General features: G+C 43.0%; 2 protein-coding genes and 6 non-coding genes across 8 annotated transcripts in view; 6 read left to right on the top strand and 2 right to left on the bottom strand.

Annotated features, from left to right (window-relative positions):
* Positions 1–6,967: 6,967 nt before the first annotated feature.
* Positions 6,968–26,545, top strand: LOC123773630 (aromatic-L-amino-acid decarboxylase). Its single transcript, XM_045767444.2, has 15 exons — positions 6,968–7,187; positions 14,884–15,447; positions 16,111–16,276; positions 16,949–17,019; positions 18,780–19,016; positions 19,219–19,318; positions 19,735–19,838; positions 20,520–20,587; positions 20,942–21,032; positions 21,653–21,846; positions 22,198–22,343; positions 22,731–22,810; positions 23,229–23,409; positions 23,919–23,994; positions 25,796–26,545. Exons 2-15 carry the CDS (start codon positions 15,247–15,249, stop codon positions 25,962–25,964), a joined length of 1,884 nt encoding a protein of 627 aa, XP_045623400.1. The 5' UTR covers positions 6,968–7,187; positions 14,884–15,246; the 3' UTR covers positions 25,965–26,545.
* A 2,476-nt stretch (positions 26,546–29,021) lies between these two features.
* Positions 29,022–29,093, bottom strand: TRNAE-CUC (transfer RNA glutamic acid (anticodon CUC)). The gene has a single exon. It is a non-coding gene; the product is annotated as a tRNA-Glu (tRNA).
* Positions 29,094–29,520: 427 nt separating this feature from the next.
* On the top strand, positions 29,521–29,592 carry TRNAE-CUC (transfer RNA glutamic acid (anticodon CUC)). Its single transcript has one exon. It is a non-coding gene; the product is annotated as a tRNA-Glu (tRNA).
* A 1,762-nt stretch (positions 29,593–31,354) lies between these two features.
* TRNAE-CUC (transfer RNA glutamic acid (anticodon CUC)) lies at positions 31,355–31,426 on the top strand. Its single transcript has one exon. It is a non-coding gene; the product is annotated as a tRNA-Glu (tRNA).
* A 2,249-nt stretch (positions 31,427–33,675) lies between these two features.
* On the top strand, positions 33,676–33,747 carry TRNAE-CUC (transfer RNA glutamic acid (anticodon CUC)). Its single transcript has one exon. It is a non-coding gene; the product is annotated as a tRNA-Glu (tRNA).
* A 1,153-nt stretch (positions 33,748–34,900) lies between these two features.
* On the top strand, positions 34,901–34,972 carry TRNAE-CUC (transfer RNA glutamic acid (anticodon CUC)). The gene has a single exon. It is a non-coding gene; the product is annotated as a tRNA-Glu (tRNA).
* A 1,258-nt stretch (positions 34,973–36,230) lies between these two features.
* Positions 36,231–36,302, top strand: TRNAE-CUC (transfer RNA glutamic acid (anticodon CUC)). The gene has a single exon. It is a non-coding gene; the product is annotated as a tRNA-Glu (tRNA).
* A 19,569-nt stretch (positions 36,303–55,871) lies between these two features.
* The window catches only part of qsm (Zona pelucida superfamily protein qsm), a 75,752-nt gene continuing 64,155 nt past the window's right edge, over positions 55,872–67,468 (bottom strand). The window contains exons 2-7 of the mRNA XM_045767447.2: positions 61,074–61,270; positions 60,214–60,362; positions 59,279–59,408; positions 58,665–58,765; positions 58,188–58,335; positions 55,872–57,410 (exon numbers count right to left, since the gene is read on the bottom strand). Of these exons, the coding sequence (XP_045623403.2) occupies positions 57,015–57,410; positions 58,188–58,335; positions 58,665–58,765; positions 59,279–59,408; positions 60,214–60,362; positions 61,074–61,270 (1,121 nt within the window). The 3' untranslated portion in view covers positions 55,872–57,014. The remainder of the gene's footprint in view (positions 57,411–58,187; positions 58,336–58,664; positions 58,766–59,278; positions 59,409–60,213; positions 60,363–61,073; positions 61,271–67,468) is intronic.

The raw sequence follows: 67,468 nt of genomic DNA, 5'->3' as shown, positions 1-67,468 counted from the left end.
GACCGAACACGCTATAATCAACCTTCAAGATTTCCGCAAAAGCCAGCGGCTTGTCGCTGTATATTGCTCAAGCCATCTTAAACAAAAAGGACTTCGTCATTCTCTGGAATGGAAAATCCTTTGAAGGTTCAAAGAACGGAAAGACAGACAAATAAGCTTTAATGGTCCCCAAGCCAATATGCAACTGAAAACTCCACACCTCAGAAGGATTCGAACCCAGGCAGCCAGGAGCACTATGCACATGGCGTACCCGATTCCTTAACCACTCAACCAACCGTGACTGTACAAAAGACATTGGTAGCCGAGGCTATATCCCAACGTCCCGACAGCACTTGGTGGTAAGCTTTGGCATAGATTAAGTGGTTAAGGAACCGGGTACGCCATGTGCATAGTGCTCCTGGTTGTCTGGGTTCGAATCCTTCTTGGGTGTGGAGTTTTCAGTTGCATATTGGCTTGGGGACCATTCAAGCTTGTTCGCATTTGTGTTGCTCACGTGGCCCCACAAAGTGAGGTGATTCGATGAAATATCAATGCCCAAGCTTACCACCAAATGCTGTCGGGACGTTGGGGATATAGCCTCGGCTACCAATGTCTTTTGTACAGTCACGGTTGGTATGTATATGTTGGTATGGTATGTTGGTATGTCCACTCACGGATGAGTGGCGCTGCCCAATAAACTCGCCCCTCGGGGCAAAATTTAAGATAAGGTTGGCGGGGTAGACTATTGGAAACTGCAGTGAGGGGGACTGTACCAGGACTCTGAGAGAGCCTCTGATAGTGAAGGTAGAGAGCGGGATATTGTAGTGCAGCCAGGGGTAGCCTCATGTGTCAACCGGTGTTTATAAACATATGCTTGGACAAACACTAGAAGGTGAAGGGACGACGACGTCTCGGTCCGTCCTGGACCATTCTCAAGTCGATTGTGACATTCACACTCGACTTGAGAATGGTCCAGGACGGACCGAAACGTCGTCGTCCCTTCACTTTCTAGTGTGTGGTTTGGTCAACATATTTCAGCCACGTTATTGTGACTCCTCGTCTGTTTATAAACATATGCTTGGACAAAAATGATGCCTCGACTCTCAGGGGGAAAACCGCTGCTGTGTTTTGAGGACATCAAAGCTCACATTGATGTATTCAACGTGAGATTCGAGCAGATACTAAACTGGTATACTTATTAATCTGGCTGGTATATTTACTAAATTGGCATACGTATTAACCTCTCTTGCATAATAAGCTGTGTATTCACCTAGTTGTGCTTGCGGGGGTTGAGCTCTGCTCTTTCGGCCCGCCTCTCAACTGTTACTACTACTAGTTCATCTACTGTGTCAGTCTATCCTCCTGTTTTGGTAGTGCTTACAGTAACGATGTGGGCCATCGTACATATATTAATGCACATATATATGGACAATTAGAAAGTACAATTTGGTACTACTGAATTTTAACAAACCGTAAAAGGTTTTGCATTTATGTTGCAAAATATAACCTAGCCTAACCATCCTAGGCCAAATACACGTTATCCGAGGTCTAATATAGTACATGTGTGAGTTAAACTAGACCTAGGAATATTTTAATTTGGGTTTTAGCTTTATTTTTTGGACTTTTAAAGTGAAAATACCAAATTCTAGATTCTAACTGTCCATTACGTGAAGATATGCACAATGGTCCACAAAGTTGCGGGGGACACTTAGACACTTACTGTCTAAAACAGAAGGACGGGTTGACTGGCATACTTATTAAACTGTCTGGCATAACAAACTCTGTTATAATTATTAAACCGTTTGACATAATAAAATTATCTTATCAGATGAGGGTGCTTCAAGACTTATCAGAAAATCTTATTGCTAGAACCTTTTTCTCCTACTTCCTGGAAACTGTAAGTCATGGTCACCTTCTCTTGACCTACACCTTTGGGTTTGTTTTTGTTTAGGAGCGGTGGGTGCATGGGCAGCCACTTCCTGGTAGTAGGTAGAGAGACCTTCCCCCTTTCCATAGCTGGTGGGAAGGGTTTTTTTCCCTGGAACACGACTCGCTAATCAGTTTGAGTCTAAATTACTGCAGTTATGCATTGGTTTCCAGACAACCCTTGTGTGTGTGTGTGCGTAGGGACCCACTGCTGAAGGGGCCCCACTGCTACAGAGACCTAGGACCACGAACTCAACTCCAGCAAGCACAATTAGGAGAGTTCGCGCGTGTTTCGGTGAGAACCGCCCTCTTTTCCGCTGTTTCAACATAGGTACAGAAAGACCCGCCACTGTTTTTACTCTGACCGGAAACAACGACGTAGGAAGGAAACCAGTGCGTAAGACAGCAGCCCGCGGCGGCACGAGTCAGTCGAACGCGAAGTGGGCCAGCCCCAGCATCCTAAAATGAAACTACTAATTTTAACTATGTGGTTGATTGTACCAATATGTCGTGATATGGCGTGGTTTGAGCCAACATATTGGGCTTATAAGGACGTAGTTTGAGCCAACATATTGGGCTCAGAATGGCGTGGTTTGAGCAAACATATTGGGCTCAGGACGTAGTTTGAGCAAACATATTGAGCTCAGAATGGCGTGGTTTGAGCAAACATATTGGGCTCAGGACGTAGTTTGAAATAACATCTTGATATTTCTGCACAGGAAGACAAGATACGTCAAGTTAGTGTAATTCAAGTGATTTAGTTTGAGAGGTTACACGTACAAATGATCACGAGTCTCTGAAGATTATTCGCTTGTTAACTCGCGAGAATGCGCTTGACGGTTGATGGCCGTGAATGATTGTTATTCATAAATAAACGTATATTTTACATTTTAAATTTACAACAGGAATTTACAGTCATTACGTTAGCCTATGAGGCACATGTAAAAAAAATATAACATTCAACTACAAGTGTAAAACATTGGCAGGAATCATGAAGTTTCAATTACGAATTGTATAGTTTATATACGTTATGGGCCCTTTAGCACAGTGGTCTGCGTCTTCGGCTCTCAAGTGAGGGGACCCGGGTTCAATCCCCAGACGGGAGAGAAATGATTGGGTACGTTTCGAGTTACCTGATGCCTCTGTTCAAATATCAGTAAAAATAGGTACCCGGGAGCTAGGGGAATGTTGTGGGTGGCAATCTAGGCAGGGTCATCAGTCAGTCGGCCTTGGTGGACCTCAATAATCCAAAGTACAGACTTCTTATACCCGAAAATGGGATTATTACTGCATATACATCAGATACAGTGCATATACATCAGATACAGTGCTTATACATCGGATACAACCCACATCAAATACAATACACAAATATCAGATACAGTACTCATACATTGGTGTATGTGTATCACTAATTCAACATCTTCAGAAGGTGGAGGAACTTTGAATGAAGTTCAGAGCAGACTAGTGCAACAGATCTAAATTCTAAAGGGTTTCAAATGCCCGTCAAAAAGCTGTCTCTTAGTGACAGTACCGTACACGCCGGCGGACAGGACGCATATGCTCGTCCTCCAATTCAATTCAATGTAATTTCTTTCTTTATTATGCACCCCATACCCATTCCGTGGGCGTAAAGGATTACAGAGGCACATAATCGGTTCAGGAACTGAACCCTCTAGTTCGTTTAGCTAAGCAAATAACAATCTTTTGATGCTAGTTCCGCCACCAACAAAGTATACATTATATTTTCTTGTACCAAATCACAATCATTGTAAAATTAGGTGCGTCCTATACACTGACAAATACGGTAGTGACCCCATAATGTCCAGGGGTATATCCTTGCGTTTCCTGCCGACTTTGTTCCGTTCTGTGGACCATTTCCCTCACAATACTTGTTCTTAAGTTGTGTATATTGCTAAAGTGGCTAGAACTTTGCTAAGCAACTCGTTTTCCTACTAGAACGTCGCATTTTGACGTATACTCTAAGGCCAAAAAATCGTCGTACTAGAAAATAGTAGCGGCTCGCGGAATTGACACACTGTCCCGTTTTCTGTTTTGGGTCCTCTGGTAGGGTAGGATAAAGCTGGACTTTAGTATGATAGTTTCTTGACGTTGAGGAACCTTAAGAGGACGGGCTACTCCAAGTCCAACAAGGCCAGTGTGCACTTAATTACTCCTTCAAGGCTGACGACCTCTTATCCAAGACGAAGGTGTTGTTAAAAGTCCTCACCGAAGGCGTCCAACAGCCTGGTTGACCAGTCCAGCAACGAGGAGGCCAGGTCGACGACCGGGCCGCGGGGGCGCTAAGCCCCGGAAACACCTCAAGGTAACCTCAAGATAAGACACGTAGTCCGGTTAACAATATTCTCTCATCCGGACAAGATGCAAGAGATAAAGCCGGTAAACATGGGGAAAACGAAACTAATAAAGCAATTATCAGAACAAAGCACTAAGCCGGTGTACCAAGACATGAACGTAACTCCAAGAGGCCTTCTACGATCCAGGGTCGTCGCTTCGTACACGAATAAGTTTCCTAGAGTGCCTCCGTTATGCCCAGCTTGTGACGCAAGATTCGCGTCACGGCCTAAGATTTCAGACTTCAGAGAAGCTCTCTGCTTGAGGTTTCATCTGAGACATCAGGACTAAAAGTCTTAGATACTAAAAACTAACAAGGGGTTAAGAAGACCAGAATGAAAAGGAATCGATACACATTATTGAAGAGGATAATGAAAGACCAAGCTTGCCTGGGGAAACAACAGGTGTTGGGTAACCAGGTAAACTCGCAATACATTAACGTTTCCTTTCGTATGACGTCACCCAAAGTTCTGACAGGCGGTTTTCAATTGTGTTATGAAAGAGTACCGCAGCTCACCACACGAAAGGTTTATCCCTGTATGTAATTACCTAAGTGTAATTAGAGCTACGCTCGTGGTGTCCCGTCTTCCCAGCACTCTTTGTCATATAACGCTTTGAAACTACTGACGGTCTTGGCCTCCACCACCTTCTCACCTAACTTATTCCAACCGTCTACCACTCTGTTTGCGAAAGCACACAGTGTGTGTGTGTGTGTGTGTGTGTGTGTGTGTGTGTGTGTGTGTGTGTGTGTGTGTGTGTGTGTGTGTGTGTATGTGTGTGTGTGTATTTCACACGAACAAAGCATCACAGTAGGCGAATCTCTTCAATGTTCAGATATTTGTTTTTATATAATTCATCAAAATTACAAAATCCTAAACATGATCTAAACAACCCAGGGAACATCGGAAGCAAACTGATGTATACATATAATATGTATACATACATAATATGTAATCATGTAGACATAATTACATATTATGGGTAATATGTTACATATGGGTACCATAATTACATACATATGGGTACCATCTCATGGTTGCGTTTGTAGGGACCCTTGACCTCGAAGAAGACAATATGCAGCATCCAGGGCAGCCTTGTGGGCCACCCGCATATACACACACATATTGTCTTCTACCACCCCCTATATTTTTGTATTTTCTCATTTTATCTCAAATTTTATTACCACCCTCCTCAAAGATTACCAAATTTCCCCATGATTCACCCCACAAAAGTTGTAAATAAAAACAGGAAAATATAAGGGGTTTTCCCCACCTAGGGAAAATTTCCGATGACTACTAAGCGTTACCAAGTACCAGTAGTGCTTTAAGGTTATCTTGAGATGATTTCGGGGACTTTAGTGTCCCCGCTGGCCCGGTCCTCGACCAGGCCTCCACCCCCAGGAAGCAGCCCGTTGCAGCTGACTAACACCCAGGTACCTATTTTACTGCTAGGTAACAGGGGCATAGGGTGAAAGAAACTCTGCCCATTGTTTCTCGCCGGCGCCCGGGATCGAACCCGGGGACCACAGGATCACAAGCCAGTGTGCTGTCCGCTCGGCCGACCGGCTCCCCTGAGGGCAGGAGGGGATATTTTAGGGGAACGTGGGGAAAATGATGGTCAAAGTCTAAATCACACCGTCCTTCAGTGACGGTATGATTTAGACTTTTGAAGAATCAGTGTAGAACTGAAAGGTTGACCATTGACGTTGGAGGGGTAATTATTCACCAAGAAGGGAAACGATTGACCTTGAAGGGTGATTGTTGATCTTGAAGAGTGACTGCTAACCTTAAAGGGTGAATGTTGACCACGAAAGGTGACTCTCATCAATTCACCATCCACCAGTGACCTTGTGATCACTTCAACCATAACCTACCACTAGTCGTAACTGCAACTCACCTACCACCAGTAATCTTCAAACCATCAGGACTTCCGGCCAGAGAATACACTCCTGGAGGTTACCAGAGCACAGTATCTCCATCATATTAGTCTCTCCACTTACTTGCCAGAAATACTTATTTGTGACGCAAGAACACTCTTCCTGTTGTATTGTGATACACCCTTAGACGTTGTCTAAGAATCTAAGAATCAATGAGTGTCCAACACTCGGCTGGATCCTTTAGGTTTTCAAATAAGATTTAAGATTTAGTCTTGAGTAGTTAGTAGTCGCCATAGAGGCAACGTCTAAAGTTTAATTCCGTTGTCACTAGTCACATAAATATGTTTATTGTTTGATGATGTGTGTCTATGTATGTATTAACACGTTGTACTGAACGGGGTGAGAATAGCTTGAGCTACCTCATCCCTTTGTGTGTATTTTACCTCAATAAACTTATTTCAATTTCAATTTCAATTTCAACTATCACATAAAAGACAAAAATTAATCAGTAGTCTTAATATTTAATAATACATTATGACCAAAATGTACATAAAGACACGTACACATACGAATGCACAATTACTTAAAATAACAAGGATTCTCTAGAGAAAAATCCTAGACAAAATAAAATAAAAATAAAAATAATTGTTATATCTTATATATTAGGACGATAAAAACCCACTCAGTAGCTTGCAGTTGTCCCATGACTTAAGCTACCATCAATTCTGTGAAAACCATGCGAGAGCGAAGTACGGAAAAGGTGACGCAACAGGTCAATCCCTGAACGAGACAGCTGACGCTGCGTATATAAGGAGTCAGCCGCTGTGTCTAGGCCCCATACTCGGTGAACGCGTCGAGCCGCAAGGAGGTCTGGCGTGTGTGTGCGAGAGCGCTTGCGTGCGTGTGTGTGTGTGGAGTTACTCTTTGCACTCAGTATCATCATCTACTTACCCTCCCGCTGCTGCTGTTGCACCCTGAATATCCTCAACTGTTACCCTTGAGACATCTGATACCCTTAACGGAGTGATCAACGGGTCGACCTGCTTGATTGGTAAGTGGAAACTCGACCAAACATCACATTCACTTCACAAATCTACCACCTACGGGATACTCATGCCCGTGCCACCTCTGGTGACTGCTTAATCTTCAAGAACAACAGACTGGTGAGTGTTCTATAAGGGCGCCAAGGTTAGGTTCAGGCCAGAGATGACGAGACTACGTACTTCCTGGTACGACATAGTCGTTGTTCTTCCTGCTGTGATAGTTCCTGATTGGTCATGTGGTCGTCTGATGGTACTAGACTGGACGTTGGACTTGAACTTTGTAGTCTGGAACTAAGTAAGTCCATATTTACAAGCATCGAGACTCCTCCCAGTATGGAATGGGTCGTTGGACGTGTTGAAAATTACATATATAGAGATTGAAGTCAGATAGATGGGTCAGTAGACTCCGATAGATGGACCAACAAACGCACACACGGATAGGAAGATCAATAGACACAAATGGGTGGCTCAATAGCCGCATACACATATGTGGATCAATACTCGTAGGTTATCAATACCTTTTTTTTAAGATATATTCCAGTGCAGGAACACACCCACACACAAACATGCACCCCACTCATCCACACACACAAACACGCCCCCACACAAACATGTACATCTCACACACACACCGGTGGAAACTTAGTTCCCAAATGAGCCAGAGACATTAGCTTTCTCCAGTGTCAGAGTAGTTAACAAATGGAATGCATTAGGCAGTGATGTGGTGGAGGCTGACTCCATACACAGTTTCAAATGTAGATATGATGGAGCTCAGTAGGCTTAATAATGAGTACTACAGTTGATTGACAGTTGAGAGGCGGGACCAAAGAGCCAAAACTCATCCCCCACAAGCACAACTAGGTGAGTACACCCCACAAATGCACACCCCCCCTCCCCACAAATACAAACACATACACATCCAACACACACACACACTTTGGAACTCAGGCCCGTTCCCCATTCATGCACTAGTGACTAGTCAACTACTGTCTTCGGTTAGAGGACAGTAGCTAATCAGAACGACAGATAGTTCCCAGTGTTACTTCTAATTGAACCTCAGGGCTTAGTTCTAGCTGAGAGAATGGTCTTTTCAAGGCTACCTAATTACTTCCAAATAAGCGGGTTAATTATTTGCTTGGCTATAATTATGTGGTTCATCCACATAATTATGGTGGATGATCCACCTCACACTTCCGGGTAACCCTCGACGCTATGTATACATTTGTCTTGTACTCGCGGGGTCCTGCGGTCACTGTCTCCATGAACAAATCCACAAGGGCCGTGGCGAGGGTTCGAACTTACGTCCGAGAGGATTCCAGACGCTGCCTTAATCGACTGAGCTACGACATGGTTTAAAGAATTGCAACCTGGAAATCATCCTGACCTACCACGGACCTTGTCTCCATTACATTGTCTTCATATAAACAGGGTCATATTCGGTATATATCTACACTGAAAGGAACATTAGCAATCTATATCGATAAGAAAGATTGTCTGTTCAAGTTTGGAGGCCAGAGGATCAGGGCTTCTGTCTGTTGAAGTTTGGAGGCCAGAGGATCAGGGCTTCTGTCTGTTGAAGTTTGGAGGCCAGAGGATCAGGGCTTCTGTCTGTTGAAGTTTGGAGGCCAGAGGATCAGGGCTTCTGTCTGTTGAAGTTTGGAGGCCAGAGGATCAGGGCTTCTGTCTGTTGAAGTTTGGAGGCCAGAGGATCAGGGCTTCTGTCTGTTGAAGTTTGGAGGCCAAAGGCTCAAGGCTGGCATCACTCAACTTTCACACATGAAACATGTGGGGTGTGGGCTTGTCATAGGCCAGTCGGGGTAGGTTCCAGTGCCACACTAAAAATCCAACCTCCTCCCCACCCATGCAATTTTCCTTAAGTTTGAAATAGAAAGGGGAGAATTGTGGAGAGAAGAGGGAGGGGGGGATTATAGAGCCCCCAGCATCATAACAGGAGAAACATACAAAAGGAAACAAGCTTGGTTAATTTTTCTACTCCATTTTTTTCAATAATTCTCTGTCGACCAGACCACACACAAGAAGGTGAAGGGACGACGACGTTTCGGTCCGTCCTGGACCATTCTCAAGTCGATTGTGAGAATGGTCCAGGACGGACCGAAACGTCGTCCCTTCACCTTCTAGTGTGTGGTCTGGTCAACATACTTCAGTCACGTTATTGTGACTCATCGTCTGCATTCTCTCTGTCGTTTGTTTATCATTCATACTCGCCTGTTTCCCTCCCACCTGTCTCAACATACGTCCAAGCTATTTAATCCTCGCATTACCTGTTTGATGACCGCGGGTGGTGTCAATACGACCACCTGTGGTCGTATTGATCAAATGTTGGCACACAGAACGCAGCATCTAGTTCATGAATTAGTTGTTGCTGAGTCTTCTCAGAGACGTGAGACCTGCCTCTCTACCCGTGTCGTAGCTCACCACCCAGGATCCCCACACTAGAGGTGGGACCTGCCCACTTTGGGACGTGGTGGGACAAGAACACTTTTCTTAACAGGAGGAGGATGGTAGGAAAAGAAATGAATGCACATACTACTGTGGGGCCACAATGTTTAAGAGGACTGGTGGACATAGAGCCTCTTACCTGTTATCTTGAGATCTTGAGGTTATGTTGAGATGATTTCGGGGCTTTAGTGTCCCCGCGGCCCGGTCCTCGACCAGGCCTTCACCCCCAGGAAGCAGCCCGTGACAGCTGACTAACACCCAGGTACCTATTTACTGCTAGGTAACAGGGGCATAGGGTGAAAGAAACTCTGCCCATTGTTTCTCGCCGGCGCCTGGGATCGAACCCAGGACCACAGGATCACAAGTCCAGTGTGCTGTCCGCTCGGCCGACCGGCTCCCTGTCCACAGTTTCCTCACACCAGCGATGCTTAAATGTTTGCAGTACAGCAAATGACAGCGGAAAATGGAAGATATATTTTTCTCCCCCCCATCGCCATAATCCCTCCACCTGCCCACCCCTACCCCACGAGCTCATAGGCCAACACCTGTTGCAACACTTGCAATAACAGCGCCACCTGCGCTTATTTTCTGCTTGACACTCGCCACTGCTCTCTCTCCCTCTTCCTCCTCTCTCTCCCCCTCTCTCTCTCTCTCTCCCCCTCCCTCCCTCTCTCTCCCCCTCCCTCCCTCTCTCTCCCTCCTCTCTCTCCCCCTCTCCCTCCTCTCTCTCCCCCTCTCCCTCCTCTCTCTCCCCCTCCCTCCCTCTCTCTCTTATACGCACATAGCTGTACATCTATATACAAATCCACAAGGGCCGTGACGAGGATTTGAACCTGCGTCCGGGAGGCATCCCGGTGTGATCCTAGTGTGATCTCTGTCTGTACATCTATCTAAATGCCTCGTAATTTAGGTTCCTGAATGATGATATAACCTTCGCTAGTGTAGAGTATGATGTTATTCTGTCTATAAAAGCCTCCGTAGTTAGGTTTGGTGTTACGTCCACTCCCGGGTCTTTATTTCTAGTCATTACGAGAGGTAGCTTCCCTTCACCGTGCACTGTCCTTTTGGTCTCCTGGCACCTGTTCCCATTTCCGTCACCTTACATTTTCTGGTGTTGAACTCCAGTAGCCACTTCTCGGACCATCTCTGCTGCTTGTTTCAATTATTTTGGAGAATCCTACACTCCTCATCTGTCACAACTCATTAGTTTTGCATCATCTTCAAACATCGACATGTAAGACTCAACTCCTGTAGATAGGCAATGTACATATATGAGAAATAGTAATCCCTATGGTGCAGTGGTAAGACACTCGCCCCTGCGCTTCGCCAGCGATTTGGCCTGGATTCGTATCCTGATCAGGAAGGATTGACTAGGCGCCAATCCTTAACTGTAGTCTTCATAACCTTCGTGGTTGTGTACCTAACCAGTATACATCTATGGTGGGCGAACACAGTGTAATTTTTACTTAAAAATACATTCTTTTTAACATGAAAATACTGACTTTCATAAAAGCCCAACACATCCCCCCACCCCATCTTTTCCATTATGTACTTCCATCCCAATTTCTTCTCCTTTTCCTTTTCCCTCTCTGACTTCCTTTTTTCTTGTCTGCCACAGTTCCTGTTATCTGTAACCATTCCCATTCCCTACCTCTTCCCCTCCCGTCTCCCTCCCCCTCTATACCTCCTTCGCTCTCTGCCTGCTGTCCCACCCCCTCCCCGCCACCCCCTCCCCAGTACAGGGTGGGGGCGACACAATGGGAGAGAGGGAGAGGAGTTCGGCGCCTCCTTTTGCAAGATAAGATTCACAGTTGTTGGGGCGGAAGGTGGAAGGTTATCCGTGCTGGAGAGTGAAGGGTTCTCCAGGTCCCCGTCAGCTGCCCCACCACCACCCCCCACCCGGTCAAGGAGAAGGGCGGTTGGTGCAATGGGCTGTGGTGTTGGCGGGCGGGGTCCTGTGTGTGTGTGTGGAGGAGTGGGCGGGATCTCTTCGAGAGAACCGCGTAGGAGCCTCAGAGACCAAAAGGAGGCCGTTGAATGCTTTATTCACGGAGCCTGGAACAAACATCTTAAATGCCTCGAGACATCAATACGTCATCAACACAAATCTCCACTTCCAACCACTCTCGACCGAACTTACAATAATCACCAGCCACAGGCATAGCTTGACCAGAAGCATAGTTAATTAAAGTGCCAGCACGCCTACAGCAGCATGGTGGGTGAAGCAACACGTCCAGCATGATGGGTGCATCTTGGGTGGCTTAATCTTCGCCAATCAACCAATCCTACCATGGATATATGGATTGTTGGGAATGGAGGTGGCTTCCGCAACTTATACCAGTGCCCCGACCATCCGTCCTGGGTACAAGTGTTTTTTTAATATTTCTTCGACTCATTTGTGTTCCCAACTTTCATTTGTATCCACTTCTACTTTCTTTCAATTTAACGGGTCTGTCCTTGCATTCTTTGTCTATTTCCCTCGGTATCGTGTATGTTGTCATCATATCCCTTTCGTTTCTACCATCCTTTAGGGTTGCGAGATCTAGTTCAATTGAATTTTCCTCACAACTTAGCCCTCTTAGCTCTGGCACTAATCGTATTGCAAATTGTGCTTCACAAGGTGCGGGTTACATGCCGGTGTTCCATATTTCGAGACCAGGAGGGAACACGGCAGCAGGAGGGGACGTGGGAGGGACACGAGGAAGGCAGGGGGGAGGGAACATGTGGGAGGGAAGACGATGGCGGCCTGGTGCTGACAGACTCATTAAAGGGAGGCGAGGAGCGAACCTGGCCAGCGATGGAGATCACAACGGCATCACCCAAGCCTCCATCTATCTCCCCCCTCACCTTCACCACCCTTCCCTCACCTTACCTTCACCACCCTCACCTTTCCAGCCAACTACCAACGACCCCTCACCCTCCCTGTACCCATCTATCATACCCTGTTCCCACTGTCTCTATCTTTTCTGTTTTTTTAGTAGAATATCGACCCCTGGTGTGCCACACCCGGTAATCAAGGGTTCATCTGTCAGGCGACCATGTGACTGACACACACAGTTTACAGTTGAGAGGCGGGACCAAAGAGCCAGAGCTCAACCCCCGCAAGCACAAATAGGTGAGTATACACATGATAGAGCCCAATAGGCTCAGGAACCTGTAGACCTTTTGTTTGACGCTAGCATCTGCTAATTACTGGGAAGATGTATTCCCAGATGAAACTCCTATTATTTCCCATTTGGCCAGCACTCTTCCCCTCAGTGGACTGCACTCAACCTCCCCCTCCTCCCAGACCACGCCCCTGTGCCAAAGTTTCCCCCGTGCAGGGAATTCTGTGAGGGGTGAAGAAATTCGTAATCATTGACTTCTGCGAGGGGTTGAGACCCACCAGGAGAATGGGGGAGGGGGGGGGGGGATCCGCACCTATCTCCCATTCCCTTGTACACACACTCCATCCCACCCCTTAAGCTCTCCACCCTTCTCCTTGTCTCCCTTTCTTTACAACCCTCCCTGGTAAGAGGCGCTTGCGACATTCCACACAACCGCTCGAAGGCATATCCACCCAAAACAAAAAATATTAGGTAAAAGTAAGATTTTTGGTGTTTATAAATGCTCTTTCTTGTGCCATATGCGTGGCTCCGAGGACCTCCGCTCTCGTCTGTCGTATGTAATGAGTCTATACTTTTCCCCCCAGCCTTCAAATGACGCCTACACGTGACCTTACCCTCTGCTACACCCTCGGGAGGGTGTGAGGGAAAGGGGGGAAGGGAGGGAATGCGAGGCGGTTTACCACAATGGAAATCAATTTAGAGGTGCTGAAGGATTCCCACAGAAGTCTTCCGTAAGAATCTTTGGGGTCGCATACAACGCGGCCGTCCCCCCACCCCCAGCTCCCCTGTCCACTTCATCAGCAGCTGTGTGTCCCTCGCCATGGGTGATTAGGTGGTGAATAACCACCCAATCACCCATCTAACAATTCACCTAATCATCACCGAAAAAAGCGGGAGAAAAGGAGAAAACCCCAACCTCCATATAAAACTTTGACCCAAATATTACAGTAACAAGGTTATCGCGAATAACCGAACTCAATTACGGCCTCACTATAGCCCGTGCTACATGGACATTTCGTTCTCCGTAGCTAAATCTAAAACGATAACAACAACGTTACAGATATGGCAAATTCAGCTTCAAACTCACATGAGATCATCCCTATCACTCACACTCACCTGAGAACTCACGAAAGACTTCGTCACACGCACTCTGAAGGGCTGAAGAGTGGGAGCCATAGAGGCTCCTCACCAGATTTAAGCCAGAGGAGGCGGGCGATCTGATGAGGCGGGTAGGAATGGGAGTCGGGAGTCCATATCTTATACAGGAGCGGGAATTCCTGTGGTCTGAGAATTCCCGGCACGCGTCTCATTGTCGGCGACAGCCTCACGTAGGGAGGGAGAAGAGAGAGAGAGAGAGAGAGAGAGAGAGAGAGAGAGGAGAGAGTCGGGGAAGGGGAAAGATATGTTTATATATTTGTAAGGGGGTGACACCCTCTTCTCTTCCAAGGCGGCTGTGCTCATTGCACACACATGATATCATTTAATGAGGAAGCCAAGATATCTTCATCGTTCTTTAACCACCTCCCTCACCAGCAACCCTCTCCCTCCTCCTCCTACCCATCTAAAGAGGAGTTCCCCTCCCCCCCCCTCATCCTCCGCTTGGGGTCGAGGACATCACACTACTTCCCGCCCTCTGAGATAGTTAAGATTCCCTCATAGAGATGGCGCTACGTGGGGGCCTTGTTTGTCTCCACGTGTCTAGTGTCGCCCCATTACTTCCTTACCCTCCATTATTATAACATTGCCCGCTTATCCGGACGTCAGTAATAACATTATCCACTTATCCGGATGCCAGTAACAGCATTATCCACTTATCCGGATGCCAGTAATAGTATTATCCACTTATCCGAATGCCAGTAATAGCATTATCCACTTATCCGGATGCCAGTAATAACATTACCCACTTATCCGGATGCCAGTAATAGCATTATTCACTTATCCGCATGTCAGTCAAAATTTGACTAATTTTCGGCCAACTAGGTCCTCCAAACTAAATATAACATCCTTAAAGAGACCTAAACTAATTTCTGAACATTAACTTCCACATAATCTATTTTTTTGTTGAGGAATTGCCTTAAATTCTACAGTAGATAAGTTATAAAATGATGACGCTGATAATTGTTATTTCATCCGACAGGTGAGAGGAGACTATGCTCTGTGGCCAGTGAGACGTGTTTTCACAGCTGAAGCAGGAGGACACAGATCCCCCAAACAAACCCGCCGATCTTAACTTAAACCTAGAAGAAAAACACAGCGTAACCCACCACCTCGCTAGTCAAGATATAGTCATTCCTCAACAACGCTCGGCCAAAAAAAATACATTTAAGACCAATAAAAAAAACTCCTTTTGCCACCATCTGCTATCAACAACCGCTACAATCGTTCCCGAGGCCATCAATCACCTTCAACCATCCTTTCCACGCAGTCAACCACCACCCTCACCACCGCATCCAGGCCACAAGCCACCACAACCACCCTTCAGACGCCCTCAACAGCAGGCATGAATTCTGAGGAGTTCCGCAAGCGGGGGAAGGAGATGGTGGACTACATCGCCAACTACCTCGACACCATCGAGAACCGCCGTGTAACTCCGGACATCGAACCGGGTTACCTCAAGCACATGGTGCCCCTGGAGGCTCCTCAGCACCCAGAAGACTGGGACAACATCATGCAAGACGTCGAGGATAAGATTATGCCCGGGGTAAGTTGTTGTTATAGACTCAACTACTAGGAACAAAAAAGTTCCAAGTAGCATGGGCTATGTTGAGTTCGTATCCTTCTCTTCTTGATCTGTACATCGCCTTGAAGGTCTGACAAATGGGATCCGATTTGATTACAACATTACCATCAAATTTTTCGTTGATCTAGTGATATTTATGTAAGAATTATTGCAAGTTTATTGGATAGTCAATACTGTGCTTTCATGCATATTTAACTGTCAACAATATCAATGCCCTTCAGCTTTGATAATGACATGCATCAAAATATGATAAAAATAGCATTTTACATTTGCCAAGCGTACATTCAATTATTATTTGCCTGATAACTTCAAAAATAGCCACAGATATGCAGGTGATGAGTCACAATAACGTGGCTGAAGTATGTTGACCAGACCACACACTAGAAGGCGAAGGGACGACGACGTTTCGGTCCGTCCTGGACCATTCTCGTTCCACAATCGACTTGAGAATGATCCAGGACGGACCGAAACGTCGTCGTCCCTTCACCTTCTAGTGTGTGGTCTGGTCAACAATCAGCCACAAATACTTAATATCAAAATAGCCTAAAGGCAGTTTTAGCATGAAGGCGGCGAACTTTCCCCAGGCGAAGGCCATTGTTTTGACATTTGGTCTTGTTGGAGCAGGTGACGCACTGGCAGCACCCGAGGTTCCACGCCTACTTCCCCTCCGGCAACTCCTACCCCAGCATCCTGGGGGACATGCTTAGTGATGGCATAGGATGCATCGGCTTCTCTTGGGCAGCCTCCCCCGCCTGCACCGAACTGGAGACCATCGTGCTCGACTGGCTTGGTACGTCATCTGTGCTTCCTTCTTTATCTACCTCCCTATACCTTCCTGCTCTGCCTCCCTCACTATTGCTTCCTTCTACTTCCCTACCCATACCTTCTTCCCTTTTCTACCCTTTTCCCAATAACCTCTCTCATTCTCTACCTCCCTCCCTCCCTGTATCTTCTTTTCCTCCTCTTCTCACCATCAGTCACCCTTCTACGTGCACCTCTTCCGGTCACCTTCAATTTCAATTTTTCGGTCGCTTTCAATCCATTCTCTAATTGTTTACGTTCGACGTGTCTCTCTCTCCCATCTACTCTCTTTCAAACGTGTTTCTCCCCCATCTATTCCCATTCTCACATTCTCCACAACTCTCGGAGCGATAGTTGTGGAGAAGTTAGAAGATAGTTGTCCCCTCCACTGCCAGCATGCACAAGCACTATCAGAAGCTCGCTCCTTAATGAGGAAATTCTATAAATGATTTCATAACTTCTTTACGACAAATTCAGCGTCTCTTCACCTTATACCCAGAGTTTCTCCACACCTTATAACAATACCTGGAGGCCTGTCTTCGTCTGGCAAAGCTCACGCAGCCTTAGGGGGCCCAGGTGGAGCAGAGTTTCATCACCAGGCAACAACAGTAAACAGTACTTGATGGGACTACTAATTCACGTGTTTTGTACTTCCCAACAGGCAAGATGGTGGGCCTGCCCGAGGATTTCCTGTCTTACAGTGAGAACAGCAAGGGCGGCGGAGTCATACAGGTGAGAAACATGTAGTCTGTGTATCATACTTCCATTGTTCTGGTCCAAGAACGCTGGGCAAGTTCTCCAAGAACAGAACCAATGTTATGCAGAGGTTTCAAAATGCATAAGAAGTTATATTTTCCTTTCTGTTAAATTGTGTTATGACTAATTTAGGGGAATATTACTGCTTAAATACATTCTCCATAGACAAAAGTCTCGATGCAAATGAAAAAAACTTTTTATATGGGTTTTGTACACTACCTCTTACCCTGCAAGTACCACCTTTCTCATCCGAAAGTCACTTCCCCTCTCCCCACCTCCCTGTGGGAGGGTGAGAGTTGACGGGAGGGGAGCGGAGCTCTCTCCCCTGCCCCAACTTTCTCACCCCCTACCAACCACCCCAACCCCCATCCCCCTACCGTGCTGCTTGTCAGTGGCTGGTGATGAATGGAAAAGTTTATAAGGGAGAGCGACTTGTCTGTGTCTGACTGTGTCTGTTCCTTCTCCATCTCTCTCTCCCTCCTACTCCCTCTACCCCATTTCTCTCCCCCTCTCCCTTTCTCTCCCTCCCCCCTCTCCCCTGCACTATAGGCGACACACAAGAATCGATGCAGCCATTACTAGCCACAATGGCTCTTCCCACACTGGACTTGAGCAACAACTGAGACACATAACTCAACCACGCCAGGCCAGGTACTGAAGGAGGCTGGTTGGGTGTTTAGTGGTGGGCAGGACCTGGTGTTAAGGGAGGAGAGAGGGAGGGGAGGGGGGAGATGGTTGCCTGGGGTGGAAGGAGTGGACAAAGTATCACGGGAAAGGTGGAGAGGAAATACACACCTTGAAGATGTGTTATCTCATCTGATAGTCATTCGCCCTATCGGAAAAACACAATATGAAGGCCAGAGACAAGAGCATGTTGTTTGATATTGATCACGTGTGTGTGCTTATAACTTCCGCTCTCTCTCTCTGTCTCTCTCTTTTAGCTCGACTATTATGCATACATACTCCATACCCATCCTAAGGGTGGTAGTGGACCCCATACCCATCCTGTGAGTGGTAGTGGATTGCATACCCATCCTGTGAGTGGCAGTGGACCCCATACCCATCCTGTGTGGGGTATTGACCCCATACCCATCTTGTGAGCGGTAGTGGACCCCATACCCATCCTGTGAGTGGTAGTGGACCCCATACCCATCATGTGTGGGGTAGTTGATCCCATACCCATCCTGTGAGTGGTAGTGGATCCCATACCCATCCTGTGAGTGGGTAGTTGACCCCATACCCATCCTGTGAGTGGTAGTGGATCCCATACCCATCCTATGGGTGGTAATAGGACCCCATTGTGTGTACACAATCTACAACAGGCAAACTGGGGATACCCTGACTTGCATTGTGGGCACTGTGTCTACCTATTCACAGTCGTCCTTAGCTTGAGTACTTAACAGAAAGGCATAACCACGGATTGTAGCTCTTGGTCCCTTGCGAACTCCACTGCGAGATCTCGTTAAATGTGTAATAATGGTTTCTAAATCTGACAGTGTTGGAGACGATCGGGAGGTGAAGCCTTTATAAGGTAAATGAAGCCTCTGAACGGGAAGTGACCTGATCTGTTTACTCTGGAAACACACAGACCCACTTTATTACCATTACCACTTGACAGAGTTCAGACAAAGTGGTTTGGATTGCGCTTAAGGGGAATTAGTCCAGGCACGCGTTGACGGAGAATGTTAATTAAATCACCTAGTCGCCATGATGCTAATCATCATTCTCTAGCGCAGGGCTCGGCGTCCGAGTGTGTTCTGGTGTCTCTGCTGGCGGCGCGTGCACACACCATACGCCAGCTGAAGAAGCAGCACCCGTTCGTGGAGGAGGGCGTGCTGCTCTCTAAGATGATGGCTTACTGCAGCAAGGAGGCGCACTCCTGCGTCGAGAAGGCCGCCATGATGGCCTTCGTCAAACTCAGGATCCTCGAACCTGACGAGAACCAGTGTCTGAGGGGCTCCACGCTACAGCAGGTGGGTATCCGTGGTCAGGCACCCCCTGCCACCACCACCACACACACACACACACGCATGCACGCACGTGTGTGTGTGTGTTATACTCATTGCATATTATGATATAATAGGTTCTCCCTGGTTGTTTAGGCAATCAATGACAAGGTTCAGATGACATTGTAGGAACTAATTTCCTTCTCCCTCTCCCACCTGCCACTAACAGGTGATGGAGGAGGACCGCGCCATGGGCCTCATCCCCTTCTACGTGGAGACCACACTTGGCACCACCTCCTGCTGCTCCTTCGACAACATCGCAGAGATCGGTGAGTCCTCGACTGCAGCCTCCTCCACTCCGCGACGTCCTCCTCTTCTTCCGCGTTCCTCCCCCACTTCTTTCCGCTACCTTTCCTTTGCATTAGCCGGTGCAGGGGTCGCCGTTCGATCCCCGATGGTCCATGTGGACGGTTTTTCACACGGTCCTCCTGTTTGGAGGACCGTGTGAGAACTGCCGTTTGGAGAACTGCTTGTTCTCGTAGACCTTCCAGGGAGGTAGTCACTGGCTTAACGCTTTTCTCCGCTTGAAGCCTCATCATCTGTGGCTCTTGAAATATTATTTTCCTGCCCCCCATGTCACCAGGTGTATTTACTTACCTAATATGTCTAGACTGCGTGCATTGTGGGTATTGTTTTACGTGTGTTGCGCCACTGACACCCCGTCCCCCTTGTGTGTGTGTTGCAGGTCCAGTATGTGAGGAGTACGGAGTCTGGCTGCATGTTGATGGTGCCTACGGCGGCAACTCTTTCATCTGCCCTGAGCTGCGGGGCCCCATGAAGGGCGTCCAGGTGAGAAACCAACCAGCCACCCAACCCTAACCAACCCACCTACCCACTTCACCAGCCGGCCACTCCCTGCATGTCATCAGGCCCCCAATAGTTGGGAAACATAACCCAATGTTCAGACGCATCCTCAGGTTGTCATTCGGGCATCACCATTTCTCCTGAGACTTCGACTTGAGGGAAATAAACGAAATTTTTAACGAACTGACAACCCATCCCCTCGCCCCCCCCCCCCCCCACACACACACGTGAATCTTCTGTTACTACAACCATGCCAGGTATTACGTCACACCTGGGGGTAATCTCATTGTCTCCCAACAACACAATTGTCGTTAAAACAGCACTACTAGAAGACTGATACAAATTGAAGATATTAAATCTTTTTGATTGGATGACAAATATGAGAGCTTTAATGTTGATTTTTGTTTTTTAAATGTTTTAAGCTTATTTATATGGAGATCAGTAGGGATGGGAGAGAGAGAGAGAGAGAGAGAGAGAGAGAGAGAGAGAGAGAGAGAGAGAGAGAGAGAGAGAGAGAGAGAGAGAGAGAGAGAGAGAGAGAGAGAGAGAGAGAGAGATGGGAGGTTCAAGAGGAAACTGATCATTTACCTAATCTTAACATAACAAGAGATCCACACAAGGACTACCTTCATATCTTGTGAACCACAATTTGTTTTCTGTCCACAGTACGCCTCTTCCTTCAACTTTAACCCGAACAAGTTTATGCTGACAAATTTTGACTGCTCACTCATGTGGTAAGTGAAGACCCTTATGTACATTTGTCATGAAATACAAATGTGAATGAATAAGCAACATGAACAATATACAATAACGATTTTAAATATTTAACAATGAAATAGATTATACAAAACAGGGGCATAGGTCTATACAAGCCTACCGAATACAGCAGGTGATAACACCGGGTGTCAAACAGTTAATTATGCAGCTTAAATTGGGTTGTGACACAACTTCGTTTGTCTTGATGCATTTGTTTAGCACTGCGCGCACGCGCGTGTCTAGCCCTGCAGCTGTACTCACCTAGTTGTGCTTACGGGAGTTGAGCTCTGGCTCTTTGGTCCCGCTTTAATACAATGTGTTTGATTCTACAGGGTGAAGGACAGATTCCGACTGACGCAGGCGTTGGTGGTGGATCCCCTGTACCTTCAGCACTCTTACTCGGAGAAGTCCATAGACTATAGGGTAAGCCATCACGCCCCCAGCTGTTTTATCCTGCTTCTTCTATCCAATCCCCCCCCCCTCTCCCTCCTTCCTCTACAACTCTCCTACTATTCCTCCTCCGTTGTTGATTTAGATTTAGCTACTCAGAACAAAGTGTCCATGTAGCACGGACTATGGTGAGCCCGTAATTCCTCCTCCTTCACCCCCTACCTCACGTACTGCATCTTCCACTCCTCACCTGTTGCATCTCCTCCTCCCTCTCACTGAAATAGTCCTACTCACTACAACCTAATCCCATTTCTGAACATTTGTATGCTATTTACCTCAGGCGAGTAACCTGTTTAGAGGAAATCAGTTCTTGTCACTTTCAGGGTCAATAAACACCCCATCTCACAAATTGCAGAAAAACTGACAACCAGTAGACATGACCTCTTGAACCATTTGGATATTATTTACATCAAACAAAATTTCAATTTTCTGGTTATTGAATTAAAATATTTTTCCAGGACACCTCAGCCAATTCAGGATAATATTGGAATTCGTTTAGTTGTATTTTTAAAACAAACTCGAGATAAAAAAAACACAGGGACTGTCCAGCTTAGCGGTAGAGAGGTTGCTCATGTATTTTTCTGTGTTCTCAGCACTGGGGCATCCCGCTGAGCAGAAGGTTCAGAGCGCTCAAACTGTGGTTCGTGATCCGGTCGTTCGGCGTGCAGGGGCTCCAGAACTACATCCGCGAACACTGTCGCCTTGCCAAGCGGTTCGAGTCCCATGTGAGGAAGGAGCCCAAGTTCGAGGTGGCCAGCCCCGTGCATCTAGGCCTTGTCTGCTTCAGGTGAGCTCTCAACACCCTACTCCTCCTCCCAGACCATCCTCAACACCCTTTTCTCCTTCCAGACAAACATTCACTCGAAATTTGCTTCGTTCACTTTCAGGGCGTTTTGAAAGAATTTAAAAATATCAAAGAGCCAAAACACATTACCTAACCTTACCCAGGCATTGTCTGTTTTTAGGTGGTAAATATTCAATAATATTTGATCTTGCCTCAAACATATTTTTGACTCTTCTTATAACCTATCCCACAGTATAGCCTAGCATCCCTTGCACTTTCCAAATGATTATTAACTCCAGCACTAGTCATACGCAGTAATAACAGCTCTTTGAATTAACTTGTTGTTAATTCTAGATTGCGAGGGTCTAACCAGCTGAACCAGAAGCTGCTGTCATCCATCAATGCCTCAGGGAAGCTTCACATGGTGCCCGCCTCCCTCAACGACAAGTATGTCATCCGCTTCTGCGTGTGTCGTCAGACTGCTACTGACGAAGATATTGGTAAGCTGCCTCAACCCCCTCTTGAAAACTTTATCTACAATATTTAATTATCCATTTTATAAACAAAAAGAAAATCTTAGACATGGTCAAGAATGTATGTACAAGTTTATACCTCAAGTGTATTGTGATAGTGTACTCATATGAATAATTAGAGATGTTTCTTAATGGAGCTCAGATCAGAAATAATCAGGGAAAACCAAGTAATGACACTTCTAACCTAACCTAACTAGCAGGTGGCAATATTCTCCAGCAAATCGTGACACACACATTCAAACTTGAATGTTTGAATGCTAGGCTTTCGTATATGTATATATATTTTTTTATAAAACGCTAACATAAATTTACACGAATGTAGACATACCTAACGACATGTATCTCTGTCCACAGATCACGCCTGGAACGTCATCACACAGTTCGCTACAAACATACAGGATATCATGGCAGCCGAACTTGTCGAGAGGAACGAGGTAGGAATCACGTTGCTAATGGTTGATAGTGTCAGCGAAATGTCTCCCCAATGTGTACAGTTGTTATTTAGAGCTTACATAGTCTTCCCAGACACAGCAGTACACCGCGGGAAAGCTCTAAGATAGAGTTTCGTAGCCTATAGATCATGATAGGCGCGCCCAAAGCACGCGTGCCATTCTGGGCACGCGAGCAAATTTTGCTAGGCCAAAAAAGAAGAGGAACGCATTATTCAACGTATTAATGATTTGATTAATGGTTAATAGTACCAAATTCTACTGTTGTAATTGTCCATTACGTTAGTTTATGACTGATGGTCCACGTGGTACAAAAAAATACTATCTAAACAAGAGGATGGGCTGAATACATACTGTATATTACACTGCTTCATCACTTTTGTCATTGTTTATTTCCATACAGATGGAGGACACGGTGGAGAACAAGGAAAAAGCAGAGAAGGAGGCCGAGGAGAACACAGAGGACGTGTTCAGGATGCTGGACGAAAAGAACAAGAAGAGTCTCAGATACAAACGATCGTTCTTCGTGCGCATGGTCTCGGACCCTAAGATCTACAACCCTAAGATTGTCAGAAGTCTTCCCGGTGAGTCCTCAAGCCCCTGTACAACGTGGCTATTCCTTTGTCAGTTGCAAGGAGTTTTGTCTGTGGCCTTCAATGTTGAATAAGATCCTTGATGATGAATACACAGTTTGTGAGATTACTGATTAAAATCATAATAAATTTTAGATAGAATCACTAGGCTTCTAATGAATATAAAAAATATATTCTTTGAGTTCCGAGTCTATTTTGCCTTCAAAATTACAAGCAAATGCTATCGCGTACATTCATAAGCTGTAGGATGTCTTGTAGTAAATACTTGTAGTGCAGACGAGGAGTCATAATAACGTGGCTGAAATATGTTGACCAAACCACACACTAGAAAGTGAAGGGACGACGACGTTTCGGTCCGTCCTGGACCATTCTCAAGTCGAAACGTCGTTGTCCCTTTACTTTCTAGTGTGTGGCTTGGTCAACAAAATACTTGTAGTTTTAAATCCCTCTCTCTAGAGGTATTTTGACCCCCTGGGCTGACTAGCGTTTTTACATTGTAGGAGCCGGCACCACCAGACGCCACACTACCTCAGATTCTTCAGACGAGTGCAACCTTCCCGTCAACTCCCCGACCATGTGAGTTACCGTCTCGTCCACTCCTCATTGATGTGGCATGTGTGGTTGTGTTAGAAGTTGGGTGCCAGGAGTCATCATGCATTTACGCGTCCACTTACGAAATCTCTACATCTTCCCTCGATCACGACAGCTTTAGTCTATATTATTAAACCAATTTACGAGCTTCAAAACTTTACATGCCAAAGTTATTATTGTTATAAACAACCTCGTTGCGCTTCAGTTCATAAATTGTTTCACTGAATGTAAACACAACCGCTTATGGCCGAGGGAAGATGTACAGGTTTCGTAAGCGGAAACTTGTGTACTTGACTAACCCTCTCCTTGGGCTGGTCAGTTGACACCCGTTGTTGAGGTAACGTAAATAACGAATCAGAGGATACAAACAACGACTTGCAACTTGCTAGCCTAACGATGTCTGCTTTCCATGTTAAATGACGTTCTTAGTTGTGTGCTTGCATGTACTAAGGGCTTTTCCAACCACACATAAGCTGCGGTGACGTGTAGGGCTGCCGCTATCAACACTACTAATCGGCTGTCTAGATAAATACAAAATAAGGAGGCATAAAGAAAAGATTACCCAGATTAAAATATTAAGAAGAGTGGAGGGGGGGGGGGGGTGAAAGCAATATTATGGAGAGGAGTTGGCTTGGTGTGAGTGGGGGACGCTAGGGGATTAAGCCAGCTAGCTGCTTGTCGTGGGTCCCAGAAGACTTTGATATAACCAAGGCTTTTATATAACCAGGGCTGTTATATAACCAAGGCTGTACATAACCAAGGTTTTCATATAACTAAGGTCTATATAACCAAAGCTTTATTTAACCAAGGTTATATCTAACCAAGGCTTTCATGTAACCAAGGCTTTTATTCAAGTTCAAGTATGTTTATTGAGACATGAAAAAATACATCTCAAAGGGATAGAGTAGCTTAGGCTATTTCTAACCCCTCTAGGCTTTTAGTACATTTGACATCTGGGCATCATGACCTTGTGTTCGAGTCCCATAGTCTACAACAGGGATATACGAGCATGGCAATACGTTATTGACCAAATATCAAGTAAACTAAGGTCCGGAACATAGTTGTGGACTGTCGTAAACTCGGTGTAGAGGCAGCGACGTGTGGATGTACATCTTCCTGGGTTTGGTGTTTGGGTCAAGGGTCTATATCAACCTGTTGAAGGTTACTGAGGCAAGCACAATAGCTTACTGACCAACCCGTGAAAGTTTAGTCATGAACATAGTCCAGAACTGCATTAAATACTCAGTGTATATACAGTGACAAGCGGGCTACACCTGTGTGAGTGAGTGTGTGTGGTGTGTGTGTATATATTCCCTGCGCCCTTGTCTTAAGACAATCTCGTCTCATGCTATTGATACTGTTAATGGCTCCAAAGGGCCTCCACTTAAGGGCTATTCATGCTCGTGACACCTTTTGGGTAGCTTAATTTTTATCATCATCTTAGACATTAGGCTTCACGACTATGGTGGTGGTGGTGTTGTAACCGACATTAACCTTCATATATATTAGTTTCACATTTAGTACTTTCTTTTGTTGTATTTTAGTGTTATGTCTTACATAAAATAAAAAAAAATGAGCACGAGATTGTTATGAATTTAGTTTAAATTACTTTTTTATTTTTAGTGTAAATTTTAAGTTTGCGTACGAGAACATTTTCCAGACGTCAATTATCTTTGTGTGAGGAGAAACTGTGCATGCTTTACAGAATGTTGCTAGTCTGGTGTATTTTATGAGTTGCAATATGTATCTCTGTCGTGTTGTTGACGTGTTGCATGCCCCACCACAGTGACCAGGATACCCTGACGCAGCTCCTGCAGCAGACCAACCTCAAGGAGGTCTTCAGTGATATTGAGACCAAGTACAAGTTCATCACGAAGACCACCAGTGACCTCTCCGGCCGCCTGCAGGCCTGCGAGAACTTACTCAACACAAAAGAGAGTGAACGCCTCAAGTGACACGTGCGCCAAGGTCACGCAAGGTCAAAAAGAGGATAATAAGCTTATGATAAGGAGAATCAAGATAGTTCCGTGTCACGAGGTCAAGGACCTGGGTACGGAGGATATCATGGGATATGACGTAAGGGCCAAGAGCCCATGTCCTTGAACACCCACACACACACACCGCGGTAACTACCTATCAATACATATCAAGACAATCAACAATGACTATTCTAACGCAATGCAAAAACAGTTTTTACATGAACATATCCTTCCTTTTAAGCTGTTTTATATTTAATTCTTATCTCACGAAGTGTCCTTGTGCTGATGACTGAGGCCTTCTGAGAACCACACGCTTTTCTAGTTGTTTTATTTGTACTTGTGTGAATGTTTAGTGACTTGCCTCTTAACAAATGTATTATCAATGTATACACTCAAGAGTATGAGGCTCCCCTCCACGTATACCACTTCACAAGACCGTCTGGTACGAGTCTACAGTAAACCTGTGTATACTTCGTCACTCCCGCCTCTCATACACTGTCCGCTGTAAACTGTGATATAAACAATAAATGTATAGTTTTTTTTAAACAACAATTGTTGCCAGCGTTCTTCATTATACCCAAGTGACAGGCACGGAGGCCGTTGTGCCGGGTTCACGGAAGTGGATAAGAGAGAGAGATGAATAAGAACCGGGAACACCCTCAAGGCAGTTAGGGGTGGTTTGGGGGGGGGGAGAAGGGGAATGACAATGGGTATCTAGGACACTCAGAAAAAAAGCACAAATGTGAAATATATACTTGCAGAGGTGCGCAAACACGCACGCACACACACACATACAGAGAAATTAGAAAGAACTTTTTTAGTGTCAGAGTGGTTGACAAATGGAATGCATTAGGAAGAAATGTGGAGGAGGCTGACTCCATACACAGTTTCAAGTGTAGATATAATAGAGCCCAATAGGCTCAGGAACCTGTACACCTGTTGATTAACGGTTAAGAGGCGGGACCAAAGAGCCAGAGCTCAACCCCCGCAAGCATAATTAGGTGAGTACATTATGGAATGCATTAGGCAGTGATGTGGTGGATGCTGACTCCATACAGTTTCAAATGTAGATATGATAAAGCTCAGTAGGCTCAGGAACCTATACATTAGGTGATTGACGGTTGAGAGACGGAACCAAAGAGCTAGAGCTCGACCCCCGCAAGCACAACTAGGTAAGTACAAACAGACACGAGGCCTGGGGTCTGGTGGCTGAGTAGACAGTGCTCGGGGGTCGTGCTCCTAAGGACCCGGGTCGATTCCCGGCCGAGACTCAAACAAATGGACAGCTTTTTTACCATGCTATTGGTTCGTTGTTGTGGAAAGGCCTAACAACCTCAGGACGGTTATTAAGACCACCGCAAGTGCTCAGTGACCAACCTGCGTGCATACTTTAGTCTTGAACATTGTCCCGGACTTTGGTAAACCCCTCAGTGTACATGCTTCGAGAAATGGGGTATACCAATGGGTGTATCTTCTTGAAGATACCAATGTATCTTCTACCTCTTCTCCAAAGAGGTGAAGTGCAGGAGCCTATCCCCAGGCCAGGCTCGTGGGAGCGGCGCCCGGCCTCCCCACACGCTTTCATCAACAAACTGTGCATTAAAAACTGATTTGTTCTCAAGTTAATATTATTATTATTATTATATACTGAAGTTCTATGTATAGTTGGGTATAAGTTAGATTAGGTGTTTAGGTTCTGCGTGGTGGTTGTTTGTGTTTGTAGTACGTGGGTGAGGCATTCAGGGAGGTGCGATTCGAACACAGTTATCGAAGCGCTGTTCGAGAAATATTCGAACATCAGTTGTGAGTCTTGTGTAAACTGTTTTTCACTCATAAACGGGGGTTTAGTGGCTGAATTGACGAGAATTTGACCTTCGTTTATGAGGATGGGCTGCCGGCAGATCCCCCCCCCCCCCAACTGTTTATGAATTAAAGTACTCACATCTTCGAGTTACACCTAAATGCTTCACATACATACTACAGCCATCCATCTTCATCAACATACACCAAATGCTCATTAATCCAGTCGCCAACCAGCTGTTTATGAATGACAAGCACTTTACACACGATTCATAACTGATGACGTTTGAACATTTCTTGAACAAGTGCTTCGGTGACCTCTGTTCGAATCGGAACTGTAAATGCTTCACCCGTTTGATGTCTGATAAAGATTAAGCCACCCAAAAGGTGGCACGGGCATGGATAGCCGTAATGCTTCACCCAAGTTCTTTCTGTATAAATAATCGCCAACAGAACCTAAACACCTAACCTAACTTACGCCTAACTATATATAGTACTTTAATATATAATATTAATATATATAATTCAATAATAAAGTGCGCAAGATCATGGCACAGTAACACACTGAAATCACAATAGCGTGATGCATCAAATGAATCCTGCTCACAGAGTTTGTGAATCCTGCTTCACAGTTCCTGCTCACAGAGTGTGCATCTGGAGTGCTCGGGAACGGGAGATTCAACACATAGGAGGCCTGGTTGACGACCGGGCCGCGGGGACACTAAGCCCCGGAAGCACCTCAAGGTAACCTCAAGGTAAGGTAACCTGTAGCCACCTACCACAGGCAACCAAAGCCCAACCTGTTCCTGGTAACCACAGTATCGCACTGCCTGGTGGACATTTTGCGCTGCGCTTATATACAAGTATCAGATTTAAACAAACTATGTTTTGTATACTAGTGCTTTCAGGTCTATGAGAGTCTGCAATTTCACTATCAGACCTGAAAGTTTGGAGCAATAAAATCTTAACAATACAAAAGGGGATATGTAAGTTTAGTTCATCTTCATCCTTGTAATATGATAAGTATTGTAAATGTGTGGCCAAGTCTGTGGTTGAAATTAAAAACTACTCTGAAGTGCCTGAAGGTATGAATAAGGCGCCCACTTGATTGTCCTTGTGGGGGTTGAGCTCCGGCTCTTTGGTCCAGCTCGTGAACCTTCAGTCATCTGGTGTACACGTTCCTGATCGTACTGGGAGAATATTGGAATAACATCCTGTATTATTTAAAAACATTTCCCGTGCCAGGAATCGAACCCGGGCCTCGCGGGTGAGAGCCGCGTATCCTAGCCACTAGACAACACGGGATATGGAGCAAACAAGGTTAGCACAAATATTATTGCTGCCTTATGGTGATCCTCAAATTAATGCCCCACGTTAAGTTGAGTTTTTTGTTTTAAATCTTAATTAAAACCCTAATAAAATGTCGTATATCGGGGTTAGGGACACGTGGAGCACCTTTATAGTTATCGACATTAGAGCCCTACCAAAGAGCGAGCCTGTTCGCATACGGTCACCCATCCAGCGCCTGCCAGACTCGACAGTACTTAACCAACTAATGGAGTGTCGAGCTCATCATTCTCTGCACAAAGTCATTAGGAAGTTTTTGCTGTAAATAGATATTCAAGTATCTTGTGAAAACAAAATTTGTAATACACAATCTAAATTTTGACCAAAAGAAACGCACGAGAACAAATTTGTGAATATAAAATTGTTTTCCGCGTAGTTAACTGTATCCCGTGTTGTCTAGTGGCTAGGATACGCGGCTCTCACCCGCGAGGCCCGGGTTCGATTCCCGGCACGGGAATGCTTTTCCACGTAGCTACTTGATGCAGCTTTCACCTTTCAGCAATGAAAGAACAACCAATTATAAACGCGGAGAGAGGACACGTGGTACCACGTGGAAAAGTGGAAAGCTACGTGGAAAAGCATTCCCGTATCGGGAATCGAACCCGGGCTCAACAGTACCCAGGAGAAAGTACATGATCATCATCTACTTAATTGGCCTATCTTGGTTATCTTGAGATGATTTCGGGGCTTAGCATCCTCGCGGCCCGATCCTTGGCCTGGCATGTTTATAACTGGGTCAAACGATTTGACCACCAGTCTTTATTTAACTGGTTTTGATTTATTTAACTGATCCTGTGTGATCTAATTTCCTGTGATTATTTTTTTTTTTTTTTTTTTTTTTTTTTTTTTTTTTTTTTTTAGATATATACAAGAGTTGTTACATTCTTGTACAGCCACTAGTACGCGTAGCGTTTCAGGCAAGTCCTTAATCCTATGGTCCCTGGAATACGATCCCCTGCCGCGAAGAATCGTTTTTTCATCCAAGTACACATTTTACTGTTGCGTTAAACAGAGGCTACAGTTAAGGAATTGCGCCCAGTAAATCCTCCCCGGCCAGGATACGAACCCATGACATAGCGCTCGCGGAACGCCAGGCGAGTGTCTTACCACTACACCACGGAGACTGTTAAATATTATATATATATATATATATACATATACTTATATATATATACTTATATATATACATATATATAAGGCACAATACATTCTTCACCATACCATCTAGCTCCTGAAGAAATGTAAGGAAATACTCATTCCTTGTACTGGTGGCCAACAAGTGGAATTTACTGAAAGAAGAAGTTGAGGAAGCCACCTCCATCCATAACTTTAAGACCAGATTAGTTCACTTATAAGACGATAGGTACAACAAGGCTACTAGGCGAGGGATAAAGGGGTAGACCTCACTATCAACCTATGTATTGATACGTAAATATTTTTTAAATAATTTTTTTTTTAAATCTATATATTAAGACAGTTCCCAATGATGAACGAGGTGACTAAGCAAAGACTGTACACCGGTTGATTGACGGTTGAGAGGCGGGACCAAAGAGCCGAAGCCCAACCCCCGCAAGCACAACTAGGTGATTACATACACAAAGTTAAATTAGCAGTCTCCGTGGTGTAGTGGTAAGACACTCGCCTGGCGTTCCGCGAGCGCTATGTCATGGGTTCGTATCCTGGCCGGGGAGGATTTACTGGGCGCAATTCCTTAACTGTAGCCTCTGTTTAACGCAACAGTAAAATGTGTACTTGGATGAAAAAACGATTCTTCGCGGCAGGGGATCGTATTCCAGGGACCATAGGATTAAGGACTTGCCCGAAACGCTACGCGTACTAGTGGCTGTACAAGAATGTAACAACTCTTGTATATATCTCAAAAAAAAAAAAAAAAAAAAAAAAAAAAAAAAAAATATACATATCATTAGAACTTTCCAATGACTTGGTGCAGTATATGATGAGCTTGTGGGCCAACCGGTTGGTTAAGCACTGATGCGTCTGCCCAGTAGTGGATGGGTGACCATGAGGACCTCCTCTCCATAGCAATTGTAGTCTATCATATCTTTGATTAGGGTTTAATTAAAGACAGCAGGAAATCTTGTGGTTCTACACTCATATACTTGAAACACATCTGTCAGTGACCCTCAGGTTAACATGGCAAGTTTAGACAGCGAAACAACTGTCTTGAGTTAGAAAAGTTCTGAAGATGTACTCTCATATCCCGTGTTGTCTAGTGGTTAGGATACGCGGCTCTCACCCGCGAGGCCCGGGTTCGATTCCCGGCACGGGAAGATTTTTAAATAACCAATACCATGATGATGAAGTAGCTTTGTACATTACTTACAGCAGTACATTACTAAGTACATTACTTAGTACCTCCGTCGTGAGGAACTCCACTCACACCTTCAGGCACCTCACAGTACCTGGTCGTTCACTCACACCGGCAACACATGTAGTGACGTTTGTACTGGCTCAAGTCAACAGTCAGGAGGATTGTGCTTGTGGATGAAAGGTATTGTGGAAGAGGCAGTGGAAGGAGGTATTTATTTTGGGATAAAGAGCTTGGGATAAATGGGGTGGATGAGAGGTGGTAGAAGGAGTCTCAATGAGCTGGGATTACAGAGCTTGGGATTGGGATTTATGTTTTTTTTAAGGGAGGAGGGGGTGTTACGATGTTGGTGACGTCTGAAACACAGAGATTACGACCGATTCAAACATACTACGACCGTCTGAAACATACTACGAGCGTCTGAAATAGATTCTACGAGTGTCTGAAACATACTACGAGCGTCTGAAATAGATTCTACGAGCGTCTGAAACATAGTACGAGCGTCTGAATCACAAATATTACGAGTTTCTGAAACATTGTGACGAATGTCCTGGAGTGCAAGACACGGGAGCTCCTATAGTCATGGGATGATTTTTGAGACTGAGCAAGTTCTCGAGGAAACTAATTCTCGAAGACACCGATAAGTTTTCAGGAAATAGTGAAGTTCGCGAGAAGAGAATGTTGCTAATCCGAAGTGGGTTACGCCAACTAAAGTCTTGATTAAATAAGGTCGTAAGGGGACATAAGGGAGGTCATAAGACAGTCTTAATGACCGGGTGCGATAAGGGTTAAGGTCTTGAAGACACCAGAAAGCAATTTACAGACGTTCACGTGTTTATTAATGCGACATCAGGAATATCTTTCCAACTTCGATAGACAATTGTTTACACAAGAATGTTTTATTTTAAGAAGTATACGAGTTCCCAAATTCCCCAACATGCCTGCACTTCCTGAACTCATTATGTCCCCGAGGGGAATAATTTGGTGGCCTCGACAGGGGACAGGAAGTTGGTGACTTGTCAAAAAGATTCCTTTCCCTCCCCCCCCTCACAACAATTGTTCTCCAGGATTTTTTCCATCTGAATTTTCCAATGAAGTTTTGTCTTGTCATTTACGAATGACTAAACTCTCCTCCTCCGCCCTCCGGGTGAGTGTACGTGGGCAGGTGGCTTCCCTCCTTATGAGCAGAGTATACATATGGGGTCCATCTCCCTCCACCGGCACACAGCACCGCTCCTGTGCCAGGTAAGTTCACCACGGGCTCACCATAGCCCGTGCTACTTGGTTAACTTGTTCCGAGTAGCTGAATCTATAACAACAACAACATCCCTCCATAGGACTTATGAGCAGAGTATACATAAAGGTGCAAGGTAATGAAATTTCGTGGAGGGAGCAGGAGGCTGAACACAAGGTACCATCTGGGAGGTGAAATCCTGCAAGCGTCAAATAGAAAGATCGGGGGGAAGGGGTTGATGTCACACCGAACCTGTCCCCAGAGGCCCACATCAATATGATATCATCAGCGGCATATGCTAGATTGGCCAACATAAGAACTGCCTTTAGAAACTTGTGTAAGGAATCATTCAGAACCTTGTATACCACTTATGTCGGACCAATCCTGCAGTATGCAGCTCTAGCATGGAGTCCATACCTAGTTAAACTTCAAACTCAAGACAAAACGTTTGATAGAGAAGATCCAGTGGTATCTCACCAGATTAGTCCCAGAACTGATAGGAATGGCTGACGAGGAAAAACTACGGGAGCTAAACCTCACGTCTCTGGAAGACAAAAGAGTAAGGGGAGACATAATCACCACCTACAAAATTCTCACATGAATTAACAGGGTGGACAATGACAAACTATTTAACACGGGTTGAATACGAACAAGGGGACACAGGTGGAAACTTGAGTACCCAAATGAACCACAGAGACATTATAAATAATTTGTCCAGTGTCAGAGTGGTTAACAGGTGGAATGCATTAGGCAGTGATGTGGTGGAGGCTGACTCCATACACAGTTTCAAATGTTGATATGATAGAGCCCAGTAGGCTCAAGAATCTGCACATCAGTTGATTGACAGTTGAGAGGCAAGACCAAAGAGCTAAAGCTCAACCCCCACAATCACAACTAGGCGAGTACACTGAGGTGCAGAAATAATAAAGTAGCCGCTGCTGACCACAACAGTCAAATCTATTGCGCCAGATATTACATCCCGTGTTGTCTAGTGGCTAGGATACGCGGCTCTCACCCGCGAGGCCCAGGTTCGATTCCCGGCACGGGAAGTCTTTTCGTAATTAAGGAAGAGTAAGAGTACCTCCGAAAGTACAAAAAAAAAGTCAACATGTATAAATTACAGGCAACTCATCATTATTAAAAAGAACTTATAGTATCTTGGTCGAAAGTTTATGTAGTGACTGACCACCAAAAAGTTATTTTTTTGTACTTATAATTTCAGTCCGAAAAAAATTAATCTAAAGCCAAGCTGAAATATTCCTAGGCCTATTATAGCACAAACATTTATATTTTTATATTAGGATTTTTTATTTTATATTACAAATTTACTGTATTAGGCCTAAAATTCATAAATGTTAGGTTAGGGTGAGTTCTTTATTTACTCTGCGGTTAAAAAACTTCTATTTGGCCAAGGTCAGTAGTACAAAACGTCAACTTTCTGGTGGTCCATCACTACACATTGGTACTTTTGACAAAATACGAGTATCTTTTCACAGCATTTTACAAAATACGAGTATCTTTTTACAGTATTTTACAAAATACGAGTATCTTTTTACAGTATTTTACAAAATACAAGTATCTATCTTTTTAAAAGTAAGGGCTAAACCAGGAAGAGGCATATATATATCCAGTCCCTGACAAAGGGAATTACCTATCAACTTTGCACAACTTAAAACATTACCTCGCTGCTTCAAGCACATTGACTTATGAGCACAAGGCAATGAGGAGACGCGGGAGAGAACTGCGGTGAGCAATTATGTGATAGCGAGGGGGGAGGAAGGCCGTGTCGGACACCGAGAAACCTAGCCTTAAATAATAACCCTTAAAATGTAAAATAGCCAGGTGGAATCACGTGAATAGGATATATAGGGTCCCATCCAAACTCTCTCCCATCCCCCAGAAGAATGGAGCGCCGCCCCCCTCGGAAGAAGGGGGCCGCCAAGACGTATACCCTGTAGCAAAGGGGGCACCAGGAGGGCCGTGCTGTTGGGATATACCAGGCTAGGGCACGATCCCCAGGGGCACGCGTCGTGGGTGGCGCCATGTTGTGAGTACTACCCAGGGTTGGTAAGGGTACGGGCCTAACCTTTATAAAAAAAATAAACACACACATTACACTCATTTGAATACACTACGGTGCACATATAATAAAGTAGACGTTGCTGAACACAACAGTTAAATCTATTGCGTCAAACGCTTACATCCCGTGTTGTCTAGTGGCTAGGATACGCGGCTCTCACCCGCGAGGCCCGGGTTCGATTCCCGGCACGGGAAGTCTTTTCTAAATTAAAAAAGATAAGGATCTGTATGCATATAACTAATACATATACTCCCACCCCTAGGGAGGCGTGGGAGTTTGTTTCGGTACTTAGTTCAGACTACACACAAGGGTACTGATTAATATCTACCATATACTAATATACTACTAATATATTAATATACTAATACATATACTACGCTCCTTCCACCACGCTGGGAGGTGACACAAAACGCCGTGGTAGATCGGGCACCAAAATTTTGAAATGGACGCGGACTCGGAAAACAGCAAGTCAAGGGGTGGGCAACAGAGTTACAGGAAGTGTTAACCAGAGCACAGAAAAAACGGAGAAAAGGGGCAATGAGGAAGTCTCAACAGTGATAGGAAGACGAGAGTTGAGCAATTACCGTGGGTTGCATCTTGGGGGAAGGTCAGTAGTTGGTAGGCGAGGGAACCTCAATTACCCTAAGTACAGGCATTCCGTCCCTCACAAAGGGAATTACCTGTCAACCTTATACAACTTAAACATTCCCTCACTGCTTCAAGCACATTGCTAATGGGCACTAGGCAATGACGAGGAGCCGCGGGAGCTAAATGTGGTGAAGCAGTCAAGGAATAGCGAGTGGGAGGAAGACCGTGTCGCCCACGTCCAGCATTAATCTTAAACAACAAAACACGGTGGAATAACATGAACAAGATGTAGATCCATCCAGCCCTCTCCATATCTTAGAAGCATGACAGGGAAGGCGCTGCCCAGAGAGGTAACGTAAGGTGCTTTTACACTGCTGTCTTCACTAAGGGGAAACACACAGAGGAATGTGTATCTAGAAATAGACTGCCATGCAGTATCCATCAAACATTTACGCAATCACTTACGAAACCTATGCATCTTTCCACAATTATGGCCAATTTGTGTATATGTATTAAACACTTTGCGAGGTCTAAAGTAGTTTACAACAATAATAACCTTGGTTTGTGAAGCCTCGAAGTACGAAACCCGTTTAATGTAAACAAACAGCCCATAATTCTTAAAAGATGTACAGGTTTCGTAAATGTTTGATGAATTCTGGCAGAGTCTACTTCTAGCACTAAAGCACATTTCTCTATTGATGTCTCTTATTGTAGACAGCTGTGTGAAAGCTTCCTACATTCCCCGTTAAGAGACTCTAGTCTCTTCTAACTCCATACACGCCAGGTGCTTTCAGTCTTAAGTCTCCGAAGGAATTGGTTGACTTATTACGAGGGTTGAGACATCTCTGGAGCTAACCGAATACATTCTGTGTTGTCTAGTGGCTAGGATACGCGGCTCTCACCCGTGAGGCCCGGGTTCGATTCCCGGCACGGGAAGTCTTTTCTTACCCATAACTCCATAGATTGTGATTTATGGGTTCATCAATATCACACTGCATGATATATCACCGAGAAAACCCTTCTGGGGCAACTTGAACCGCCTGTTCTGGCGACTTCCAGACACCTGCATTAATCCACTCGGCTACCTTAGGACAAAAACCTGGCAACCAACGTTATTTAATTCACTAGCAGGTTCTAGAGGCTCGAATCGGTACCCAACCAGGATTTTGCGATAGGCCCGCTTACACTACGGCTAGTGGGTAATGGTATTCACACCCCTTACACCTCTGCTTCAGATCAGAATCACAATGCCATGATATATTAATCAGTTCCGGGATGAGAGGCTTTAGTTCCATCGTTGCTGAATGGGTTTAGGCTAGGTCTGAGAATCAGACTGATAAAGATTAAGCCACCCAAAAGGTGGCACGGGTTATGAATAGCCCGTAATAACACCGAGAATTGCCAGAACCGCCGGTTCGTTGTTGTTTTAGATTTAGCTACTCAGAACTTAATGTCCATGTAGCACGGGCTATGGAGAGCCCGTAATTGAGTTCGGTTATTCGCGATAACCTTGTTACTGTGATATTTGGGTCAAAGTTTTAAATGGAGGTGGGGTTTCCTCCTTTTTCCCTATTTCTTTTTCGCTTGAGAATTACCAGAACTGCCAGTTCGTATACCCCTTCACCATGTGGTGCAGGGGAGTAAGGTGCCCGGCTTGGGGTTCCCACAGTGCTGGTTACAGTCACTGCATTTCCCCTAATTGATTTCCTCGTTGATATATCATGTTAGTGTGATTTCTTAGTGTAACTCGTACTATTACTGATATAACTTTTGATTTAGGAACTTTATTTGCCAGTGATTTATAAAACCATTCGCCAACTCCTAAACAATAAGAAATAGATGAACATCTTGGCTTATTATTTACTCCATCACTCGGAGATTATTACTTAGGATCACCACATCATTCCCAAACAATGGTCAAATAAGATAATTAACTTTTAAGAAGAACAAAATTGCCCACAAAAGCCAAATGAATGAACATTACGATTAACACAGCTGGACGGCGGACGGATGGTACGTCACCGGTCCATCCATGGTGATGGATGGTACTTGGTGAGTACAGCTGGATGCCGCTTGGGAGCGGACGGGTGTCGTGGGGGTGGACGGGTGTGCTGGGGCGGACGGGCGTGCTGGGGCGGACGGGTGCCCTGGAGCGGACGGGTGCCGTGGGGCGGAAAGTTGGGTGGGTCGGGTGGAGTCACTTGCTGTCACCACCACAAGGAGGAATAGATCGTTCTGGGCCTCCTGGAAGGCACTTGTTGTCTTTCAAACTTTATCCCGACCCTGTTGAGCTTGCAGGAGGATGCAGGTTTGGGAAGTGGGGGTGCAGGAGTAGGTTAGGGGTGGGTGTGTGTGTGTGTAGGGGTGTGGGGGAGTAAGGTAACATTGGAAAGTAATTATCAAAAGAAGGCACCAAGCCCCGATGTCTATGTAGCGGTTGCACCAGAAAGTATGACTATAGGAAGGCGTTTTTGACTTTGAGAAGCAGTATGTGGCATGACTTTCTTTTGGACTTTGCTGTGAACTTTCCCATAGACTTTACTGTGGACTGACCTACCAGGACGACCTGATTGATGAAGATTAAGCCACCCAAGAGGTGGCACGGCCATGAATAGCCCGTAATAAGACGACCTTGGTCTTCTTTGTTTTATAGTAACCAGTGATGGGGGAGGTTTCTACTGCAACCGCAAATTACCCAGGATGCAACCGCAAACCAGTTGTCTTAACTTCCGGGTATCAGTTTACTGCTAGGTGAACAGAGACATTAGGTGAATGGAAACGTGCCCAACCATTTATGTCCCTCCCAGAGATCGAACCCAGGATCCCTGATTGAGAGTCGAAAACGCTCCCATACTACAAGACCGAACACACACGAATTAAATCATTACATTAACAGAGATTTATAATGACAAGTTGGGCTTAGGAACTGAAGCTTAACCATGCAGACATATCGGCATCCAGAAATATAAGCATGGCCTGCGTATTTTACAGAAAATCCTAGAAATACAAAATTACATCAGCCTCCCCAAACGTATCACAATATTAATACATTTTCTGTAGCACCTTTAGTAGAAAACCAGAAGTCAGTGTGCTTGAAGGGGGTGACAACAGTATTTCAGATTCAAAGTATATTTCATTCATACTTAATTCAACAAGTCATTACATTTATGACGAGAATTGACCAGTGAGCCACCGAAAACCTTTGTGTAACAAACAGAATCAAAAAGTATATAAATAAAATGCTATATAGCTTAAAATTATCGTTAAATTTAATATTACTTTAATTTTAATTTATTCACACTAGATTTTGTAATAATTTTGTCACTGAGAAGTATACCACTCTTGATGTATATAAACTTAGTTTACCTTCAAAATACTGAGTAAAATTGAAGATTTGCCCGAAACGCTTTGCGTAATACTGGTTTCATTAACATGTGTAACTCCAGTCCCCATAATTGTACATTACTCTCATGTTCTCTGTACACACACATTCTTTTGAATAAATGTCGGCTGGGCCACAGTAAGGTGTTGTGGCGGTTTTAATAATCCTCCAGAGGCTGACATAGGCCTAAAGATCAACACCAAACCAACCAGTTTTGTCGAGAACATACAATTAATTAATATTGATATCATGAATACAGTCAGTATAATTAATATGGATAAATAAATAAGTTAATTCATTCTGGTAAAGTTCTTTAGACTTATCTCTTCTCCCCCCTAATTTAAATTTAAATTTTGCCCCTAGGGGCGAGTTTATTGGGCAGCGCCACTCATCCTGTAAGTGAACACACCACCATAGCAACATGTACAACACTCCCCAATAGGAAGAAAACCCGCTGGGTTCATCCTGTACACTGCCTTGACCTTGCAGTGATTCCTGGGAGTCAGTCGACTATTGTGGGTTGCATACTTTTGAATGATGGTTGTGGAGGTGAATCGGGGCTCCCGAGAAGCCTAGCTAACACGCTTAAATTCATCTCTCAGACAATGGGAGCCCCCGTGCTCAAGCATACATAATACGTACATAAAATAACGCAATAAATTATAATGTCATCTAGCATTTTTTGGGGGGCTGGGGAGTCCGGGGACACGAGTTTGACCCCAATATTTTATCATACATCATGCTGTCGAAATTGAAATTTAAATTGAAATAAGTTTATTGAGGTAAAATACACACAATGGGATGATGTAACAAGCTATTCTCACCACGTTCAGTACATCGTGTTAATACATACATAGATAAGCATCACAAGCAATAAACGTATTACCGAACATTCTGAGAGATAAACCATATACATTTCATCATGCTGTTGTGGTTTCATTTTGCATGATGTCAACTGTTCTACATCAGCCGCACTTAAGGGCAGCATAACTCAATAACATTCCACAGATTAACGATTTAAAATGAATATAAACTGCATATAGCACAGCTGGTTTCATTCTCGACTCACAATCGGGGAACCGAAATGGTTGGGCCACATTGTTTTCACCCGATACCTCTGTTTACCTAACATCAGTTTGTGTAAGCAATACTTGTACAAATTACTAATTTATGATTTTAGTTACTTTTTAACATTATATTTGCGTTTTCACCAGGTTCGTGATACGATCTGAATGGCCCGAAACGATGTGAAATAATTAACTGATCTGCATGATTGTTGCTATCTGCAGTTGGTTTGACGGGGCAGGAAGTTAGTGTCTCTAGGTAGGTCTCGCATTTCTCCTGATGACATTTTTCTTGCAGTATCTGAAATTGTAGACCACTTAAGGTGTAATTTAAGACTTCGACGTGCAGATGGTACCATGAGTTTGGTATGTTATGGGCTTGCTATGGTAGTACCCCCATACTCATCCTGTGAGCTGGTAGTTTATTGTGCATCCCATATGCATCCTGTGAGCGGTAGTTTACTGCGCACCCCATATTCATCTTGTGAGCGGTAGTTTACTGTGCATCCCATATGCATCCTGTGAGCGGTAGTTTACTGCTCACTCCATATTCATCCTGTGAGCGGTAGTTTACTGTGCACCCCATATTCATCCTGTGAGCGGTAATTTATTGTGCACTCCATACTCATCCTGTGAGCGGTAGTTTATTGTGCACTCCATACTCATCCTGTGAGCGGTAGTTTATTGTGCACTCCATACTCATCCTGTGAGCGGTAGTTTATTGTGCACTCCATATTCATACTGTGAGCGGTAGTTTATTGTGCATCCCATATGCATCCTGTGAGTGGTAGTTTACTGTTCACTCCATACTCATCCTGTGAGCAGTAATTTATTGTGCACCCCATACTCATCTGTGAGCGGTAATTTATTGTGCACTCCATATTCATCCTGTGAGCGGTAGTTTATTGTGCACCCAATTTAAAGACTGTAAAAAGTTCTATGTAGGTCAAACATCCAAAGATTTGAAATTTAGAATTTCGCAACATTAATATTCTGCAAGACATGGACAATTGTCTAATGCATTGTTCGTCAGTTTGAAAGTTTTCACCAAATTCTCACCAAATTGATTGGGAGAGGGCTTCTTCAATAACGAAATGTAAATTCATTTTCAGTAGAAACATCATTAATCTGCTTTAATACAATTACACAATCATGGAATTTGAATATTAGTAATGGTTCAAATTATACTAATCATTAGTATAATTTAGATACATTTACGAACGAATTAAGATCACTGATACACATTTACCTCAATAATACCTTATTAACATCCTCTTATCTCATTATTCTCTTATGTTTGTGGATAAAGACATTCTAACCACACATTCTTGCCAATATATCCACACCACTGAATTGTAAATCCATCCTTCTTAGGATGTATTATTAAATACGAAAGTACTTAAGAAACTTCCATAATACTTCCTTCGTGGTCTGACATTGTCATTTATATTATATATATATATATATATATATATATATATATATATATATATATATATATATATATATATATATATATATATATATATATATATATTAGTATATTTTGGTAGCAGTCTTTCCTGTAGACATATATTATTAAATATGACCGAAAAAGTAAGATTAATAATTCTAACACGAATTTTCTCAATCTTTCGTACATTACGCTTCACTGTTGGAGGTAAATCAAAAATCACTTCTCCAAAATTCATTTTTATTTCTAGTCTGACGCGACACGGGCGCGTTTCGTAAAACTTATTACATTTTCAAAGACTTCACAAATACACAACTGATTAGAACTTACGTATCTCTGATTTTATATCTACATTTGAGTGAGGTGGGAGGGGTGATGTGGCATTAACACAAGACAGAACAAGAGGGGATATTAATAGGGTATTAAAAGTATCAACACTAGACAGAACAGAAAACAATGGGTATTGAATAGAAGTGTTTGTAGAAAGCCTATTGGTCCATATTTCTTGATGCTTCTATATTGGAGCGGAGTCTTGAGGTGGGTAGAATATAGTTGTGCAATAATTGGCTGTTGATTGCTGGTGTTGACTTCTTGATGTGTAGTGCCTCGCAAACGTCAAGCCGCCTGCTATCGCTGTATCTATCGATGATTTCTGTGTTGTTTACTAGGATTTCTCTGGCGATGGTTTGGTTATGGGAAGAGATTATATGTTCCTTAATGGAGCCCTATTGCTTATGCATCGTTAAACGCCTAGAAAGAGATGTTGTTGTCTTGCCTATATACTGGGTTTTTTGGAGCTTACAGTCCCCAAGTGGGCATTTGAAGGCATAGACGACATTAGTCTCTTTTAAAGCGTTCTGTTTTGTGTCTGGAGAGTTTCTCATGAGTAGGCTGGCCGTTTTTCTGGTTTTATAGTAAATCGTCAGTTGTATCCTCTGATTTTTGTCTGTAGGGATAACGTTTCTATTAACAATATCTATCCCTACGTTATCCCTACAGACAAAAATCAGAGGATACAACTGACGATTTACTATAAAACCAGAAAAACGGCCAGCCTACTCATGAGAAACTCTCCAGACACAAAACAGAACGCTTTAAAAGAGACTAACGTCGTCTATGCCTTCAAATGCCCACTTGGGGACTGTAAGCTCCAAAAAACCCAGTATATAGGCAAGACAACAACATCTCTTTCTAGGCGTTTAACGATGCATAAGCAACAGGGCTCCATTAAGGAACATATAATCTCTTCCCATAACCAAACCATCGCCAGAGAAATCCTAGTAAACAACACAGAAATCATCGATAGATACAGCGATAGCAGGCGGCTTGACGTTTGCGAGGCACTACACATCAAGAAGTCAACACCAGCAATCAACAGCCAATTATTGCACAACTATATTCTACCCACCTCAAGACTCCGCTCCAATATAGAAGCATCAAGAAATATGGACCAATAGGCTTTCTACAAACACTTCTATTCAATACCCATTGTTTCTGTTCTGTCTAGTGTTGATACTTTTAATACCCTATTAATATCCCCTCTTGTTCTGTCTTGTGTTAATGCCACATCACCCCTCCCACCTCACTCAAATGTAGATATAAAATCAGAGATACGTAAGTTCTAATCAGTTGTGTATTTGTGAAGTCTTTGAAAATGTAATAAGTTTTACGAAACGCGCCCGTGTCGCGTCAAACTAGAAATAAAAATGAATTTTGGAGAAGTGATTTTTGATTTACCTCCAACAGTGAAGCGTAATGTACGAAAGATTGAGAAAATTCGTGTTAGAATTATTAATCTTACTTTTTCGGTCATATTTAATAATATATATATATATATATATATATATATATATATATATATATATATATATATATATATATATATATATATATATATATATATGACACTCCACAATATGTAAATGAATCAAAACTTCACTAAAATATAATTACATATATATTTCCGAGAAGTGAAATAAATACGAACACCACGAAGTAATTAGTCTGGAATCAATAATTAATTTAGTAAACTGTAGGCGTCCCGGCTTGATAGATGCAAGCAAATTTGTAGCTTATTGAACGTTCTGTCACGTTGAGAAGATTTCTAAGCTCTTGAATATTTCTCTCACATCAAGTTCGAAATAACATCAACGAGAAGAATCGAATAAGAATCCAGTATTTCTTGTAAAGAAAGTGAACACTTTTCAGGACATTAGGTATGGCAAAAGAGCAGTTACTGACACTCAAAGGAGAGAAAGCAGGAGATAACTCTGTTATAAATTATAAATAAATTAGTATACATTCTTCATTATCTCTGACTGCTCTGTAATAAATGATTTCAGAACAAATGGTATACTTTGAGCTCTAAATGTTGAGTGTGTCTAAGAAACAACACTCAGTCTTCTTGCCTCACCCTCAACATTGATGCACCACCGAGACGGGTCTCCCAACATAAACAAACTTGTCATTCGGAGGAGAAAACATTTACACAAACTGCACAGGTCTTAAAGTACAAGCACCAGCATTGACCACCAGGTGCTCGCATCAAGTTTAACTTTATCAATATTAGGACTACCTTCGAAGTCGGAAATTTTTAAATTAAAAAACTGGACACCACGAACGTCAGACTCTGTATATTATGCAGCTCCAGCACGGAGCCGTTTCCACCTCCCCCCTATCCTCCCACCCCAATAATACCAGGCAGCTACGAGAGTTTTACAGAGTAGCATGCAAGGGAAGACTAATGAAATAAATTCACGTCACTGAGGTAAAGCAACAGCTGGAGTGACATGATCACAATTTAAAAAATAATTTAGTGGAAGCGACAAGGCAAAATAAAAGTGGACTTGGCGCCCCCAGCCCCTCTAATATTTTGAAACAAAAAATCCACAAGAAACGAAGGGCAACAGGAACGTACCTTAAGTTGGTCGAGTTGTATCCCGCGGTGAGCTAAAAAAAACCAAAAAAAAAAACTTATCTGAAATGACAAAAAAAGTAATTATTAATGTGCCTATTGAAATTCCTGTATGCACATTATAATCATATACCACATATATATCATACGAATTGTCACATACGTCACCATATTGGTATGCAAGAGGCGGAGACGTTGATGACACTTGAGGGTCGAGGTGATATTTATACCTTCTCCTGAATTCTCCTGAAGAAGGTTTGCGCCGTCCGTCGTGGTGTGAGGCACGGAGACGTCAGCGTCAACATTACTAACGACGTGTTCGCTAACATGTCGTGAGTAGTGTTCAAACGCAGTGTTTCCAAAGTTCACTCGTTCCCGCAAGACTAGTAAAAGGGGGGATGGGGGGGGGGCTCGACGCCCCCAAGACCGAAAGGGGTGATGGGGCTCGACGCCTCCAAGACCGAAAAGGGAGGGAGGGCTCGGCGCCCCCAGGACCAGTAAAGGGGGGGGGGCGGTCAGCACCCCCAGGACCAGTAAAGGTGGGGCTCAGCACCACCCAGGACCAGTAAAGGGGGGGCTCAGCACCCCCCAGGACCAGTAAAAGTGGGGACTAAGCACCCCCCAGGACCAGTAAAGGGGGGGAGCCTCGGCGCCCCCCCCCCCCAAGGACCAGTAAATGGGGGGGGGACCACGGAACCCCCTCGACGCCCCCCAAGGCCCAATGACAGGGATATGATACCCATAATTATATAATGGTAACCGCGTGTCCTGCAATATTTTGTCGAAAAAAAGAGTCCACCGGAAACAAAAATCAAGAGGAACATACCTTAATCTGGTGGAGTCGTGTCCCGCGATGAGCTAAAAAAGCCTTACCTGTAATGACACAAAAAAAGTAATTATTAACGTGCCTATTGACATTCCTGTATACACAGTATAATCATATACAATATATATATCATAAGATTGCTCGCATTCATCTCCAAGTTGGTATACAAGAGGCCGAGACTTAAGTGACACTTGAGGCTCGAGAAGATGCTTACCTTTTCCTGAAGGATGGTTGTGCTCGTTCCACCAATTCTCAAAAGCCAATTTCCACCTTTTTATGTCCAGTAAATCACTAAATTTTCTTAAGAATAAACATTTAAGTCTCGTTAACACTTAGTAATACCGTGTCTTGTCTATGGTTCACAATGCACTTTTAAGATTTTGATAGACGCGAAACTAATAATAAACACTCGATTGGTGAAGATTAAGCCACCCAAAAGGTGGCACGGGCATGAATAGTTCGTAAGTGGTGGCGCTTTTGAGCCATTACCAGTATAAAGAGCCAATACTGGAGATCTGTGGAGGTGCGGCAGGACCCTGCGTGATCTGTGGAGGCGTCGCCCGCACTTACCTCGTGACCCGTCAAATTATGACGATCTAGACGGCTTTTGTCTCGAGTTTCCAAATAAATCTGCTAATGAACCCATTTAAAGCCGGTTGGTGGTGTTTCAGCACAGCCTAGCGTCAAAGCAAGCAAGTGCTTATTTTATTTAATGTGTTCGAATCAAATTGCAGTAGTTATCTCGCGTTTTTAATTTAATTACGAATTAATTAGCTTTTGTAAACACTGTCTGGTTTTTCGTTGACCAGCCGCCGATTCACAGTTGTTTGGGGTACGAGAATTTCTAGAACAATTTCTAACCCCCTACCTGTCAGGGCGGGGTAACAAGTGCTCTGTACTTTGGTACCAATTTGTACCTGCGGTACAAATGTACCAAAACGGTACAGTTTGAAGCTACTATATTATAAGGCACAGTTTAAACAATTTTGTAGAGCAACGTGTAAGGATGACAGCCCGCGAAATTCTCGAAGTTGACATTTCAATCTTTATACCATAATAACAAAATTTAGTATTGTAATTTTGTTAACAAACTATATCTTTCAACCATTCACAAATAGGAAGACTGTATGCATGACTTTTCTTTACCCGAATGTACAAGTCATAACATTAACTTATGAAAATGACTGATTACAAATATGCTTCGTTTAACGAATTCACTGTAATTAATTACACACCAGCACTCTCCACAAAATTAAAAAAAATCAAATGTTTATTCAAGTACATACAAGGTGTGACACACAGGTCACTGATGACCTGCCAAAGCCTCCAAAGTTTCTAAGCAGACGACACTCGCCTGGCGTTCCGCGAGCGCTATGTCATGGGTTCGTATCCTGGCCGGGGAGGATTTACTGGGCGCAATTCCTTAACTGTAGCCTCTGTTTAACGCAACAGTAAAATGTGTACTTGGATGAAAAAACGATTCTTCGCGGCAGGGGATCGTATTCCAGGGACCATAGGATTAAGGACTTGCCCGAAACGCTACGCGTACTAGTGGCTGTACAAAAATGTAACAACTCTTGTATATATCTCAAAAAAAAAAAAAAAAAAAAAAAAAAAACTCCATTGAGGATTGTAGAGCTTACATTTCTATCAGGTTTCCATTTTACCCAGGCAGCCTAAGACAGTCTAAGGGGGTTATTGACGTGGTTCTTAAGACAAAACATTTTTATCCCTTATGTATGTGCAGCGAAAATTATTTATGATATCCACGAGCGTTATGTCACGACAGAATATAGTAAAAGCCACATCTATGGAAACAACTCCAGGATAGCCTATGACACATCCTCCAAGTCACAACCTATAACACGTCGCCAGGTTAGAACTATAGGGCACATCCCCAGGATAGAACCATAGGGCACATCCCCAGGATAGAACCATAGGGCACATCCCCAGGATAGAACCATAGGGCACATCCCCAGGATAGAACCATAGGGCACATCCCCAGGATAGAACCATAGGGCACATCCCCAGGATAGAACCATAGGGCACATCCCCAGGATAGAACCATAGGGCACATCCCCAGGATAGAACCATAGGGCACATCCCCAGGATAGAACCATAGGACATCCCCAGGATAGAACCATAGGACACATCCCCAGGTTAGAACCATAGGGCACATCCCCAGGATAGAACCATAGGACACATCCCCAGGTTAGAACTATTGAGCACATCCCCAGGTTAGAACCATAGGGCACATCCCCAGGTTAGAACCATAGGGCACATCCCCAGGTTAGAACCATAGGGCACATCCCCAGGTTAGAACCATAGGGCACATCCCCAGGTTAGAACCATAGGGCACATCCCCAGGATAGAACCATAGGGCACATCCCCAGGTTAGAACCATAGGGCACATCTCCAGGATAGAACCATAGGGCACATCCCAAGGTTAAAACCATAGGGCACATCCCCAGGTTAGAACCATTGAGCACATCCCCAGGTTAGAACCATTGAGCACATCCCCAGGTTAGAACCATAGGGCACATCCCAAGGTTAAAACCATAGGGCACATCCCAAGGTTAAAACCATAGGGCACATCTCCAGGATAGAACCATAGGGCACATCCCCAGGTTAGGGTGTATAACCTTCTCCTTACTACATACATGTTCAGCACAGGCCTGCTAATAGCCTGTGTCCTCTGATAGCCCCATAATCCTTTGTCGTGTGTTGCAGCTCCTCCTGGATCTCCTGGCCCCTGGCATTCCTCCTGCAGGGAGTCTTTGACGAACTGGTCGACGAACCTGTCCTTCCCGTCAGGTTAGTCTCTATCTCTTGCTCTCACTTATTATAAGTCACACCACAGGGCTTGACATCCTCGTGTAAGCAACTTGAAGTACCTTAGACATCACATAAGTGCTGAAATGTCTTTCCTGCTTTGGGTCTTGTCAGTGAAATGCTCTATCGATTGTTGTCATTCAATGAAAATCTAAAATAATTTACTAGAACGTGATTATAGGATGATATTTGGCATCAATATTCTCAACATGTACTTACTCATTGAATCTCTCACCTTATATCGCACTAGGCTGTTTCCGAAATCCAGTACTAAGCTAAGAGATAAACCTTCTAAATTTTGGGTATTACCTCCGGTATCTCAGGCATGAAAAAGTTTTTAACAATTACTATCCACAGTTTTATGATAATGTGAAGACCTGGCTACATTCTGTTGACCGACAATCAGTTAACATCTGCCGGTTGTTAAAATAAATAGATGTTATCAGAATAAATATATCCTATATTAAAATTTTGTGCATAGTTTCCATAATGTTGCAGTTCAGTTGGCATGTATTTATATTTCATTACATTTGTGAAACATTTTTTATTAGTCACATATAGTGCATTTATCGTGTATATTGAAAGCACAATAAACCAACATTATATACATAACAAAAGTAATAACCTATTTAGCATAGAGTTCAAAGTACTTGAACATTATATATTTACAAACCACATGTACAATCCGTAAGAAAGTCTAAAGGCTAATTTGTGATGTATTTAAAATGGGAAGTACTAAGATACAGCTGGAATTTTGCATATATACACTCCAAGTCACACTAAATATTGTAGTATTATACACCAATTGAAGCCTTTTATTTGTTGATAACATTAGAAATCGAATTATTATCTTTTGATTTACCGTCAAGATGAACTACTTTAGGGAGGTAGAAATAGCCTAAGCTACTCTATCCCATTGAGATGTATTTCTTTCTTGTCTCAATAAACATACTTGAACTTGAACTACTTAATTAATTTTCCAAGTATTATACACAAGAAAATAGCTAACTTCAGCTGTATAATAATTAATTAGAAATGTAAAAAAAAAAAAACGCTGCAAAATAGGACATCAAGAGGGTGGGCGGAAGCGAGGGGAAGAGGCGTGGGAGAGTCTCTTCCCCTTGAGAGGCAGAGCAAGGGGAAAAGTGGCACAATATCACACTGAGGCTGCCAATCATCCTCCTGTCCCGGCACTGTGTGGCACTCCCCGCGTTGGGGAGTGCCAGGTTCCCCAACACCTGGCCTTCCTAGTACGTGCAAGGAGAAAGTCAGAAAAAAACGGAGATATGTTTTATATTTAATAGTTACATTTATATATGTGCTTGTGGGGGTATGGGGTTCAGCTCTTGGGCTCCGGCTCTCAGTCTTCATTCGAGGAATGTACAGTCTGCACCCCGTTTCTTGTTTGATATCAATTATGTAGTCGAACTCTAATAGGTTTGTCAGGTATGAATTTTTCTTCTATATACTCATGAGGATGTTTCGTTTTCCTTTATGAGATATTTCGTTTATGAAAATATGTGAATCTGTTTCATGTATGTGTAGTGTTGTTTAACATACGCGCGATCATACGAACAAACACCAAAGCATGCCCTAACCACATGTGATGTTAACAGGTTCCGGAACTGGAATACAACACTGCGGCTAAAGGGGACGTCACCATCAAGAATTGTGGAAAAGATAGTGGAGCGTCGGTCGCCTCAGCCCTCCCCCAGTACCTCCCCACTGCCACCGGAGACCAACCTGGGCCCCTGCTGCCAAGCCCATACCATCCACCAGCGCTCTCCCGTCCGACAGAAATGCAAAGGCCACAGTGCCGTTCAGTGCTCCTGGTGTGACGACTACAAGGTTTCCCCGACAGGAGGCAGCAGTAGTAGCCGTAGCTCTTCGCCAAAGACTAATGGCAAGAGCTAAGAACCTGAATGTTTGAGATACAACGACCTTCGACTTCTTGAAACTCTGTCGCAGCTAAAGCAGCTTTAACGATCCCTTCTGTAAGTCTGTGTGCTGGCGTGGTTGTGCTAAATGTCTCAAGATCCCCCTTTTCAGGGGAGCTGTTCCGCCTTTTCTGGAAGTGGGTCCTTCTCCTGGGAGTAGGAGCTCCTGCTCCTTGGAGTAGAACCGCCTTCTCTTGGGAGTAGGATGTCTACCTCCTCATGGGAGTACGAACTCTTCATTCTGTAAGACTGGTCCTCCTTCAGGAATGAGGTCATCCTCCAAGGATATGGCTCTCTTCCAATGACGGGACCCTCCTCTAAGGATGAGACCCCTCTTATCCTTGGAGGCTGCTCCAAGGATAAGGTCCTGTTCCAAGGATAGGATTTTAGGGATCTGACGTCTCGCTATCCCATGAGGAATTCATGTGGCTTTTCACTATTTTGTGTTTTGAGATATTTCGTGAATGCAAATGTGTGGATCAGTTTAATATGTTGCAATTGTTATATATATATTATATATAAATATATATACATATATATTAATTATAAATTAGTTCCCATAGAGCATAATTTATTTTCTTATTCATATACCATATATAAATATATATATATAGGTCAGGAAATTCATGTATAAACATATGCAATGTACTTTGGGCTTCCTTAAACGCAGTGATAAAATGGTTCCAAACAGCCTGATGACACGAGGCGCTGAAAGTTGTTTTGTCAGGCTGAGATGAACTTCAGTAACTTGCTGGGGAGGAGGTTGATGTCAGGCTTTCACCCAAATGGTGTGTGTTTTCATCGGCTATTGTATGCTACCTGCTTGATGGGGTTCTGGGAGTTCTACTTCCCAAGCCCGGCCCAAGGCCAGATTGGACTTGTGAGAGTTTGGTCCACTAGGCTGATGCTTGGAGCGGCCCGTATGATTTGAATACTAATGACTATTGTGTGGGGAGAGATGCATACCTGTGGGATTAAAGTGGGAATGATAGCTGTCATTCAGAGGGAATGATAGGCTATACCAAAGGAGGTAATGCCACCCTATACCAAAGTAGGTACTGATAGCCTATACCAAAGTAGGTAATGAAAGCACATTTATAATTGAAAATCTCATCTTTAATAAACCGTATCTCAACAAGGTTTACGTACGCGTGAAAAAGACACATAAGTCATTAATATTGAGTATTCAAACCATAAACCAGTGCCTAGGCTCATCTGAAAAGTTAAATTTATAATTTTCCAAATTGTTGTCACATAAAATTATTGACATTTATTGTTTAGCCAAAAAATTCTAAGAAGACCATTAAAATATATTTTAATTTAATTGAATAATCGAATCCAGTAATTTAAAATGAATGAATATATATGGCTACCTACACACAGGTTTAAGACAATCGATGTAAAGACTGTAATGTTTTAGAAAACATTTTTTGGCAAGACATACATTTATTGCTCATCAGAGAGGTTGTCTCTCACTAGTTACTGCCAATGGTATTGGGTTGAAGGCCTATCGATCTCTGGAAGGTTATTAAAGTAGTAACTAGCTAAGCTACTGACTCCCTAGCAAGTATACTATATGTCTAAGATCTCTCTGCCTGTCTTATAACAGCTCTTGGCGACATCGTTGCTTCACCCCCTCATAATCCTCATGTAGAAACTGGGAAAATAAAGCAAAGATTAACAATTGGATTGTTTTATTATCAGCTAATAAAAGCCATTTATCCTGCGCGAATAACAGCATTCTTCACGGTCCTATGTGAGGTAAGTAATCAGGGTAAGTTTGGTGGTCCCGGTAGGCAAGTCGGGTTCCTTCTCAATTCACAGTTGAGAATTAAGTGTTCGTATACCAGACGGGACAGAAATGGTTGGGCACGTTTCCTATCATCTCATGCACCTATTCACCTAGCAGTAAATAGGTACCAGGAGTTAGTTTGTTGTGGGGTTACAGTGTTAAGTCTTTAACACTAATAATATGTAAGTGATGACAGCTACGTGAAATCAATACTCCATTTCAAATGTAATTCTATTGATGTGAACGTCAAATATAGGCATGCTGATATGTGCTTCTGGCGCCATATAAATCAAATAAAAAGGCATTGAATTTTTGAATTGGAGTTTGGGTTGTGACTAAATGTATCTTGATACGATTTTCACATGCCTCCTACCTCGGGTCTTTCCTCCCACCGAGTAACTTGAAATCCTTATACAAGATATATTACAAAAGTTCACCGTATTCAGAGAGTCTGCTAATACACATTTTGTTAGGAATTTACAATTGTCCAGTGACACGAGATTTGCATAAATTATGTGTACAAATTATGCACCATACTATAAGGAACTATATGTAGACTATCGCTCTCATGACGAACCGCCCGAGCAACAAATTAGCCAATAGAAACGAAGCATTTTCGCCGGCTTCCTTCTGATTGGTGGTCGCGAGATAAACAAAGTGGCAGCCCTCATATACCGTGTCTCAGGCGTTCGTCGCCCTATGTAATCCATTATCACACAACGGTCATTGTGCAGTAATACACAAGAGTTACTAGAACTGAATCTAAGACACCACTAACACAAGATTTATCCAGAAATTGATTACTTTAGGCCAACTGCACTCTGTGTACACGCATCTAACACCTAAGCTGTGAAGAGTAGCCTGTGGTACACATTTCAAATTTAAGCTAGGCTATGTCTACAGGTTCTCTAGACATTTTAGGCTATATATAGTCAAGTGCTAGCCATGGTTCTATCCTAAAATTCCAGTATCCACTTCCATGTCTCTTGTAAATAAAATTGGTATTTGAGAAAAACAAGCGTGTCTACTTCTTGCCTTCAATAACTAGTATAAGTACATATTTCAGTACCCTTTGAACCTCTCTGTCCCGGCGCCCTACTCTAGAACTTTGTAAACATATGTGGCTGGTCAAACTACAACTGATACTTAACTCTATGTTGGGTAGCACACAGTCGGGGGGTCAAGACTCATCTTGGCTACACAGTTATTGTAGGAGACTGTCCTGAGAATGGTCAGTGTTGACTGCGGGACGTCCGGACGTCTTCTGAAACACTGGAGTGTTGTTGTGTCTGCTGATAGGTGATTAGCAATTCTCAAATGCTTGGGGGGTCCACAAAAAGTGGAGTTTCACTACATTCAGTGTTCGAGTTTTTAACAACTTTTGTAATTCAGAGATATATCATACTTTTCCCATGACGAAATATGATAATTTACTGAAACCATGTGTAGTATTTAATGCAAGATTCGTGTCTACAATAAAAGTCTAGGAAACTATCACAGTTTATTTTACATTAGAATGTTACAGGATATTTATTCTACTGTACAGCTGTACAAGCACTTTGTTAGTCGCTGTTACATAACGGCCGTGAGGCTAGCGGTTGGCAGACTCCAGTGTCAAGGACAGTTAATAACAAGATACCTCGTGGTTGCAACTGTCCGTGGCACTGCCAAGTCTCATCCAGGCTGCCCTGCACCCGGACCTTCAGGCACCTTCCTTCCCTCTTACCAGAATGTGAAGCAACATGTGTTACCGAGGCCCTCAGTTATAGCTGAAGTACTGTGAATCTTATGTACCCCCAAAAGTTGGCCATTATCCTAGAACATGTATGGTGGATCCATTGCAAACATTGCGGGCATTATCCTGGAACATGTATGGTGGATCCATTGTAAACATTGCAGGCATTATCCTGGAACATGTATGGTGGATCCATTGCAAACATTGCGGGCATTATCCTGGAACATGAATGGTGGATCCATTGCAAACATTGCAGGCATTATCCTGGAACATGAATGGTGGATCCATTGCAAACATTGCAGGCATTATCCTGGAACATGTATGGTGGATCCATTGCAAACATTGCAGGCATTATCCTGGAACATGTATGGTGGATCCATTGCAAACATTGCGGGCATTATCCTGGAACATGAATGGTGGATCCATTGCAAACATTGCAGGCATTATCCTGGAACATGTATGGTGGATCCATTGCAAACATTGCAGGCATTATCCTGGAACATGTATGGTGGATCCATTGCAAACATTGCAGGCATTATCCTGGAACATGTATGGTGGATCCAATGTAAACATTGCGGGCATTATCCTGGAACATGTATGGTGGATCCATCGTAAACATTAGTGGCCAGTATCCATCACTCACACAGAAGGTCAGGAGGGATGAGGGCAGCCCGGGAAGCAACAGTATGAGCAAAGGCAGTAGACAGTTCACAGTGACACAAAATACAACATTCTGTGTTCTCCCATCACCATTATAGAAGCAATAGATCAAATGACAAAAATATATATATTGCAACAGTTTTTTTTATATCTAATTTAGAAGAATTAAACTAAATTTAAATGCAGATAAATTGTTGAAAACACTTATATATTTAAATTTCATCCATTAGACAACTTTAATTTAAATCTACAAGAAATCTATAATGACACAACACGTGAGAATAAAGAGTGCAGTTATCACCAGCACTCAGGTCACGATTTCACAAGTTGTAAAGAATATTGAACCATGAATAGGGGGCCTCGCAGCCTGGTGGATAGCGCTCAGGACTCGTAATTATGTGGCGCGGGTTCGATTCCCGCACGAGGCAGAAACAAATGGGCAAAGTTTCTTTCACCCTGAATGCCCCTGTTACCTAGCAGTAAAGCCATACATTAAAGCCATACATTTAGACACTAAAGCCCCGAAATCATCTCAAGATAACCTCAAGATGAATTAACAAAATTCACATTTATTAAGAGAAGAAAATGCGCGATAGACTTAATTGACATAAGAACGAATCTCACTTATATATCCTAATTATGACACTTCTTACACCATCCATAGAGGATACACGCTACTGTGGCACGTAAACTTGAGACAATACAATACTGTACAATATTCACTTGCAAACATATTTAGACTGATAAAGACCGAGTTATATTGTGGAGACAAAATTATCTTTAACTTGTAAAAAATGGGCGTTTATTTAGAGGGTTTCAGTGAAGATTATTCAACTACTTTCCAGTAATTATAAGTGAAGACTAAAATTTGGGGGGGGGGGTAATAACTTTCTGATGACGGTAAGTCAATGGTAATTAGCCTTAAACATACAACACACAAAATTACACATATAAAATGCCATATTTTTTAGTTACAATTAACAAAATTATGATTTTTAAAGCTTAGGGAAAGTTCAGTTCACCTCACTTGCCTTTTATGAATGTGTGTAAATGTGTATAAATGTGTGTGATATTTTATATATACCGTATATATAGGGGTGGTAGAAGAAGAGAATATGAGTGTGTACGCAGTGCCTCACAAGGCTCCCCGAATGCTACATATCCTCTTTTTTAAGGCTGAGGGTCCTTAAAAGTGCATAGGTGGAACCCCCTATATATATATATATAGAAACACAGTATATATATATATATATATATATATATATAGATAAAAGTACCACCTCTAGCTGGAAGAAGGGGGACCCATAGCCTCGGAGGAAACCACGCATAACGCATTAGAGGGAATGTTTAGATCCCCTCCAATACAGTTTCTGTGTGCTTTTCTCCTACCACCCCCCTTCCTTTTTTATTTTTTGTGCTTTATTATGCATTTGATGGTTACAAGATATACATGGGTTGATACAAAAATATATATATTATATATATTGATATATATATATATATATATATATATATATATATATATATATATATATATATATATATATATATATATATATTATTATTATTAAATATGACCGAAAAAGTAAGATTAATAATTCTATTAATTGATTAATAATTAATTAATAAATAATCTTACTTTTTCGGTCATATTTAATAATATATGTCTACAGGAAAGACTGCTACCAAAATATACTAATATATATATATATATATATATATATATATATATATATATATATATATATATATATATATATATGAAATGTCTTTGCCCATGGATGGAAGCCAGATGCTTGGGTAATAGCCTAACCAAACTTTGCAGGGTGAATGGTGAGGGGTGGTAGGGACTGTCACAGGCAGGTTACGGTCAGCCTATTGCCCCATTTGAGAGAGAAGTTGGCTCTAATTGTGTGTGTGTGTGTGTGTGTGTGTGTGTGTGTGTGTGTGTGTGTGTGTGTGTGTGTGTGTGTGTGTGTGTGTGTGTGTGTGTGTGTGTGTGTCGCTCTTTAGGCAAAACTGTCCAACTGGGTCTAGTTTGCAAGGTTTGCTATATACGATTAAGTAGTTTCATTGTATCCTAGCTGGTCTTTGTATAAATATCATGATACTCTCATACATGAATAATTAATGAAATAATGTTTTTTAATATCCAGCACTGAGGAATAATGAGTCCTTTCAAGTTATGTCTGGTTACTTTTAAGTTAATTTTGGTTCAAAATATACAAAATACCTATCATAGGTTAAACTGAATGTATCAATACAGTACATAAAAAATACAATAAACTTATTAGTAATGAATTTTAGTTTATGTAGCAGCTAGCACGATTTTGTATATTTTTAAATACTGTATTCATTTTACAATTAGCTTATCCTAAATATATTAAAAATGTTATGTTGAGAATATTAATTTCTGGCTTAGGTCAGGCTTCAAAATCAATTTTGAACAAAAAATATCCCTATCATGTAAATTATAGTGAAAAAGCCTATCATTCCATTAGATACATATTTTAATGTTTAAAAAAATTGGCTTTTTAGGGAACTTTAACTATTTAACTTAAGTGTGTATATATATATATATATATATATATATATATATATATATATATATATATATATATATATATATATATATATATATATATATGCATGTAATGCAAAAATTTCAGAACGTGTAATGATAGAAACCAGACTAAACTTTATGTTTTGCTTGGGTAAGAAATTATACACAGTTCATCAAAATCTTCAGAGAGATGTACTGAAGAACACGAAAATGCTTAAGCAAAATATTTAAGTTTCTGCCTTGATTCTTTCATACACATATACAAGAGTTTGTGCTTGTGTATACATATATAAAGATATAAAAAAGAGAAATGCAAACTTTTTGAAAACCTATGTAGATCAGTGAATAACTTATTTTGAACACTGACAAATAGTAGGTAAAGCAAGTATTGAGCTGAAGTGCAATCAGATAGTGTTGTTCATTAACCAGTGATTAATAATTGCACCCACACATATCCAGGTTTATTTCAAACAGTCGTTCTTGAAAAGCCTTAGTGGCCAAAGACCACAAGAAGGGCAGCTACCATCACAAAGAACAGACTTTGAGTGTAAATGTGTACACCATTGTGACTGTAGTAAATAAATACTGGCTCGTTTCCTTCACTAGACTGGAATGGGGGCTCGCCCCCAGCCGCTGACCGGCTCCAAGGCAGAGATGACTCTGCGTCTACAAGGGCGCGCTCAACTGCTGCTACACCTTTAGTTACTTGGCCTACCATGTCCTTGGCCAAGTCTGTAAGGCCTGCTTTGCTTGTACTGTTGAGTGTTTCGTCCAGTTTTAAGAAAGTGGTCATCGTGACTTCGAATATCTTGTTCGGGTCAACAGACTGGCCGACAACTTCACGCCGCCGCCGCCCGAAGCCAAGTTGACCATTACTGCACGCAATCTGTTGAATAATATTGTTTAGTACACAGAAATTGAAATTGAAATAAGTTTATTGAGGTAAAATACACACAAAGGGATGAGGTAGCTCAAGCTATTCTCACCCCGTTCAGTACATCGTGTTAATACATACATAGGCACACATCACAAACAATAAACATATTACTAAACATTCTGAGAGATAAACATATACATTTCCTTTTAGTACACAAAAATCACAATAGCGTGATGCATCAAATGAGCAAATCCACAAGGGTTGTGATGAGGATTCTTCAAATTCTCGTCACGGCCCTTGTGGATTTCTTCATTTAATTTTGTTTAGTGTCATTAAGTCATACACTGAAGTGCATACATATTATAATTAAATGTGTGTTTGAGGGAAACAAAATTACATTATATCTTTAGTATAAGTTCTGCCCTTTCTTAAGAGTGCTTATTTGATTTCTCAAATTGGTTGATCCATTTGAAAAATTGATGAAAAATGTTATTTATGTACGGAGTACAAGATATTAAATATACATATTAAAAGGGGGATGTCATGCAGAACAAGACTCTAATCTTAGGAAATTTTCTTTGAGTTAAAGAATATGCCTACATAAGTTATAAAACAAATTCCTCTAAAAAGACAATGTACCTATGTATGTGCTGTCAAATAAAAGAAATTAACAATTACAAATAGATCTTAAACAGATCTTACAAATAATACAAATAGATAAGATCTTGTTATCTTGTAATTGTACATTACAAGATAACAAGAGAAATGTCAAAGCAGCTGACTCACCCCCTGACACCTGTCCAAGCAGATGTCTACAGTTCCACGGAACAAGACGTAGTTTGTCTCGGGGAACTTAAATGCTCGGAACTTGGCAGAAACATAGTCACCCGTTGTTGTGACAAAGTTGTCGAACAGCACAGGGTCAACAGAACATCTGTAAGAAACGGCACTTAATTTAGCAAGGAATTTATTGAGACAAACATTGACGCCATACAATGCATCCCTGGATCCAATGGATACATATCCCTGGATCCTCAGGGAACTCAGGTTCCTCATAACTCCTCAGGTTCGACCCCCTTGAACGTCCTTTTATATTTGTGCAGTTCCATTGTGCAAGGAATTTAGTGTCATGATATATTACAAGAGAATTATTATTCACTTGACAATCAGAACCTCAGGTACACTATAGGTATAACCATCAAGAATCACTTAATTTAGCACCCAAGCCACGGTAAAAGTGTTATATCTGGCCATCTCCCTTACCCATTGAAAATAATGGTTTCTTTCTTGTTTTCCGTGTCCGTCACCTCCATGTAGCTCATCAAAATGCCATAGGTGCCTGCTGAAGTGTCATCCAGGTATACCTGATAACATGCAGAATAATAATAAACATTATGCTCAAAGAAATCAGATTAACGTGATCTATGCATCACATAAGCCCAGCTACACCAAGCCTGTATCAGTGCAGCTGGAATGTCATCCTCCAGCTGTTAGGGATGTGTGTATTGGGAGCAAATGTGTCAAGGGCAGCCTACTTTACTATTAAATCTCTACTATTTTTTCCAAAGTTGCTTTGTGTTGATCACAACATTATACGAATGAAAGACGAGTAATCTACCGACTGGGCCACGGGGTAGCCAAAATAAGGAAGGGTTTCAGAGGCACAAAACCGGTGCCCAAACTGAAACTTTGAGCCTTTATTGTGAATAGTAAAATTTCATTCACCTTCCATATTGCAAGCTAGCTCGTGGCCCAATCGACAAAGCACTCGTCTCTCATGCTGGAGGTCACGGGTTCAAGGCTCCTATTACCCTAGTGAATGACATATACATTCAAATACACACATATCTAACTACAAGTAAACATTATAGACAAACCTCCATGGTGAGTGGTGTGCCGGGACGAACGTTAATCTGGCCGCCAACCAGCTGCCCGTCCTGCCGCACGCCCACTCCCAGGATGGGGATGGGCGCGGTCCCTGTCACCTCAGACGTGATCTCGATGTAGCTGCCGGAATAAGTTCATTATATCTTTCAACATTCTTATATATAGATGCAATATCTCTTTTTTTCTAGATCTAGAATCATTCTTACATATTTTACATGTAGATTTTAAATATTATATCATAGTGAAAAAGCTCTATTGGTAATCTAGACATATCCTAATCTCGGTAATCTAGACATATCCTAATCTCGAAGGTTAACTGCCAGGCATTTCAACACAAATGCATTTACATGCAAAGCAGTTTTGACTCCACTGGAGAAATTCAAGACCCAGAGGATAGGAATGGGGGAATTACATATATAAATTTACAACGTGGAATACAAAATACAGTAAAAACAACACCTATTACTACATTTGTATTTATGGGTACATCGTAGCCTGAGACAAGTGTCAGGTTGACTGTATTGTGTATTCTGGCTCGTATGGTTGACTGTGGTGTGTATTCTGGCTCGTATGGTTGACTGTATTGTGTATTCTGATTCGTCACGTTGACTGTATTGTGTATTCTGGCTCGTATGGTTGACTGTGGTGTGTATTCTGGCTCGTATGGTTGACTGTATTGTGTATTCTGGCTCGTATGGTTGACTGGGTTGTGTATTCTGGCTCGTATGGCTGACTGTATTGTGTATTCTGGCTCGTATGGTTGACTGTATTGTGTATTCTGATTCGTCACGTTGACTGTATTGTGTATTCTGGCTCGTATGGTTGACTGTATTGTGTATTCTGGCTCATATGGTTGACTGTATTGTGGCTCGTATGGTTGACTGGGTTGTGTACTCTAGCTCGTCAGGTTCACTGTACTACGTACTCTGGTTCCACGAACTCAGGCGGAAGAACATCTCTCTTGACGATGTTGTCGTGGGTGGCGTTGTTCGGGGCGACCTGACACTTGACCAGTACCACCTGCCTTCCCTCGGATGATGTGATGGCCACCCGGTGGTAGAACAGCTCCTCCCCCTGTCCACAATTGCAACACATTTTAGGTACTGCTGGAGGTGGTGATATCTTAGTAGTTACTGGAGGTGGTGATATCTTAGTATTTACTGGAGGTGGTGATATCTTAGTATTTACTGGAGATGGTGATATCTTAGTATTTACTGGAGGTGGTGAGATTTTACTAGTTACTGGCGGTAATGGTAGTTTCTGAAGATGATGATATCTTGGCAGTTACTGGTGAAGCAGTGACAGGTGAAGGGGATGATATCTTAGCAGTGAATGAGGATGGTGATATCTTAGCACCTTACTGGACAAAAGTGGTGAAAACAACTAGAGGTGCTGATATAGTAGCAGTTAATGGAAAAAAATATGCAGCCAGCTTCACCAGATTGGTTGAAGTAGTATAAGCCATGCAAACAGCTTCACCAGTGCATGTAGTAGTTTCACTCTGATGAAGCTGCAGACAGCTTCATCAGAGTGAAACATTCAACAAATTCCTGTCATATGCCTTAAAGTTGTGAGGTCCGCTGCTGTCAATAGTCATGGAAGCCTAACAAGATAGGTATGTGGGCTTCACCGTCCACACAGATTGGGTATGGCCAAAGCCCACTGGATTGGCATGGGACAATCCGCCAGCCACTAGATGGATTAGGAGAGGGGGGACCGGCTTCCGCTACCATCAACAGATAGGGTATGGGGGTGCGATAATTAATTTAACAGATAGATTCTCACCGTGAGCTTGTTCCTGACTCTGGTGGTGCCGCAAGCCAAGGTGTCGTCGAGGGGTAGTGTGAGGGTGTAGTGGGAGTGGTGGAGCCTGGCTCCACACCCTGGCAGAGCTCCCCATTTGTCCAGCTCCACCTGCTTCACCCCAGACACTGGTACCCTCACTACCATGCTCCCTCCTCCACACTCCACCGAGTACCGCACTGAAAGCAAACACATTTGGATGAGAGTTTGTTGATGAAACCTGGATGTCAGTTTGATGAAACAGATGTGAAACGATGTTTGGGTTGATGGTGAGACATATAGAGTAATATGATGTTCAAACAGCTCATCCGAAACATTATTAGATTTCCCTGGAACACGATCCATCAAGCGGTTTACAACCAAGTGCCCCAATTACTGGTCATTGATCAATGGCGAACAGTTATGGGGATTGGTGCCCCGTCATCCCTCCTTGCCCTGGGGTCGAACCCGGGCCGATATTGCTCCCGGGCGTGCCGGATTTGAACGTGCTATTCCCTACACCCAATTGGGTAATTATATTGTAGTGCCCACATTACCGCAGGTTACAGTACGAAAGCCATTGTGCCAATCGCTAAAAATACACTTATACACTTCTGTCCGTAATAAGTTTAAATATCCTAATTTTCTTTGAACTTACCTTAGTTAATTGTTTGAAATGATGGTTCTGTCAATCGTCACATTATAAAAAGAGTTATAACATCTAATCGGTTCTAGACTGTTACATGCATTGACAATGTGGATATTCCTGAACCGCTACTTATACCATTTTGTTAACCAGACCACACACTAGACAGTGAAGCGACGACGACGTTTCGGTCCGTCCTGGACCATTCTCAAGACTACTATTTTGTACGTTGAGGGACCATAACGTCCAAAATGAGACGCATTACTAGAGCACACATTGAAAACTCCGTCTGCCGTCAGTGAGGTCGGGCAGGTCACGGATCGTAAGACTGCGTGTTAATGGCGGCAATATTTCCCGGTGAGGCTGCACTTGAGGGGCTGGTGAATTCTACTCTTGGTTCACCTCTCTACGATGCCGTCTATGTGATTTACCTTAATTATCGCCTAGTATCAGTCCTTGGTAAGCAGATCGTAACGATGTGTATTAGTAACGCGTTTCCGTGGGTTTAGAGTCAAGGCGTTTCTGCAAGTTTAACGGATAATTGCAATGCGTCATTCGCAGCCTAGTGATATTTTACTAAGATTTATTTATTTAATTATGACGTTTCACTATGTCATAACTACGTATATTATATCAATTTTACCGTGCAGGTTCATGGTTTCAGCCTCTTGTGACATTAGTTATTCCCTATGTTGTGAAACATTCAAGTAGCAGTTGTTAAATAATTTACTTATGTATACAATCAGGAAGTGGCACGCTTTTGTTAATATATTTATATATTCAACTTGTAAGAGTTATTATTGATATAAGGAGTGTTATGTATGCTCGTTCATACATGTAAGAGCCAGCGTTGTGCATATATAAGGCCGTGTTAATCATTCATACGGGATGATCTGTCAGAATTGCCACCCGTAGATGATGGTGCTATGAGAACGCATTGCAGACGAGCACTTAAATCTTAAGTCCCTTAACATGTTTAGCATGTTTAAGGGACTTAAACAGAGGGGCTGTGTGTTATCTGAAGACAGAGTTTGTTATAGTTCTGTAGCAGATTTTTGCTGATGGGCTTGAGGTAATTTGCAGTTTTATTTTTATTTAAATAAAACTTTAATTTGATTTTTTTCTCTAAATGTTTAATTTTGGCCTGACGCTAAGATATGCGTTTCGCGACAGTTAACATTTCCATAGGCAGAGTAGAAGTGAATACAATTTAGCGTAACCGTATGTATATATATTATATATATATATATATATATATATATATATATATATATATATATATATATATATATATATATATATATATATATATATATATATATATATAAAATCGGCTACATATTCGGTTGCTTCAACTCGAGAAGTTATTCCTCCTGTGAGTAGACATACCGCCTCAGTAACTTCACTTCTGAGTAGACATACCACCTCAGTAGCTTCACTCCTGTGACTATATAGTCGTAAAGGCTTAGGCGCTTCCCTTGATAATCACCTCACCTCACCTCACTCCTGTGAGTGGACATACCGCCTCAGTAACTTCACTTCTGAGTAGACATACCACCTCAGTAGCTTCACTCCTGTGAGTGGACATACCGCCTCAGTAGCTTCACTCCTGTGAGTGGACATACCGCCTCAGTAACTTCACTTCTGAGTAGACATACCACCTCAGTAGCTTCACTCCTGTGAGTGGACATACCGCCTCAGTAACTTCACTTCTGAGTAGACATACCACCTCAGTAGCTTCACTCCTGTGAGTGGACATACCGCCTCAGTAACTTCACTTCTGAGTAGACATACCACCTCAGTAGCTTCACTTCTGTGAGTGGACATACCGCCTCAGTAACTTCACTTCTGAGTAGACATACCACCTCAGTAGCTTCACTCCTGTGAGTGGACATACCGCCTCAGTAACTTCACTTCTGAGTGGACATACCGCCTCAGTAGCTTCACTCCAGTGAGTGGACATACCGCCTCAGTAGCTTCACTTCTGTGAGTGGACATACCGCCTCAGTAACTTCACTTCTGTGAGTGGACATACCGCCTCAGTAACTTCACTCCTGTGAGCGGACATACCGCCTCAGTAGCTTCACTCCTGTGAGTGGACATACCGCCACAGCACCATGTACAATACACCAATATTTTCCACATACTGTAGCTATCAGTGCGTTGAGTGGCAGGTGAGCAGCATCTCATCTGGGATCCTTCTCAAGACGCTGACGCACTCTATCGTGGTGTCACTAATGCTGTTGACACTTTCCATGCACCAGAACCCCTCTTTTTAGAGGAAGGGAGGTGTTGGCGTGTGTGGTGTGGGTGTTGGTTGGCGTGGGCTGGTGGTTGGCGTGTGGTTGTAGTGAGCAGGTTGAAGGTTCGAAAGGGCTGGCACGTTGGGTTCTGTCAATTGTTTCTTATCAAAACACTGAAACCTTCACTGCTTGTCTTACTCGTGTAGTGTATTGCAGCTGTATGTCCAATGACTTTCATTTTAATGTTTGCTTGCATATTTACCACAATACTGTGCTTTAGAATATGAAAGATAGACGGAGATGTAATTCTCTGTTATCATTTAGTAGGCTAGGCATACTTAGTGATAGGCTAGGAACATTTACTAAGCTTACAATACCTAGTGGCAGGCTGGGGTAACTTACTAGGCTTGCAAGACCTTGTGATAAGCTGGGGGAGGGAGAGGAAGATAACTTACTAGGCTTGCAATACTTAGTGATAGGCTGAGGGGGGGGGGTGGAAGTTACTTACTAGGCTATTGCATATTTCTGCACACAAATATTGTAATGTTTTTGTTCTTGAGAGCGTCATGGAAGCACTTATTCGAGTCAAACTTTATAATATTTGTAAACTATAGGGTTGTGGTTCAGTGGTTACAATGGAGCAATTTATGACACAACTTGAAGTTTTAGCCAATGATTTTTTCCTATAAAAAAAAGTCCTGATAAAGTTTTTTGTTTACGATTCAATACTTTTTTTCAGATTCTCCAAAACTTTAAGGCACTAAAGAATGACGGCAGGTTTTGGGAAGTGCAGCTTGACCAGAGCTTAACGGCAAGGCTGGCATGGATGGAGTTGTTAAAACATAAGAGTTAACAGCTTACACCATCGCAACTACTTTCCCGCCACATCTAAACGCTTAGCGGCACAAGAAGAGACATCTGGGGTGTTAAACCGGAGCTGGAATATGAGAGTTGGATCCCTATGCAGACGAGGAGTCACAATAGGCTGAAATATGTTGACCAGACCACACACTAGAAAGTGAATGGACGACGACGTTTCGGTCCGTCCTGGACCATTCTCAAGTCGATTGTGTCCTTGGATCCTTACTTTACGTTGATCCTGCACAGTGATTCCCCATTACCTTCTTTAAAGCACAACTTTTAACAATCTCTTGGTATATAATAAATCTTAACCAGACCTGTCATCTAAGCTGCTCTTTGATAGAGCTATCCACCCAAGCGTAAGATCTCTGGTTACAACGGATTTTAAGTATACGAACCGCTTGTCTTGAGATGAACAGTTCGCTCGCTGACACACATTGCTACCTCACCCCCGCACAACTGTCAGGGGATGCTGTATGACTGTGCCAGCTGATCTTCGGAGGGAACCGTTGTTTAGCAGTTGCCCAGCATGAGGTCCCTCCAGCCAGGTAAATGGGTTCGAATCCCATCACCTATCAATAGCGCTGGTTTCCTCCAAAAGGGGTAATTATCCAACCTTCTCCTCCTACAAAGAACGTCGCATTTCGCTCACATGCGTTACATAAGGCCAAAAATTGTCGTACTAGAAAATGGAAGCGGTTGGCGAAAGTGACGTACTGTCCCGTTTTCTGTTTTGGGTCCTCTGGCAGGTTAGGACACTTTAAATTAACCGTTTTCTTGATGTTGGGAAACCTTAGGAGGACGGGCTGAATTACCAACTCGAGACACCAAACCGCTGTACGATAGCCTAGTTGAAGTAGTAAAACTGCCAGGCCAGGCGAGCAGAACGTACAGAACCCACTCCAAGTATAAAAGATAAAAGATTTAGGAGTAATCATGTCGGAAGACATTACCTTCAAAGAACATTTTTGCCCGAAAACGTGCATTTTTTTGCACGTTTCTGCCCGAAACGCTTTGCGTAATAGTGGCTTTAAGCATTGTATGTACCAGCTCTATCTATAAATCTATCAAATTTTGTAAAATCTCTTGTATGTACCTTACCTGAATAAACATTTATTTTATTTATTTATAACATAATAAAGTAGCTGTCACAACTGCAAGAAAAATGACAAGGGAAAAAAACAAGGGATGCCATGCACATGATGATACGTTTTAATACACTAATGCTCTCTAGGGGTGGAATATTGTTGCACACTAGTAGCCCCATCCAAAGCCGGAGAAATTGTTGACCTGGAGAGCGTGCAAAGGTCTTTTACTGCGTGGTTCCACTCAATAAAGCATTAAATTATTGTGACAGCTTAAACATTTTAAATCTGTATGCTTCAGAGCGCGCGGGGGGGGGGGGGGTGCAGAATAATTTACACTTGGAAAATAATAGAGGGGCTGGTTCCAAAAATGACCACGGATATAAAGCCACGAGGCATGGCAGGATGTGCAAAGTAGCGCCGTTGACATGCAGAGGTGCAATAGGTACGCTGAGAGAGAACTATTAACATCAAGGGTCCAAGGCTTTTTTTTCACTCTCTCTGCATATAAGGGGCATAACTAACCGATCTTCCACTGTATTCAAAAGATAATTTGATAAACACCTCCCAAGGATACCTTATAAACTAGGCTACGAGCAACTGCGCCCAACAGCCTGGTTGACCAGACCACTAACCAGTAGAACTAGTCAAGAGACCGGACCGCAGGGACGTTGATTTTAGGAACAAACAACAGTTAAGTGTACTCCAGGTATAGCCAAATCGAGGCATCGAAACTGATAGCCTCGCCGAGGTATCCGAACTGAGGCGTCTTAGCCTAGTCATCGTGCTCCAGTATAACTGTCGCTGACGACACAAAATTGCAGATTTTGATAAAATGCGGGGAAAATGGTGTTTGTTATTTTGGCTAGTATGCTCCTAAATTCCGAGGAAGTCGGGATATAATAGCACACGGGAATGTAAGCGTGTGAATACACCGCTGCTTCCGGATTCAGGCAGGAAAGGCAATGGTGGCTTAGTCGCCATACTGTCACCTTAGTTGCCGTTTTTTGACATAAAATAGGGTGAGTAGTTTTCAGGTTTTGCGGTGCGTATCCAGCTTTTGTTGCGTTTTTCCACTATTTATGACTAGTTTCCAGGTTTTGTGGCGCCTTTCCAGGTTTTGTGACGAGTTTCCAGTGAGTTTTATAGTTAATCCGTTTGTTTACGTTTTGCAAAGTTTTGAGCTAGCAAAGTTTTTATCACAAGAGGAGCCTGGCCTCAGGCCGGGCTTGGGGAGTAGAAGAACTCCCAGAACCGTCTCTAGGTAAGCAATAACATGTACAGATGAAGCATCATTACTGCCAGCTGCAGCTGTGTAATGTTTACTGTGAGATCTCCAGAGGCATGAAACTATGAGAAACATGCGGTCAGTCAAGGACCTCCTAGACTGGCCGCGAGGAGACAACCTGGGGCTCGAACTCTGAGAGCCCTTGCCTGTCCGTCTGCGAGGTCTGCACCTCTTATACCTTGATCTGTAGTGGTTTAGTGTCCAAACTTAACAGCTTACGAGCTGCAATACGCTACGAGGTCATTCATAACCATGACAGCCTTAGATATAGGACG

Source organism: Procambarus clarkii, chromosome 72, assembly GCF_040958095.1.
Source record: "Procambarus clarkii isolate CNS0578487 chromosome 72, FALCON_Pclarkii_2.0, whole genome shotgun sequence".
Lineage (NCBI taxonomy): Eukaryota > Metazoa > Arthropoda > Malacostraca > Decapoda > Cambaridae > Procambarus > Procambarus clarkii.
This window is presented reverse-complemented; position numbering and strand designations above follow the sequence as displayed.

Coding starts and splice junctions, on each gene's coding strand:
- LOC123773630 (XM_045767444.2), top strand. CDS start 15,247: ATGAATTCTGAGGAGTTCCGCAAGCGGGGGAAGGAGATGGTGGACTAC. Junction 15,448..16,110: donor AGGATAAGATTATGCCCGGG/GTAAGTTGTTGT, acceptor TTGTTGGAGCAG/GTGACGCACTGGCAGCACCC. Junction 20,588..20,941: donor TTTGACTGCTCACTCATGTG/GTAAGTGAAGAC, acceptor TTGATTCTACAG/GGTGAAGGACAGATTCCGAC.